The sequence below is a fragment of the Carex rostrata genome, chromosome 1 (genome assembly GCF_964058835.1).
Source record: "Carex rostrata chromosome 1, lpCarRost1.2, whole genome shotgun sequence".
Taxonomy (NCBI): domain Eukaryota; kingdom Viridiplantae; phylum Streptophyta; class Magnoliopsida; order Poales; family Cyperaceae; genus Carex; species Carex rostrata.
In genome coordinates, this window is record NC_135918.1 from 12,748,531 (window position 1) to 12,809,478 (window position 60,948).

General features: G+C 33.9%; 4 protein-coding genes across 12 annotated transcripts; 3 read left to right on the forward strand and 1 right to left on the reverse strand.

Moving 5' to 3' along the window:
- Positions 1-9,900: 9,900 nt before the first annotated feature.
- LOC144566549 (putative F-box protein At4g22180) lies at positions 9,901-11,680 on the reverse strand. Its single transcript, XM_078316588.1, has one exon. The coding sequence runs from the start codon at positions 11,222-11,224 to the stop codon at positions 10,064-10,066; it is 1,161 nt and encodes a 386-aa protein (XP_078172714.1). The 5' UTR covers positions 11,225-11,680; the 3' UTR covers positions 9,901-10,063.
- Positions 11,681-21,131: 9,451 nt separating this feature from the next.
- On the forward strand, positions 21,132-32,968 carry LOC144559119 (scarecrow-like protein 14). 7 transcript variants are annotated; one of them, XM_078308089.1, is made up of 3 exons: positions 21,132-21,245; positions 21,290-21,321; positions 30,683-32,968. In XM_078308089.1, exon 3 carries the CDS (start codon positions 30,735-30,737, stop codon positions 32,778-32,780), a length of 2,046 nt encoding a protein of 681 aa, XP_078164215.1. In that variant the 5' UTR covers positions 21,132-21,245; positions 21,290-21,321; positions 30,683-30,734; the 3' UTR covers positions 32,781-32,968. The 7 variants fall into 7 exon arrangements, with proteins under 7 accessions (XP_078164215.1, XP_078164207.1, XP_078164242.1 ...); XM_078308081.1 differs by lacking the exon at positions 21,290-21,321 and adding an exon at positions 28,604-28,635 and having other exon boundaries at positions 21,147-21,245; XM_078308126.1 differs by lacking the exons at positions 21,132-21,245; positions 21,290-21,321 and adding an exon at positions 28,494-28,635 and having other exon boundaries at positions 30,683-31,547; positions 31,605-32,968.
- Positions 32,969-37,517: 4,549 nt separating this feature from the next.
- On the forward strand, positions 37,518-50,368 carry LOC144559193 (scarecrow-like protein 14). Of its 3 annotated transcripts, none has more exons than XM_078308178.1 (3): positions 37,518-37,603; positions 44,956-44,987; positions 47,841-50,368. In XM_078308178.1, exon 3 carries the CDS (start codon positions 47,893-47,895, stop codon positions 49,936-49,938), a length of 2,046 nt encoding a protein of 681 aa, XP_078164304.1. In that variant the 5' UTR covers positions 37,518-37,603; positions 44,956-44,987; positions 47,841-47,892; the 3' UTR covers positions 49,939-50,368. The 3 variants fall into 3 exon arrangements, with proteins under 3 accessions (XP_078164304.1, XP_078164314.1, XP_078164322.1); XM_078308188.1 differs by having other exon boundaries at positions 37,537-37,606; XM_078308196.1 differs by lacking the exons at positions 37,518-37,603; positions 44,956-44,987 and adding an exon at positions 37,768-37,860.
- On the forward strand, positions 37,548-40,563 carry LOC144559184 (scarecrow-like protein 9). Its single transcript, XM_078308168.1, has 2 exons — positions 37,548-37,688; positions 38,272-40,563. The coding sequence occupies exon 2, from the start codon at positions 38,313-38,315 to the stop codon at positions 40,359-40,361; it is 2,049 nt and encodes a 682-aa protein (XP_078164294.1). The 5' UTR covers positions 37,548-37,688; positions 38,272-38,312; the 3' UTR covers positions 40,362-40,563.
- Positions 50,369-60,948: the final 10,580 nt, after the last annotated feature.

The following is a 60,948-nucleotide window of genomic DNA, read 5'->3' on the forward strand; positions in this document are numbered from 1 at the left end:
TATCGTTTATTGAATTCAGATTTTGAACTTAAAGATCTTTGTTGCATTATATCAAGAGTAAGGCTACGGTGCTATGGGTTGCATAGAGGGCCTCAATACAACGGCTTAATATTTGAGTTTTCAAAATCCTAACAATCGATTCGAATCGTTCAACATGATCATATCATATGAATATGTACTTTCTAACCAATTTTACATTTTTTTTAGAAATTATTTACTACTTTTTAGATATGTAGAAAATCAAATATCTGAATGGCGCAGAATTTTTTAGATCAATTTATTTTCTACCTATCTAAAAAAATATAAAATTCAATTTGCAAGTAGATATTCATATGGAGATCATGTTGAACGGTTCGGATCGACCGTTAGGATTTTGAAAACTCAGATATTGAGCCGTTGCATAGAGGCCCTCCATACAACTCATAGCACCGTAGCCTTACTCTTATATCAAATAGACCTGTATTTTATTAGAAAGAATAACGGGCATCATAACTTTAAAAAAAAAAAAAAAAAAAGTATATTCAATCCAATTATGTATTTATTGTTATTAGGTTTTAACCTTGATCTAATTTAGGGTCATAACTGAGCTAGGCAAAGTTAAACTTGACTAATGTCAGAACGAGTTGAACCGACTTAATCACAATTCGAGTCAAGTCAGTTCATTAACAATTCGTTGTGTTATAAATCGCGCATAGATCTAAGATTTTGACTAATTTTGTGTTGTGATCCGTGTATACACCACAACTCAAGTTTTTTTTTTTTTTTAATCGGACCTAATATCATCTACGTCTCTCCTTTTAAATTTGACCCGGAAGCATATAAAATACTCATGAAAATTTATTATTTTTTAAATAAACATGGAGATAAACCAAATTCAATTTTTATTGTTTTCATCTCAGAAAGATGTTTAAAGGGATAGCAGGAGGAATTTAAATGCAACGGCCATACTTATTTCAGACTACGATCCGAAATACCCAAATTGCTGAAAATCAAATTCAAGAATAATATTTCAAGAAAGTGTATTTTATGTACTATTATAATTGGTGTATCTTTGAGCAACTATAAATTATAGCAAAGCGTCGGAATACAAAAAAATAATGAGATGGCGAAGATATACTACAATTGTAATTTTATATATGAGAGAGTCTAAAAAAACACTAACACTTACAAAAATTACAAAATATAAATTACAAAATTATTAAGAGGAGGGATCCACTTGCACCTTTTTTTGTGACATCAGATTACACCCTGTATTTTTATAAGTTTTCAAAGTCCAAACCGTTCAACATGTGGATATATTAAAATGTGCTTGCAGATCAAATTTTACATTTTTTTTTGAATTTTTTACTATTTATTAAGTATTTTACAAAATCATTGTTTTCAGATCATTGAACTTTTGTACCCATCTTAATAAATAGTAAAAAAATATATAAAATTTGATCAGCAAGCACATTTTAATATATCCATTATGTTGAACAGTTTGAATTGACTATTTAAACTTTGAAAATGTAGAGCGTAATTCGATATGACTAAAAAAGGATGTTAAGTGAATCCCTTCTCATTTATTAATTAATATTCATAGAAAGAGCTCATTCATCTCCAGCAGTATTTGAAACATTAAACAATATAAAATCTGAAAAATTCTATTATCGAGTACATCATTAGTAATAATTAAAGCATATTTATTAGATTTTGTGAAATATATATATATTTTTAGTGCGAATCATATTTTGTGCGCATATTTACGGCATTTGCAAAGAATTAAAGAAACCTTTGAACTTTCTAATCGTTTCGCATAAAAACACAGGTCTAGTTTGCATCAAGTAGCATTAATTAAATTTGTTTTCACATGATGGAATTGTAATTTCACAAGTGGATGAATTGTTGCAATTCCTAGACAAATTTCTGCAAACAATGTCCTCATTTATTTATTTTAAATCACAAAATCCTTCTGTCCATTTGATGAAAATCTTATTTTAACCATTTCAGAAAATAATTTAAATTCCTCAACCTAGTTTACTAATTAAAATTAGACCAAGTAAAAATAAGAAGGGTTGAAGTTCTTGTGCCTCTATTTTTTATGCTATACCTTGTCATTTTCAATTCTAAATAATAGAAAATTTTGAAAACTCAAATAATAAAGTAAACAATTATGTGTGAATATGATATTTATTACTTCCTCCATATGCATACAATACATGGCATTTTTTATTTTCTTTAAGACAGAATTAAAAGCCTGAAAAATTAAAATCTAGAAATCACCGACAGTATCAGAGCTGTATAAATTTTCAAATCAATGAACACCTATCAAAGCTGAAAATGTAGTAATTTTTTATGCATATGTAAAAAAATAGTTCATATTTAACAGTCGACTGTTAAATTACTGATACATAAAAAAGGGATGCAAAAAAGGGATGCAATGCAATATAAAGTTCGCTGTCTCCAGTTGGTGTCATGCCGCTCCCATCCTTCCTGCTCTTGGTAGGCCCACTCAGCAGCGACTCTTCTCTTGTAACGAATACAAAGGCGCAAGCATCTTCTTACTGGAGGGCTTTGGTATCAGTACGAATTAGATTACCTGCTACCGAGATGAAACAACAATGCTGGTTTTTACTTGACAACATAATTTTTAAATTAAATTTAATAAATAAAAATAAGTTTATAGATATGTCATTAGACTTGTGAATTGATCCTGCATAAAATTTCATGTGATTTAAGTGTCATTTGATATTTCATCAAATGCCATAAAATATGGGTCATTATAAATTTTAAGTTGTTTGATTAACAATAAATATTTTATAAATTTCAATCATTTTTAATCATTTTTAATGTGTATCATATAAACAAAATATAGATCATATATTTCTTAAAAAAATAAAATATTGAATTGAAGTCCAAATTTATGAAATATAATGCCTCTAGCTCACGATTTTCACAATTAATATATAACAACTGCCAATTAATCATTCAAGGCCGATTCCATATACAAGACCAAATGTTAAACTTCAGAACGGGATTTCAATTTTTTAATACGAATCTGCTATTTTAAATCTTACTTCCGATAGCTAGCTTGTTTCCTTTTGCGAATGATTAAAGAAAAAATAGTTTGCGAATTTGATTTTAAGTTATATTCAACATTTACAAGTCTATTTATATATCTTGTGTTTATTAGTTTTTTAGATTGCTACAAAATCACTGTTTTGAATGCATGGTTCATATATAATCATCTCAAAATAGCTTTATCCTCACGAATGCTCACAAATTTTCGTCGGGTGCGTTTGGATGCTCAAAGAATAGAGCTATTCTCAGAATAGCGAAGCTATTCTTAGAAGAGGGTCATCCAAACGTGAAACGAAGATTAAGAATAGCTCCGGATTAGCTCTATTCCGCTATTCCGTGAAAACGTTGGGTTAGCGATTTAGCACCCGCAAGAATAGCGATTTAGCACCCGCTGGCCTTTGCTATTCCTAACATACAATCCAAACAATATTTCTACAAATCCGGAATAGCCAAAGTTAGTGCTATTCTTGAATATCTTGAGTTAGCACTATTCTCAATCACTAACCCAAAAATCGCTATTCTTGAGCTATTCCTTGCACGATCCAAACGTACAGATACTTACACAATTAGCGGAATATTTTTATTCAACAAAAATATCACATGATTAGAAATTTAAAAATTTTAAAATCCGAATTGAAGAAATAGAATAGGTGTCAACAATATTTTAGTATAAAATGTGAAATTTCCCTAATAATTAATGAAATAAAATGTAATTTGTATGATTATAATTATCTTAGCTAATTAACAAGTATAAAAAAAATTGAATCGGGAAAGCATATTCATTTACAAATTAATCCAAAGTAATTCATAATGCATTTAGATAATACTTATTTTACATATAATTAAAACATATTGAGGAGGTATGTATAATCCTTCGTTTTATTTTTGAGTCTTGCAATGCACTAATCCGTCTGAATTAAGTCATGTCAAATAACAAAATAACTAACGAAAATAAAGGATAATGGTGTTTTCTATACTAAGAGAAGGGAAAATATAAATTCTGAAGAAATAGAGCAAATATAAAAAAAAAATCCTAAATACAATTTTGGACAGAAAGTATTCGTAACTATATTTTTTCTTAATTTTCGAACCAAATACATTCAAAAACGAAGACTTATATAGAATGCCAATTGCAAAAATTAGAGAACTGAAGTTTCAGATTTTTTTTTTTTTTTTTTTTTTTTACTAAATTAAGTTTTTGGACAAGGTAAAATATTTTTTGACACGAGAAACTTTAATTAGGCTACCATGCACGGGTCTATATATACACTTAATGATTAATGTTTTTTTTTCCTGATAGCAGCCAGCTATTATGATTTTTTTTTTGTAGAATGTGCACTGAAATAATTAATGTTGTTTAATTTTTTTTTTTTTTGAAGCAGCTAACAGTCCTTCAACTCCAGTCCTTCAAAAATCTCCGAATATTTTCAACTAATTATGTAAACATCAATATTAAATCCTGTAAACATCAATACTAAATCCTGTAAACTAATTCAACAAATACTGTCAACATAAAAACGCGTGAAAGCTGTTAAAAACGCGTGACAGCTGTTAAAAATGCGTGAAAGCTATTAAAAACGCGTGACAGCTGTTAGAGACCACCTTCTGTGAACATACACATAGTATCCTGTGAATATACACATATTATCCTGTAAACATACACATATTATCCTATAAACATACACATTGTACTTGAAATTATGACAGTTGTGGTAGTTGAAAGCGCGTCAGAACTAAGATAAAAATGGAAGGTTTTTATACACGGAGATTTTCGGGGAACTGTAGGTCGGGGGACATTACCTTTTCTTTTTTCTTTTTATAACAGCTAACATACATTTTCTAGTTTTAAATTGGAGTCCAAAGTAATATTTTATGTATAATTATATTTTTACAATTTTACTGGTCAATGGTCAATGCTGTAATTGGAGATCCCATTAGCGGATCTATTTTTCCAAATAAAATAGTCTGAAAATGCAAAATACAAATACGAACGTTGTTATACTTTTCATACGAATATATTTTTAAGTTGCGTCTTATTTTAAAAAAGGAGAGCTTTTGTGAATTTTTTTAGAGAAGGTAGGTTCCAGTAGGAAAAATATTCTCTTTTCTCTAATTTTCAAATTTCAGTGCTAATTTTTCGAGAGAAAAAAACAGTTTTATTATAATACGTAAATTCAAAATAAAGTTTGCCTAGTAAAAATATCCATGCAGAGATCAAGCAAAGTCAAGGTGTGAGTTGGTTCTTTATTAAATGCCTGTGTTTGCCGCCAAGTTGGGTTTGAATTTAATTTGCTCCTGCACTTATTTTAACTTTGCCAGGTTTCAATTTAATATGCATTCATTCATGCATCAAAAAGTTGAGAAAGTAAGTTTATTTTTCCAATGATGTAATTTGACTTGGAGCACATATAGCTACATAGATATATATTAAGATATAGCCGTGTGATTCATTGCATCAATGTGATAGGTGGATAGGTGCAAGATGCATGCATTCATGTGATTCATTGCTTCTACTTTCTAAATAGTGTCATTTTATAATGTTGCTCGAAATATACTTCAATAACCTTTGTTTAAAATATAATACTATGTCAAATATTTTGTCTGTCAACTCATTTTTCAGAAACAGATTATAATATATTTTTCAATAATTTTACGAATTTGTATAATTACCTACATTCTACCAATTTCATTTTATGTGACTTAAAATATGATATGACCTTACTTTTTGTCTATAATCAGAAAAAAGCACTGATTTGCCTATTTTTTTATTTATATCAAAAAAAAAAATAACCAAACGTTGGGTGTATTTTCAAAACTACCCAAACCAGATTTTTTTTTTCAGCTTTAGCACCAATTACCGAATTTTTTTTTTCTGGAAATTCATGTCTAAAACCAGAAAAAAAAAAATTCCGGTATCCAATTCTGGAATTTTTTTTTTCCGGTTTTTAGTCCCAAAACTAATTTTTTTTTTCCGGAAATGGAATCCCCCCCTTTTTTTTATAAACTCATTTACATATATACATATATTACACACACACACACATATATATATGAGATGGGCTACGGTGAATTGCGAAGTAAAACGACTATTTTACTTTACACTCATATTTTGCAATTTGAAAATCTAAATGACCGATCCGAACCGCTCAACATGATCTCCATATTGAAATGTGCTTGGAGATCAAATTTTACATTTTTTGGAATTTTTTTACTATTTATTAAGCAATTTTGAAAATCGCTGATCCGATGGTCCAGAAATTTTTACAGTTTTTTTACTGTTCACAGCAAAACAACAGTATTCAAAATTGCTTAATAAATAGTAAAAAAATTCCAAAAAATGTAAAATTTGGTCTCCAAGCACATTTCAATATGGAGATCCCATCTAACGTTCGGATCGGTCGTTTGGACTTTCAAAATGAAAATACAGTGTGAAGTAGAAATGTGTTTTACTTCGCAACTCACCGTAGCTCATCTCTCTCTCTCTCTCTATATATATATATATACATGTATTATATTATATATACATATACATATATTATAAAAAAAAAACCCAAACAACATTTATAAACAAAATACCGATCGTTGTATGCCTACCGTTAAACGAAAACTTAAACTGAATTTTTGAGGCACTAAATGACATTTTTTTTAAATTCTGATGCTTCGGATGCCCGGGAGTAATATCCCGAGGCGATATTCGAATCCGTCTCGTCCCCCCTTTCCGAAAAACGGTCATACGTGCAAATCCGACTTTCCTAGCCAAAGTTATGGCTACTTAAAGTTTTTTCGAAAGCTGAACTTTGAAAATTCATAACTAACTGTAGAAAAATCCAAATAAATTGAAATTTGTGTCAATTCTGTGTATTTTTTAATGCTATACATGCTGGTGTAATCACTTTTGCAGTTTGGTCCCTGTATCAGTCCAGACTTGCTGATTTACCAACAGAGATCAAATTTGATATACACATACATATATTAGAGATGGGCTATGGTGCATTGCAATGCATGGAGGGGTTTGTGCATTGGACCATAAATCTAAAATTCAAAATCCAAATGACCGATCAAAACCGTTCATCTTGTTCTCCATATTAATATGTGCTTGGAGACCAAATTTTACATTTTTCTGAATTTTTTTACTATTTATTAAGTATTTTACAAAATTGTTGATCCAACGGTAGCTTAACAAAACAGTAAAATCAGCAGCCACCGTTGGATCAACAATTTTGTAAAATACTTAATAAATAGTAAAAAAAATTCAGAAAAATGTAAAATTTGGTCTCCAAGCACATATTAATATGGAGAACAAGATGAACGGTTTTGATCGGTCATTTGGATTTTGAATTTTAGATTTATGATCCAATGCACAAACCCCTCCATGCATTGCAATGCACCATAGCCCATCTCCATATATTATACATATAAATTTTTTATTTATATCCAAAGATTTTTTTTTTAAAAAAAACCAAACATGGGCTGGAATTTCAAAAGTACCCAAACCAGCAAAAAAATTTCCAATCTTAACACCAATTACCGGAAAAATTTAGTTCCTCAAAAATTCAATTTATGTTTTCGTTAAACGGTAGGCATACAACAATCAGTATTTTGTTTATAAATGTCGTTTGGTTTTTTTTTTTTATAAACTCATTTTTTTTTATAATATATGTATATATAATATAAAACATGTGTATATATATGTATATATGTAAATGAGTTTTAAAAAAAAAAAATCGGGAAATCCCATTTTCTGAATTTTTTTTTCGATTTTGGGACTAAAAACCGGAATTTTTTTTTCCGGAATTGGATAACGGATTTTTTTTTCGTTTTAGACATGAATTTCTGGAATTTTTTTTCCGGTAATTGATGCTAAAATCAGAAAAAAAAAATTCGGTTTGAATAGTTTTGATTATTTAATTATTTTTTTGGATATAAATAAAAAAAATCAGCTGATTTGATTGAAAGGACTTAGCAGTGGCTCCTAATTAATCCACTTCAAGCACCGATTTGCCGAGGAAATCTCTTACTCTGACAATCTGGAGAAGGTATAATTTTTTATTTATAAAAAATAACTAAAAATAACATAAAGAATAGATGAATTGCATTGGTTCGGATACATTGTATTTTGAATTTTTTGGGACGATTCAATTGACCATTTGTAACTGAAAAAAATTAGGAAACATACTTGAAGAAAATTGAAAATTATATTGCAGGAAAATGCCTAACTATTTATAACTACCAAATTATATTGCAGGAAAATGCCTAACTATTTATCTTTTTTCCCCAAAGAAAATTGAAAATTTTAGTTGAGTTGTCAAAAACCAAAATCCTTTGCTCTGTCTGACAAATCATAGCATCTGTAAATCAATGGAAGTATTAAATTGCATCATCAAGCAACTACAATGAACTAATCCAACAAACAGGTCAATAGAAGGAAGTAAATAAACAGGAAAAGCGAAGTTAATTTATTTTCACATAAAGTTCCAGACAATTAAGTTAATTCTGCCAGGGGTGGAGGGTAATTCTGTCAATTAATTGTCTGCAGAAAATATAGCTATATTTATGGAAAAAATAAGATCTAATATTGAATACTAAAAAGATTACCCTAAGAGGCTAAGGCCTCGCTTACAAGTGTTTGTAGCAATATCTAATATTGAATACTCAAGAAAAAATACATGAACAAATAAATTATAAAAGAGAAGCGAGGAAATGGGGCAACTAATTAACAACTATGACCAGCATTCCTGAATACTTTCTATGGATTTTGCGGCAGTCCTAGATCGTGGATTATCAAACATACAATGGATGCCATTATGTTGAGCACTGGAGGATATTAATTCTGCACTCAAGGACCTAAACAATCCTCTTCCGGTGATAACAGAATGCAGTTTTAGATTCCTATGTTCAAATTGTAACCATGCTTGTTAACTATGGTTTAGATATAGTTACTACTCTAGTTTAGATCTAATTCTGCTTATAAATACCTTGTCATCTCCTCTTCTCAGAATAATAAAAGCTGAATACAAAAACAATGTTAAAACTGAATTGAACCTTTTAATGGATGCTCATGAACTGCTTTTTGGTACTCCGGTTGCTGGACCAGGTTTAGCTGGTGCCTGTTGCAGGTGAAATGATGAATTGCAGGATTTAAAGGTTTGTTAAAGAGAGCAAATTGTGGAGCCAATTAAGGCATGAAAAACTTTTACAGCAACCTCTGACAATTTCAATTTACCAGTTTGTGGGTATTTACAAATCATACCTTCCCTGTCCTGTTTCTTTTACAATCAAGTACCAGTTTTCAGATTGTACCAAATACCCCGCAAACATCTTAGCAACACATTAGTGGAGCTCGGTACCAAAAATGTACAGTTAGGGTTGATCTCTAAAACCAAAAACCTGAGAATCAAATCATCCATGTAACCTTGTTAGGGCCTAGGTATCTCAACCTAAGCCAACAAAAGTAAGAAAAACACCACCATAATTATCGGGTTCAGATTCGATTAAAGAACACAGGGAAAAAGAGAGGCCTCCCAAATCCCTAAAACAGAATGATGAGAAAAGGCATACACCATCGATATTCCTTAAAACATCTTCATGGCTTGCAGAGTTGCAGTATATATCCTGCATAGAAGTATCCAAGCAACCATTGCATATTAATTCACAACATGGCTTTCTAGCATGTAACCTTCCCAATGCAGCCATAAATACTAAGAAATATAACTACTAAGAACAATACAAAATAGGATTGTTATTAATAATACCTAATCAGATAAATAAATTTTGCAGAGAATATCATGAAACAAAGAAGAAAATACACTAGCTTAATTAGCTTGGGACAATACATCAATATTCAATAACATGTATAAGCTTGCATTTCACTGCATAAAGAAGCATGAGCAACAGTAAGAAAAAACATTAGCATGGAACAGCCTAATAGAAGGATTATCTGATGTTATTCCTATACCAACCCAAAATTACCAAAACAGTCGGTCTATCATTATCAAGGAAGCAACTAGAGCAAACTCGGTGTCAGCCATAAAGACTTCTGCCAATGCTCATTCACTTGAAATGAGCCTAAATCACCTGTCACATCAATAACCGTTCCATCATCAAGCCTGGCCAATTTAATGTTGTGGTTATACAATGTGGCTTGTCGGTTCGGCTTCTCTGTCCTTACTGAGTCATAGCACAAACAATTTGCACCCCATTCTGGCAATTGCAAATTAGCACTTGAGAGGGAAAATGTATGGTAACCACCATCCAGGAAAAGCACATTTTGGCCTATGTCCATCACTTCAATGCGCTTTGGTTCTCCATCATTGCTCAACTTGTATACTGTATACTCAGTTTTCTTCCAAATATTATTAATGAGTAATATGTCCCCAGATACCCCTTCGACTAGATGCATGTTAAAAAGATCAATGCCACCACCCAACAATGTTCTTGAAGGATCATTAACGTTATACATCGTAACTGGTCCATTAAGATTAATTGTGTATAAAAAACCATTGTTATAGGTGAAATCCCAAATATGCCACTGCAAAGGCAAATTACACTCAAATTCAATCACTGTCCAGCGTTCATCCCCAATTTTACAAAATGCCAATGGCCATTGGCTAACAGTAAAAACAAAAACCATACAACTGGGGTCCAGTGGACTTGATGTCAGTATAGCCTTGTTAACCTTGACATAGTCAGTAGGGTTAATAACATATCTATCAGTTCCCCAGTTATCAAAGAAATAATCAGCATCTGATGCATCAAGGGGAGCAAGTCCAATACTAGAGGGAGGTCCAGTAAATGGGGGAAGGAAAATTGTGGCATGAGTGATGGGATTAAGCAGGGACACCACTTGACCTTTCTGAAGGATAAGCCAGCCGTGCGAAGATCCACATATAGACACCCCGCGAGTTTCAGGGAGGTTAAGCTTGTGGATTTTAGAAGCAGAGAGATCGTAAAAGATACGGGTGGAATCATCATTACCTTTACCGTCATATTGGTAAGGCAACATCAGCCATGGGAGTTGGAGAGGGAGGTGGCTGGGGCGCGGGGAACAGGCGGATAGCCAGGGACGACAGACAGCACGGAAGCGTATATAGTCGGCGAGGGAGGTGACCTTCTCTGTTATCGCCTGAAGGAGCTCCGGTGGGAGAAGAGACCAATCGGGCCCCATCGTCGCCGGATTGCTGTTTAATCTGTGGATTAATCGCTTGGAAGAGACAGAGAGTTGAAGGGTTTACTAGTAGAGACTGGAGAGTGATTTTCGGTTATTTCCGTGGGAAATGGGCACTTGAATTATTGATTTAGGATAGGACAATCTATAAATGGACTCTCTTTGTTTTCTTTTGATTTATTGATTTCAATCTAGCAAACTCTATGATGAATAGAATAAATTGCTTACTAAAAATTGAGTTATTCTTTTTTTTTTTCTTTCAATTCAACTGATCTTATAAATTATAATATACTTTTGGTTGCTTCATCTTTCTTGGATATTTTTTTACTAGTTTCTTTGATGGTATTCACTATCACTATTCACTATCACAATTCACTATTCAATTAATATTTATCAGCTTTACCGCAATTGATTGAATAATAATTTTATTGATTTATTCAAGATTCTAAATAGTGATTATCACGTCATCGCTACAATGAATGCCAGACATGGCTGAAACATTTAACATGCTTTAATTAAAATTAGTCTTGATGTACATATTCGGTGCTAGAGTATTAATTATACCCAACAAGGGTATACCCTACCCTACCCGCCCGTGCTCGCCGCCCGGGGTACCCGTGCCCGAGCCCGGGTATGGGTCGGGTACGCAGGTACGGGCAAAAAAAGAACCGGACGGGGTTTTTTGGACCCATACCCGACCATACCCGTACCCGACCTTACCCGTACCCGACTTTACCCTACCGGGTACCCGTCTACCCTTACCCGTACCCGTACCCGTACCCTTATACCCTTATACCCGACCCACTTTAATTCAAATTCAAACCCCAAATTCAATTTTCCCCCCACCCGGTTCAAAAAAAAAAGAAAAAAACAGAAAAAAAAAAGAAAAAACAGAAAAAAAAAATAACAGAAAAAAAAAACAGAAAAAAAGAAAAAGAAAAAAAAACAGAAAAATAAAAATAAAATACCCGTACCCGCCCTACCCGTCAAGGGTACACGGGTAAGGGTATAGGACGGGTAGGGTATGGTTTTTGAAAAATATACCTGCCATACCCGTACCCGTCCTACCCGTACCCGACCCGGGTATACCCGGGGTACCCGTACCCGCCCGACTATTAATACCCTATTCGGTGCTATCTCCTTAGACCTCCTTTAGCTTTAATCCTTTCTAATCCAACCGAACAGATATTCCTTAGGCCAGATTAAAGCATCTCCTTAGAAGAAATTCCTAAGTCGAGTCTGACCCTTCCTTAACAAATTGACCTCTAAAGAAACTCCTTAGACTCATTTTGCGGACATTAATACCCCTGTAAAGGTAACCTCCTTAGAGCTCCTCTATTTTTTTATTATTTTTATCTGTTTCTCTTCCCACTCCAACACGCATCCCTAGGTACGAAAAAATAAATCTCCTCTTCCTTCTGGCCTTGATTGCCGGCACTCCGGCGAGCAAATTCCAAATCCGATGCCATAGATGACTTCTCCTTGAGATGACCTAGCCACAGACATCTGTTTTGATTGTACTGATCCTCCGCCACTCCCCGCCGCCGCCCTCTCCACACCTCCGGCAACCTCAATTTGATATATATATATTTTTTTCTTTCTGTTTCTTTTGTTAACTGGAGAAACAATTTGAAAGGCAACATACACAAATTACAATAGTCGGTACTTTCGACCCGTTTGTTGTTTCTTCCTCTTGATTGGGTTATTTCTTCGTTTAAGAAATCTGATTGGGTTAGATTCATATGCACATGGGTGAGATTCATACTTTTTGGTTGATCTGATCTTGTGTTTGTTTTTATTGTTACTACATTGCTAGTGTTAGTATGAATTTAAGCATCAATTCATGGTCAATTTTGCATTAATGAATTCAGTATTCACTCCATTTGCTAGTATTGTAGTATGTACCGAAGCGCTCTTTCTTCATAAAAAAAGCCATGGTTTTTGTTCCTCTCCTGTGCCGTTTTTTATAATATCAAAATTGTAAACTACCAACGAAAACAACTTTAAACATATCTCATTAACAATAACATACAAATAACAGAGAAGAAAATCGACACCTTATGCTAATAACTGAAGAGGAAAAGAAATATGAAATCAAATACCTACTCAAAATGCAACTGGTACGTTGGTACCAGTCCAAAACTAGAGGTGCTATCGGGTCAGGTCGGTCCGGATACTATTATATTTGGACCCGGACCCTAAAAGTGTTAGGGTCCAAATTTCGATCCATATACTTATTTGTTTCAAATCGGGTCGGGTCCGGATCCGGATACCTATCTACCCGTAGATATTTCGGGTCCAGTCTTTCGGTTCCGGGTAAATAGATACCCGTAACTTGTTTGTGGATTATCGGGTCCGGTTCGGATACGGTGGCAGTTCCGGATCCAGAGTGGGTATAGGTCTCAACTCGAAACTATTCGAGAAATTATTTACATTTAAATATAATTATAATTTCTTAAACATCTCATATAATAAATCATTACAATATAAATTAAAAACTACTGCAAAATAAAAATTATACTATTAATCATGTTTATAAATAATAAAATATATCATGCTACATAGCAAAATAAAAATAATAACTCTAAATTATTAGTTGGTTGTTGGTTGTTTGTAGTACTCATGGTGTAACAAAAAATATTGAATTCAGTTTTTTGTTAATAGCTTTTGAATTCAGGAGGATGGAGGAGATATAATTTTTAGAAAGTAAAATAATAGAGATGATGATTTCCTTTTCTATAATTCAAAAAAATATATGAATTGAATGTAATAGAAGAAAAAAGGTATAAAATAAGCTGGTTATGGAAGAATAAATTTGACAATCATGTGTCATGTGTCACATGTGTATAATATAGAACAAAAATTAAAGGGCGTAATTAAAGGGCTAGTTAAGGATGTAATTAAAGGGTAGTGTAAAACAGTAGCATAAATTTGGTTAAGTTTTATCAAATTATAGCTCAGCTGAAATATATTATCTAAGACAAAAACTTGATGCAGAGTTATTAATATATATTTTATCGAGTATTTATACGGGTATCGGGTCGGGTCCGGTTATGGGTCGGATAATTAAATGATACCCATATCCTACCCATTACAGTATCGGTTCCGGTTCGGATCCGGGTCGGATATTAAATTATTAATTTTGTACCCATACCCATAATTTAATCGGTTATATTTTTTAAACCATAACCTATCCAAATTAATCGGATCCAGGTAATCGGGTAAAAGTAGCACCTCTATCCAAAACATCACTAAGCTAGCTAGCAAGGGACATGAAAACGTGAATTATGAATACCAAGAAATAAAGTTATAATTGTATTTTTTTTTATATTAATATGTCACAATATCTCAACTTTAATTGAAGTTACGAAAACCTGATTTTTCTTTAACTATGGCAGGCAAGAGAAATACTTTATAATAAATACTAATTGTCGGATGCAACGATCAAACTAATCCAACTTGATTATTCTTTAATTAGTTAAAATTTATCATTTCTGAAAATTAATTAGAATGTAACATGCAACTTAAATTAATTATATTACATAAATTGTATGTGAAAATAAATTTATGCAATATAAGAGCATCATTCATTGTATTCTATGAAAAAAATAATATAAAGGTTATATTGGTCTTTACAATCTTTCTCATACCACAATACTAGCTAACGGAGGGTTGAATCAACTTTCTTAATCCTACATATCTTGCCAAACAACTACTCCTTAGCAAAGATTAATTTTTTAATCCTTCACCTTTAAAGAGGGTTGCCGAACATAGCCGATATGCTTACAAAAATGATGCTTTGTTTATATTTTCAAAACAGCCCCTACATAGTTACTTTTACCCGACATTTTTAAAAATACCATTTTCGGAAAATTAATAAATCGAAACACTCTTTTCAGAATTTTTTATTAAAAACAGCATGGCCGCTTCTGTAGAAAGCGGCCACATACAATCGGGCCGCTTTGGAGGGCAGCGGCCACTGGAAAACAGAAATTTTGCTTTTTTGCTTTTTTTTTTTTTTTTGGAAAACAGAATTTTTTTAATTATTTTTATTTTTTGTATTAAAATATTAGAAATGTTGAATATATTTCTTTGAATATAGATGGAATGCAATATAATTTGATTTATTAGAAAGACTGCAACAAATAACCCGGATCAATATTTTTCAGGCCGAATTTTTCGCGGTTGTAAGAAAAATTAATATATTTCTTTATGTGTTATTGGAAAAAAATAAAAATGTTTAGATTCTAAGTTATTGATCCCGGTTCAAAAGTCACTTCTAGGTAATCCAGAAAATATTATGATCCTTCTAGTACATTTAATTTATAAAAAGTTGTATCTATTTTTGAAAAAAAAATAAAAACTTTAATTTATTTAATGATTGTTTTTAAAAAATAATTCTCAAAATAGATATAATTTTTTATAAATTAAATGTATTAGAAAGATCACAATATTTTCTGAATTATCTATAAGTGACTTTTGAACCGGGATCAATAACTCAGAATCTAAACATTTTTATTTTTTTCCAATAACACATAAAGAAATATATTAACTTTTCTTACAACCGCGAAAAATCCGACCTGAAAAATATTGATCCGGGTTATTTGTTGCAGTCTTTCTAATAAATCAAATTATATTGCATTCCATCTATATTCAAAGAAATATATTCAACATTTCTAATATTTTAATACAAAAAATAAAAAAAATTCTGTTTTAAAAAAAAAAAAAAGCAAAAAAGCAAAATTTCTGTTTTCCAGTGGCCGCTGTCCTCCAAAGCGGCCCGATTGTATGTGGCCGCTTTCCACAGAAGCGGCCATGCTGTTTTTAATAAAAAATTTCGAAAAGGGTGTTTTGGTTTATTAATTTTCCGAAAATGATATTTTTAAAAATTTCGGTACTTTTACTGGTATGATTTTAATTATGACCTGTACAAAAATAAACTTAAACTAAAACATACCAACTTCCTTGGAAGTTGTAATCTTTTAGGCCTTGTTCGGCAATAAAAAGAAAATTGTTGTTCACGTGAAAAAAAAAAATTCACTCAGATTGAATTTTTTTTTTCCACGTAATTAGTAACTTTCAGTTCAAATTTTTTTTTTCTTATTCCCAATAGAGCTGCCGAACAGGACCTTAGTTGTACCTCTACAACAAAGAAATATCCACAAGATGCACCGTTGCACAAACGCAGCATTCAATTAATAAATCCACATACATACATTTTTTAGCCTAATTGGGGTGTAGAATTTGCTTCTGAATGGTACATAATTTCTAGATCAAGTGATTTTCTACCTATCTAAAAAAATAGTAAAAATATTCTAAAAAATGTAAAATTTGATTTGCAAGTACATATTCATATGGAGATAATTTTGAACGGTTCGGATCGACCGTTAGGATTTTCAAAACTCAAATATTGAGCCGTTACACGGAGGCCCTCTATGCTACGCATAGCATATTAGCATTTCAAGTTGGCTACGGTGCTACTTCAACTAAGCCTATCAGTGCATCGTCTTAAGCCTTACTCTAAGATCAAATTTAACGGTTTTATTTTGCTATTTGAGATTAAATTTTAATTTATTAACATTTAAAAAATGAATATATGATGAAGACAAAATAAATTACATTTGAATCCTCATCTTAAAAATAGTTAATTTAGATTTTTTTTTATGGATAAATATATAAATTATAAAATTACAATGAGAACATATAAAAATTTCTCTTGATCTTTTTACCGGCATGTCAAATTCCAACTCAAAACCATTAATTTAAACATTCTGCTGTGCTATTCAAGTCAAAATAATTTGGATGACTAGACCTGGTAAATTCTAAGCCTAGATATTCTTCTTTAGCGACTTAGAAGAGTACCCAACTCTAAGCCTAGAATATTCTCTTTAGCGACTTAGCTATAACCCAGACCTGTTACTAATGAACAACAAACTCGATCTAGATTACACGGAACCTGTTTCAAATGAACATGCAGACCGCGCAGATAAGATCATGCCTGCTTTAGTCATCCCGTTGAAGCTCTCTTTCGCATAGGCTTTATAAATGATATATAGTTATTTTATTTCCAGTAGCGGGACTAATTAAAATCTTTTAAACCGGAAGAAGTCATCATATAATTAGATTTCCATAAAAAACCCTGGTCTTCTTAACTGGTGCTCTCCAGTTCATGGCTCTCCGCTTCTTACTCCGGCGCCATTTTGCCATCAAAACGCGTACTACCATTCCAATAATAAAATAAAATGGACCATTATGTATTAATGTCTTAATTATCTCTATTACTTCCTCCATTCGCATAAAAAATTATGGTAATCTTTTATTTTCTTATGACATAATTAAGAGCTTAAAATATTAATATTTAGAAATCACCGAACAGCTATCAAAGTAAACTGAAAATGTAGTATTTTTTTTAGGGTAAATATATCTTCCCTCACCTATCCTTCTTCTATTTTTTCCTCCAACTAACTAGCTTTATTTTTTAACTATAACTACAAATTCTAACTACTTTTATTTTTTTCCTCTTTCCCTCTTCCTCTCCCACCTCCACCTCTCTTTTCCACATCTACCTCCCACCTCCATCCATGCCTTCCTCTCCCACCCCCCACCTCCGTCTCCCTCGCCCACCTTCGTCTCTCCCATCTCCGCCTCCGCCCCCTTCTCCCACCTCTGCTTCTCCCACCTCACCTCTGCCTCTACCTCTCTCTCCCACCTCCGCATCTCCCATTTGCACAATGGAGATGAGTACTTTCTCAATGAGGAATACTTGTGTGACGAGATACAAATATTTGTGCAACAGACAACTCGAAAATATGTTATCATGTATATCATTTGAAAGATAAAATTGTGTAGAAAATGTTTATCGTTTTAAATTTGCAAAATTTCTCACAGATCGTCAGAAATACTATTTAGATTGAACGAAGAAAAAAAATTACATCTAAAAATGTGTAAAAGATGGATGAGTGATGTGTCCAGTTTTTTTATTTATACTTGTAAGGCGATGATGAATACTAGCATGACGAGAGATAAATACTTATGCAACAGACAACTTGAAAGTATGTCATCATTGATATCATTTGAAAAATAAAATTGTGTAGAAAATATTCGTGGTTTTAGATTTGCTAATTTTCTCACATATCGTTAAAAATATTGGTTAGATTGAACGAAGAAAAAAAATTACATCTAAAAACGTGTAAAATATGGATGAGTGATTTGTCCAGCTTTTTTATTTATACTTGCACGACGAGAATAAATACCTTTTCGATTAGTTATGAATACTTGCGTGACAAGATATAAATACTTGTACAATAGACAACTCGAAAGTATGTCATCATGAATCTCATTTGAAAGATAAAATTGTATAGAAAACATTCGTGGTTTTAGATTTGCAAAATTCCTCACAGATCGTCATAAATATTGGTTAGATTGAACAGAGGAAAAAAACCACCTCTAAAAACGTGTAAAAGATGGATGAGTGTTGTGTTTAGCTTTTTTTTTATTTACACTTGCACGACGAGGATGAATACTTGCGTTACGAGATATGAATACTTGTGCAACAGACAACTCGAAAGTATGTCATTATAGATCTCATTTGAAAGAGAAAATTGTGTAGAAAATGTTCATGATTTTAAATTTTCAAAATTCCTCACAGATCGTCAGAAATATTGGTTAGATTGAACAGAGAAAAAAAACCACCTCTAAAAATGTGTAAAAGATGGCTAAGTGATGTGTCAATTTTTTTTAAAATACTTGATATCTTAGGTACGAATACTTGATGTGTTATATATGAATACTTGCGCGCGTCAGTTGTAAAATCTTTCAAATATTAAACAGTTCTCAAATTGTAAGTAGTCTCCCTAGATAGTTAGTAGTTACTGAAGTAGTTAATGACTGGGGAAAAAAATGATAAAGGTTACGGGGATAGCTAGGTGCTCCTAGATTGTTTTCTTTATAACAAAAAAGATGTGTATTGACAACACATAGCTTGTGAAGTCTCTGTTATTCTTTTATAGGAGGATGCTAGTTGATCTATACCGTGCAATTATTTATGTTTGAATCAAAACGTCAATCTAATCAGGAACGGATGTAGAATTTTTATAAGAGGCAAAAAACGGGATTCAAATAGTTTACTATGCATGTTCAAAACTATTAACTAATTAGGTACTGTATAAAAAATAAGTAATTCGAGTAAATTAGGATTCAAGTTAATTTATCCTAATTCAATCAATTCAAGTAAATTAGGGTTCAAGTAATTCAAGTATTTAATTATTTCAAGAATTCAAGTAAATTTACAAATTAGGGTTCAAGTAAATTCAAGTAAATTTATCCTTATTTTTCATTAACAAGTTTTATTGTTCTACACTTCTACTAATCAACAAGACAAATTCACATTTAAGAAATCAAATAAGTACAAATTAAATTGAAAGTTATTGAAAATGCTCCAATCAAATTGAGACCGTGAAAATTAAGAACGAGACTGCTTTAGTTTTCAGAGATTCGACTTGGAAAGAGAGACCTGAGAGATTTCTACCTTTTTTTTTAATTTTTTGTTTGAGGAGCAATTTGAAACTTCGAGTAGAGCAGCAGGCTAGCCGCGAATTATTATTTTCTTATTTTTTCATTTCAAATAGCGACAAACGAGTCAGAGCCTCAGAGGATATCTCTTTCTCTTTGGTTAGCAAAGTAAATTGCTAAAATGAAAGATTCTCTTGGCCCGTTTGATTTCAGAGAAAACAGTCGGTGGAGAAATGGGCTCGGCCCGTTAGTTCTTTTAAACTGTGCTGTGAAATTGAAAAAGATTTGTAAAAATTAATTTTCAGTGTTGAGAGTGCTTCATTGCACTGGAGTTTCTCCAGCTTTAATTTAATGGGATAAAAATTCTTAACCTCTCTCCAGCCATTTAAAATTTAAAGAGTGAAATCCAACTAGAAAATTGCTTCATAAAATTAGAAAGTCAAATGATGCAAAGTTTGTATCGATTGAACGTGCATAAATCCAGATTATGAAAGACCCATAGACTAGAGATCATCTACTAATTACTATGATAAATTGTGATTTATGAATTTGAGATTTAGTAAAAAGGATTGTGAATTGTAGATAACATCAGGGTTTGAGAAGAAAACAAAAATCTCGTCTTGTTATTGGCAAAGACGAGTGCTCTAGATCATATCGTAGTATAATCAATTTTTCCTTTTTCTAACAACAATTAACCATCTTCAAACAATATATGTTGTAGTTGTTATACCAAATTTTGGTTGTTGATTCGATCATATGTCAATTGTGACAACTTATTCATTATTACATGACTGGCTTAATTAGCAGCATTAATTAAGTGAGTATTGTTGTTGATTCTTCTTTTTTAGTTTTTAATTCATAATTAATCTACATCATACTCGCTAGAACGTAACATTCAATAGTTATAAGGTGATAATATTTTCACCAGTGATTCATTTTGATTTATGTGACGATCATTGTTTATTATATGATAACCTGCAGATGATTATTACTTGTTTATTTACAATCTTTTAGTGTGTTGTCTGTTAAATATTTATGCGGCCATATATAATTTATAATGTATTTGTGTTAAATTTGAAATTGTTTTCACACCTCACGACAAATAAATATAAGCGCAGAGATTTTCGTAAAATAATTTTTCCTCAAGTTTTGTTTTAAACATTTTTGGGGCTAAATAGTAATGTCACGTGATCTTCTTCCATTCCATAACTTGCTCAAGACATTATGTTAAACCCGCCACACCAATCGTCATAATGAGAGCAATGGAATACCAAACTTGATATAGCTTTAATATGATTTGGACAAGGTCTTGACTATTGAGGATAATATCTGATATTAAGCTGGCGACAAAAAATATGTTGCTTTCATATTTCCTTTTCTCTGAATTGTCCTATGTAAATAAATGATGACCACCTGTATGAAGCTCCTTCCGTCTTGATTGATTTTTCCTACTACTCATTCCCACCATTTGCAGAGAGAAAGCAGAGAGGTGGATAGAAGAAGAAGAGAGGTCGTCCCATACAAGGAAGTGTTCTCTGTATTCACAACAGAGAGAAAGCAGAGCTGCAGAGAGACTACGGATAGAGGTACGGCTCTATATATGGACCTCATCTTTACAGTTTTGTTCTGCTAATGAATTTTCTTCTTCCTCATTGTTTTTCATTTTAATGTTTCGGTTCAGTTTCTTTGGTACACTATGACGTGAATTGATGTGAAAAATCATGCAAACAGCCTAAGATTCTAACCCAAACCCAACTGGTACAAATCTCAATGAACTTCTACTGACCTGAAATGAATGTAATCCTGGTTCATAATTTATTGGAGGTTGTCGTGCCTATTTGCAATTCCAAGTCATATAGATAGTATTAAATATCAGTGACTGCACAATTGAACATTTCTGGTTCCTACAAAACTACTTGTCAAGCAGCTCAGGGTTAGGGTAAATTAGTAAATTTCATAGAAATGTTGTTCTTCTCATCCATTTTTTGTTACAAGTAAAAGAGAAAATAAACAAATAATTTATAAGTTAATTATTTTTATAGCCAATTCACTCATCTCCTATTTTTACCTTATGACTTTGGATTTATATATATTTTTTATTCTAATATTTCCTTTGTAAGTGTCTTTTCTGAAATAAGAAATTGAACAATTAATTTGATGCAAATTGCAGTTTGCCACTCGGAAAGAACAAAGTCTACTACATAGTTTCATATGGCTTCAAAAGGGCTTTGCCATGGAAAGTCCCTAGAAGAAGGGACTAATGTCCTAGATACACCGAATGCACCACAAGCTGTTTCTGAATATTACCAGACAATACCACCAACTTTTTTGAGTGACAACGAAAACCAGAATCCCACATCAGAATGCCAAGAGGTTTGTGATTTCACATCCAATGCAGTAATCAACTACATAGGCCAAATTCTGTTAGAAGAAGATATAAATGATGATATAAATATATATCAAGAAGAGGCAGCAATTCAAGAAACTGAGAAATCATTCTATGATCTCCTTGGAAATGAGTACCCTTTTACACCTACCTGGATCAAATTCCATCCGCCTCAAAATGATAACACTACAAGTACTGGTTCCAGTAATACTATTGAAAGTGATTCGGAAAATGATGTGACAACACACAGTAACACTACAAGTACATCTGCTTTATTTATGAAGAACTTTCCAGCCACACAAGTCCAAAAGGGTGCTGAAGAAGCAAGAAAATTTCTTCCAACCATTGAAAAGTTGTTTGTTGATTTAGGGCCAAATACAATTGATTGTAATGAAGAACCCCAAACAAACTACGTCAGCGAAAACAAAGACGTATGTTACAATATCTGTACTAAAAAGAGTACTCGTATTGATAGAGAACCAGACCTATCAGAGGGGCGAGCCAGCAAGCAACAAGCAGTTTCCTCAGTTGAGCCAGAAAGAAATGAGAACTTGGATCAATTTCTCTTTTCTTATGGCAGCGATTATGAGAAAGAGGTTATCTCTGCACATGAAATTATGAAACAAGAAATGAAAAATGAGTCACCGGAGCATCAGGTGGACATAAGGAGTAAGAAGGCATTAGAAAAGAAAAACACAGGAGATGGCTTGGTAAATCTTCAATCCCTCCTAATTCATTGTTCTGAAGCAATTTCTGCTGCTGACTATAGCAGGGTTTCTGAACTTATCAAACAAATAAAGAAACACTCATCCCCCGAGGGAGACTGTGACCAACGTTTGGCATATTATATGGTTGATGCACTGAAGGCACGCTTGGCTGGTACTGGAAGTGACATCTACCATGATCAACTATTGTCAAGTCAAGTATCTCAGACTGAATTTTTGAAGGTTAAACGAATTTATTATACAATTTGCCCATTTTTGAGGGCATCATATTACTTTTCTAACCAAACAGTCCTTAACGTCTCAAAAAATGCCACAAAGGTTCATATAATTGACTTTGGAATCAACATGGGATTCTTGTGGCCATCTTTCTTTGAGCGCCTCTCGAGCTTAAGAAGTTCACCGCCCAAAATCCGTTTAACTGGCATAGAATTTCCACAAAAGGGTTTCCGCCCAGGCAAACAAGTTGAAGAGACGGGAAGGCGGTTGTTAGAATATGCTCAAAGATTTAATATCCGTCTCAAATATCAAGGTATAGCATCAAAATGGGAGAACATTACAATAGAAGATCTTAAGATTGAAAAAGATGAGATTTTATTAGTAAATTGCTTGTGTCGACTTGAAAAGCTTGCGGATGAGACAGTTTCCATGAGTTGCGCTCGGGATAAATTTCTAAGAATGATAAGGGAGATCAAACCATGTGTCTTTATTCAAGGAATCCTCAATGGCTCATACAGTACGCCGGTCTATACAACCAGATTTAAGGAAGTTTTATCCAAGTTATCTTCATTTTTTGATATTTTCGAGTCAACTATGCCTCGAGAGAGTGAGGCAAGGCGATATATCGAAAAGAATTTTCTAAGTCCAGTAGCAATTAACGCAATAGCTTTTGAGGGTTCCGAGAGAGTGGAGTGGGCTGAGACCTATAGGCAGTGGCAGGCAAGGAATCTTCGGGCTGGTTTTGTTCAGTTACCGGTGAATTCGCTGATCCAGAAATATATTAAAAGCACAATGAGAGAGCTTTATCACAAGGAGTTTGTTGTTGATGAAGATAACAAATGGCTTCTATTGGGATGGAAAGGAACAATCTTATATGGGTTGTCAACGTGGAAACCAAATGATCAGTAATTCAGTATTAGAGTGCTGTTTTTTTTTTTGGAAAGCTTGGTAACAGATTAGAGCGTTGATCGCAATACTAAATAATAAAAGGCATGCAAGATAAACTTAGCTATATTTTGTGAATGCTTTTGATGTATCATTTTAAGCATTTTCTATCTTTTGCACTGGTAATTTGAAGAATGGAGTTTTAAGTTATTGTATAAATATACTTTAATTGTTACAGTGTTTCTTTGTTGATCTACTTTTAGTTGATATCCATAGTTCATTTAATAATTTTTAATTTGTCGCATAAGCATTACATCAAACGTACAGCTTATGCGTACAAAGTAAAATATACAAACTTACGGATTAAAAGATATGCAGCAACACAAAATTATTGTTTACCTCACTGAAGGTTTCATTGTGCCTCTTGCCTTCACTCACACCCAAGAAAATACCGGCGCACTAATTGGCATCACCATAATTCTGGATTGCTTCCGAGAAGCATCTAGGAGGATCTCATAAAAAAGACACAGAAAACTGACGATTAAGGTCCACAGCAGACAAATGGAGGAAAAGACAACCAAATGGAGAGGAGATTTGGCCAATTAGGCAGTTAGTCATTTTTTTTTATTAAGATGAGTGGCTTTAAGTGCCAACTAACAATTTCATTGATAAGAAAAACGAACTTACAACGAGTCAAATGACCCCCAATACAAAATCGAATCTTTATTCTCACAAAATTACTCAAAGTAACTCTAATATTCTAATCTCACTTATATATACTCATAATTACTCTATTACGTACCTTAAACCCTATCGCTCTCTACGATCAGATCCACTCTTTAGACCACCTTTTCACTTCGACGTCTGGATCTACTTACCTGCGCTTCGATCGAGAGGGCGTAGAGATTCAATATTCCGAGCTCCGACGATACCGTACTTTCGATTTCAATCAAATCCACTCGGCTCCGGTCCCTCCACTCTCTCTCATTCTTCTCTTTGCTCAAGAAAGTAGAGCCGAGAAGGAGGAGATATGTCAAATGTGAGATCTAGAAGAGTGAGAAGAACGAACTAAAGAAGAAAAGAGGAGCAACGACGACGTCTAGGGTTTTGATCGCCCAAATATCACTTGGTTGTTGCTCTTTTTTTCGCTCTTTTCACACTCCGCCCCCGTTTCTTGAAGTTCCTACAGCAGTTAGTCAGTTGAAACATATCTTACTCGGATACTTCAATATATGCTCCGTACTCATATCGGACACGTATCGCATACCGATACGCGTCCAATACATATTGGATACGTCAGCTAGCGTATTGGTTTAATTATGTGGCGTATTCTTATTATTTTGATACTGTCTCCGATACGGATTGACTCGCTGGGATGCGCCTTTGACACGTCTAGATACATCTGGGATATGCCTGGTCCACTGTGAACTGCGCATGCAATCCTCGCAGCGCCTGGTCCACCATGAACCGTGAAAAAACCAAATGTTTTTTATGCTAAGGAGAACCGATTTTTTTATTTATATCCAAAAATTAAATCAAATTACAAAAAATAACCGAAGCACCGTTGAATTTCGAAAACTACCCAATCCGGTTATCCAATAACCGGATTTGGGATAAATGTCCGGTTATCCAATAACCGAACTCAAGAAATATAACCGGTTATTCACTAACCGGAAAGTTTTTTTTTTTTTTAAACCGGTTAATCACTAACCGGAAAGTAATTTTTTTTTTTTTTAAACAGAAATTTCGAATTTTTTTTTATATTAAAATATTAGAAATGTTGAATATATTTCTTTAAAAATAGATGAAATACAATATAATTTGATTTATTAGAAAGACTGCAACAAATAACCCGAATCAATATTTTTCAGGTCGGATTTTTCGCGGCTGTAAGAAAAATTAATATATTTCTTTATGTGCTATTGGAAAAAAATAAAAATGCTCAGATTCTGAGTTATTGATCCCGGTTCAAAAGTCACTTCTAGGTAATCTAAAAAATATTGTGATCCATCTAGTACATTTAATTAATAAAAAGTTGTTTCTATTTTTGAAAAAAAAATAAAAACTTTAATTTATTTAATAATTGTTTTTCAAAAAGAATTCTCAAAATAGAAACAACTTTTTATTAATTAAATTTACTAGATGGATCACAATATTTTCTAGATTACCTAGAAGTGACTTTTGAACCGGGATCAATAACTCAGAATCTAAGCATTTTTATTTTTTTCCAATAGCACATAGAGAAATATATTAATTTTTCTTACAGCCGCGAAAAATCCAGCCTGAAAAATATTGATCCGGGTTATTTGTTGCAGTCTTTCTAATAAATCAAATTATATTGTATTTCATCTATTTTTAAAGAAATATATTCAACATTTCTAATATTTTAATATAAAAAATAAAATAAATTCGAAATTTCTGTTTTTTTTTTAAAAAAAAAAAAAAAACTTTCCGGTTAGTGAATAACCGGTTATATTTCTTGAGTTCGGTTATTGGATAACCGGACATTTATCCCAAATCCGGTTATTGGATAACCACAGTGCTTCGGTTATTTTTTGTAATTTGATTTAATTTTTGGATATAAATAAAAAAATCGGTAAGGAGAATCGAACGTAGCTCTATGGTAGCATGTCCATACTACATTACCATTACGCCATTTCCTATAGGTTGTTAGAAGACAGTATCTATTGTATATAATGTATACTTAGCTATAGTTTTGTATTTTAATATTTAATTTATATAATAAGAATTAATAATATAACTAAAATTATAAAAATAATATATATAATAGACGTATTGTATCCTTGATTCTTAAAAATTATCGTATTGATATATCCGTATCGTATCCGTATTCAAGCAACATATGTTGAAACTAATTTCAAATATTTTCATATTTTTTTCTCCCTATAAAATATAGGAAAATCCGAAAGTTAGCAATAAGATTGAAGCCAAAAATTTTATTAATAGCATAAAAAAAAAAACACCTTTGAGGAATTCGAGTTTTACTCAGGCCGTAAAGTCAGTCCGCAGACTCAAATACTGAGATCCGCACAGACAATCTGTGACCCCAACTTTTTTTTTTTTTGAAAGAAATATTTATTAATAAAAAAAGAAAAAAAATATGAGGCTCAAACTTTGAGATATCTCACAGTCACAGGATGCGATAATAAGTAAAAAGTTATAAATAGGTTATAAATACCGAGATTATTATTAATGCTCTTAAAAAAAAGAATTATCAAATCTACCCTCATGTTTGAAGTAATTTTCTTGACCGCTCGAATGAGAAGCTGTCCACTCTGAGCACCAAACCATCCTTACGAAGGGCGGTCAGATCCCAACACCAGGCCGGCCCCTATTGGGGTGGTCTGGTTATTAACCTTTTATTTTAAAACTGAGAGCATATTTTGTTATAAATCTTTTGTTCTATATTTTTATGTTATAAATTTATATATTTTTATTTTATAAATATTTATGTTATATGTTAAACTTATATATTTTTATGTTTTAAACTTATATTTTTATTTGTTTTAATGTTTTATAATTTTTTATAATTTGTTATAATTTTTTATAATTAAATTTGTGCTAATTTGTTTATAATGCATTTAGTTATAATTTTATTATAACTAATAAATTATTTTTTGGCACACTCGTGGAGTTCGCTCGAAGTCTGTCGTCGCTCGTTCCATTTACGTTCCACTTGTTGGGTGGCTAGAATAGAATCAACTAGCTAGAGTGGAGCAGGAGGCGGCGCATGGGTGTGGAATCTTCCTTGTACGAAGTTTGAGTTGATCTTTCTTCCATACCCGGACACCTCAGTACCGCATCATCGTTATCTCTAGCTGCTTTCTTTGTTCGAATAGATAGAAATCATCTGCTAATTACTATGATAAATTGTGATTTCTGAATTTGAGATTTAGTAAAAAGGATTGTGAATTGTAGATAACATTAGGGTTTGAGAAGAAAACAAAAATATCGTCTTGTTATTGGAAAAGACGAGCAATGACTTCTATCTATTTTTATGACAGTCAAAAGTTATTAACCAATGACTTATTTTGATTTTTGTGACAGTCATTGTTTATTATATGACAACCTGTAGATTATTACTTGTTTATTTATAATCTTTTAATGTGTCGTCTGTTAGTTAAATATTTATGTAGCTACATATAATTTATAATTTGTTTGTGTTAATTTGAATTTTTTTCACACCTCACAAAAAATAAATATAATCACATAGATTTTCTTTAAATAATTTTTCATTTTGTTTTGTTTTAAACATTTTGGGACTAAATAGTCATGTCACCCACGTAATCTTCTTCCATTCCATAACGGACTTAAGACATTCTGTTAAACCCGCCACACCAATCATCATAATGAGAGCAATGGAATACCAAACTAGATGTAGCTGGAAAATGTTTTGGACAAGGTCTTGACTCTTCAGCATAATATGTGATATTAAGCAGGCGACAAAGAATATGTTGCTTTCATATTTCCTTTTCTTTGAATTGTCATATGAAATAAATGATGACCACCTGTATGAAGCTCCTTCCGTCTTAATTGATTTTTCCTAAAATTCATTCCCACCGTTTGAAGAGAGAAAGCAGAGAGGTAGATAGAAGAAGAGAGGTTGGAAGTGTTCTCTATATTCACAACAGAGAGAAAGCAGAGGTGCAGAGGGACTACGGATAGAGGTACGGTAATTAATTCTTCTAACATATTAATTTATTACCATAACAAAGGATATGTCAGATGCTTTCTTTTTCTTTTTGAAAGTGGTACCCTAAACAAGTTTATACAATTACATCCTCTCTTCTTTTTTTTAATTGCTTGACAGTGGCTGTCAAGAATTTATTAAACACAAAGTACAACATCATCTTCATATACATCATATCACTAACTAATACTACTCAACTACAATTGAATTGAAGATATCAACCTATCCCTCTAAACTACTTAATTACCTGTACTCCTGTCAGCATACTTTGCTAGCGATATTAATTTATTCCATAGCGCAGCTTCCACTCTGATTTTCCCTGATAGAGCACTGGCCTGCAACACACTATCACCAAAGATTGTCGTGCTCCTCTGTTTCCATACACGTCAACATACCCAAATAAAATTTGCAGCCCATGCCTTTCTTTCCATGGAACTGCAACTTCTCACCTGTTCCTCTGACTTGCACTGTAAGCCCCGGACACATAATCTGACAACTAAATTCCTCCCTTATCTTCATTCATACTTCCACAGCGTATGGGCATGCACAGAAGAAGTAAATGCAGTGTCGATTCCGTAGGACTATTTCGGCACAGTTCACGTTCATGTTCCTAGATTGCATGCATGACATCGTGCCCCAGAATTTTTCCATGTAGCGTGAGATTTGCAAAAATTTTAACTGTGGGGGTCATTTTACATTTCGAAATGTATTTGAACCTCCAGTCTATTTTCGCTCCTCCCAGCACTACAACATAAATTAATTTTGCTGTATAGCCCCCACTGCTCTCCCATCTCCAAACCAGTTCGTCCCTTTCAGAACTGAATTCCAAATCAGGTTGATGCTGACTAACCGGCCACAGGTCATCTCTCAAGGGCCACGCATCTTGCAAGGAGACATTCTGGAATTGAAGTGCCTCGGTCTGATTCAGTTGTTCTGCTAAAGGTGTGCCCATCCATGCGTCAAACCAAAAGGATATCCGTGCCCCATCTCCAACTACCCAAGAACACAACCAAAGAAATATATGCATAATGTTACATAATATTCTCCAAAAAAAAGAGCTGCTTACCATCCAAAGCCAGTACTAATGACTACAAAATAGTTAGCTTTAACACCAAAAAACACTAAACGGAACCAGTGCAACAACTAACTAGTTTGTTACAATTCGGATCCCCTTAAACCTCAAAATTAGAACAGAGCCTTCCAAATTTAATCATATGTGACATGTAATGCCAGAATTACATGCCCTAATTCCTAGTAAGATTTTTCTGCTCCGGGGTGATAAAACTTTGATGTGAGTCGAAATATCCTCATGACCTCTCTTGATTTTAATCAGAACCAATTTTCTCAATACTGAATGAAGAGGTAACAGCCACATTCTTTAATCACACTAATACCAGCCCTGACTGAAACTTCAAATCTAGATCTGAGCCAGACCTCAAATTCTCAATGATTTATACCCCAAGTTATCCCAGGAATCTAGAAGAAAGCATTAAAAGAATTTTTTTCTTCCTCTTTGTTTTTCATTTAATGTTTCAGTTCAGTTTCTTTGGTACACTACGACAAGAATTGATGTGAAAAATCATGCAAACAGCCCAAGATTCCAACCCAAACCAAACTGGTACAAATCTCAATGAACTTTTACTGACCTGAAATGAATGTAATCCTGATTCGTAATTTATTGGAGGCTGCCGTGCCTGTTTGCAATTCCAAGTCATATAGATAATATTAAATATAAGTGACTGCACGCAGCACGATTTAACATTTTCATTTCCTTTAAAACTACTTGTCAAGCAGCTCAGCGTTAGGGTAAATTAGTAATTTTCTTAGAAAGGTTGTTATTGTCATCCATTTTTTGTTGAGAAAAAAAAAAAGGTAAATTGAAAGTTACTTCTTTTATAGCCAATTCACTGATCTCCTATTTTTACCTTTAAACTTTCGATAATATCTTTTTCATTCTAATATTTCCTTTGTAACTGTCTTTTCTGCAATAAGAAACTGAACAGTTAATTTGGTGCAAATTACAGTTACTTGGCAGTTTGCAACTCGGAAAGCACAAATTCTACTACATAGTTTCATATGGCTTCAAAAGGGCTTTGCCATGGAAAGTCCCAAGAAGAAGCAAATAATGTCCTAGATACACCGAATGCACCACAAGCTGTTTTTGAATGTTACCAGACAATACCACCAACTTTTTCGAGTGACAACCAAAACCAGAATCCCACATCAGAATGCCAAGAGGTTTGTGATTTCACATCCAATGCGGTAATCAACTACATAGGCCAAATTCTGTTAGAAGAAGATATAAATGATGATATAAATATATATCAAGAAGAGGCAGCAATTCAAGAAACTGAGAAATCGTTCTATGATCTCCTTGGAAAAGAGTACCCTTTTTCACCAACCTGGATCGAATTCCATCCGCCTCAAAATGATAACACTACAAGTACCGGTTCCAGTATTACTATTGAAAGTGATTCGGAAAATGATGTGACAACACACAGTAATTTGAGACCCCTCTTGAGCTGTGATGAAAGTACATCTCCTTTATTTATGAAGAACTTTCCGGCCACACAAGTCCAAAAGGGTGCTGAAGAAGCAAGAAAATTTCTTCCAACCATTGAAAAGTTGTTTGTTGGTTTAGGGCCAAATACAATTGATTGTAATGAAGAACCCCAAACAAACTACGTCAGCGAGAAGAAAGACGTATGTTACGAGACCTGTACTAAAAAGAGTACTCGTATTGATAGAGAACCAGACCTATTAGAGGGGCGTGCCAGCAAGCAACAAGCAGTTTTCTCAGATGAGCCAGAAAGAAATGAGAACTTGGATCAATTTCTCTTTTCCTATGGCAGCGATTATGAGAAAGAGGTTATCTCAGCACGTGAAATTGTGACACAAGAAATGACAAATGAGTCACCGGAGCATCAGGTGGACATAAGGAGTAAGAAGGCATTAGGAAAGAAAAAAACTGGAGATGGCTTGGTAAATCTTCATTCTCTCCTAATTCATTGTTCTGAAGCAGTTTCTGCTAATGACTATAGCAGGGCTTCTGAACTCATCAAGCAAATAAAGAAACATTCATCCCCCGAGGGAGACCGCGACCAACGTTTGGCATATTATTTGGTGGATGCACTCAAGGCACGCTTGGCTGGTACCGGAAGTGACATCTACCATGATCAACTATTGTCAAGTCAAGTATCTCTGACTGAATATTTGAAGGTTAAACGAATTTATCATACAATTTGCCCCTTTTTGAGTTCATCATATTACTTTTCTAACCAAACAGTCCTTAACGTCTCAAAAAATGCCACAAAGGTTCATATAATTGACTTCGGAATCAACATGGGATTCCTGTGGCCACCTTTCTTTGAGCGCCTCTCGAGCTTAAGAAGTTCACCGCCAAAAATCCGTATAACTGGCATAGAATTTCCACAAAAGGGTTTTCGCCCAGGCAAACAAGTTGAAGAGACAGGAAGGCGGTTGTTAGAATATGCTCAGAGATTTAGTATCCGTCTCAAATATCAAGGTATAGCATCAAAATGGGAGAACATTAGAATTGAAGATCTTAAGATTGAAAAAGATGAGATTTTAGTAGTAAATTGCTTGTTTCGACTTGAAAAGGTTGCGGATGAGACAGTTTCCCTGAGTTGCGCTCGGGATAAAGTTCTAAGAATGATAAGGGAGATCAAACCATGTGTCTTTATTCAAGGAATCCTTAATGGCTCGTACAGTACGCCGATCTATACAACCCGATTTAAGGAAGTTTTATCCAAGTTATCTTCATTTTTTGATATTTTCGAGTCAACTATTCCTCGAGAGAGTAAGACAAGGCGATATATGGAAAAGAATTTTCTAAGTCCAATAGCAATTAATGCAATAGCTTTTGAGGGTTCTGATAGAGTGGAGTGGCCTGAGACCTATAGGCAGTGGCAGGCAAGGAATCTTCGAGCTGGTTTTGTTCAGTTACCGGTGGATTCACTGATCCAGAAATATATTAAAAGCACAATGAGAGAGCTTTATCACAAGGAGTTTGTTGTTGATGAAGATAAGAAATGGCTTCTATTGGGATGGAAAGGAACAATCTTATATGGGTTGTCAACTTGGATACCAAATGAGTATTAGAGTGTTGATTGCAATACTAAATAGTAAAAGGCATGCAAGATAAACTTAATTAACTATATATATTTTGTGAATGCTTTTGAGGTATTATTTTAAGCATTTTCTATATTTTGCACTAGTAATTTGAAGAATGGAGCTTAAGTTATTGTATAAATCTACTTTAATTGTTACGAAGTTTTTGTGTTGGTCTACTTTTAGTTGATATTCATTTAATAATTTTTAATTTGTCGCATAAGCATTACATCAAACAGCTGATGCGCTCAAAGTAAAATATACAAACTTACGGACTAAAAGAAATGCAGCAACACAAAATTATCGTTTACCTCACTGAAGTTTTCACTGTGTGCCTCTTGCCTTCACACTAAAAAAAGACCGACGCACTAATTGGCATCAGCATAATTCTGGATTGATTCCACGAAGCATATAGGAGGATCTCATCAAAAAAACGCCAGAACCCAATGGAGAGGAGATTTAACCAATTAGGCAGTTAGTCAGTTGAAACTAATTTCAAATATTTTTCTTAGTTTTCTTTTCTTGTAAATATAGGGAAAATTTTAAAGTGAGTAATAAGATTGAAGGGTTTAAAAAACAGAAAAAAAAAAAAAAGATTAATAAGATCGAAGAGCTTATAAATTAATAGACTCGAAAATATTGTAAATACAGTTATTAAATATCAAATTCATTTCTTTCTTCCAACTTTACTAATTCACAAATTTATTTCGGAGCATCACTCAAATCATAAATTGAGGATACAATTTTAGTGAATATTAATATTTTGATGTGGTTATTTAAAATTTTATTTCTTAATACAGAAAAAAAAATCAAGAGCAGAGCCTGACGTTGGAAACCAAATTGTCCTGTAAAGAATTTTTTAGTGCTTGTATGAGATGCAATTGCAATCCTGTCTAAATATTATGTAATTCAGAGATCGACAGGCAACATAAAGACATAAAATCAGTCAGTGGACTTGGTGAAAGAATGAAATCTTGACCAACTACCAAGGTCAAATCCCAATTTGCGTGGTGGTGGACCCACCGCGTAGTGCACATGACAGCCAACAAAAGTTTCTGCGATCATTTATTCAATACTAGGTGTCGCATGAAACCTTCAACCAGTTTACGTTCCTTTTTTTTACACGCTGTTCAATAGACTGCAGCGTTGATAGACATTGATGTAATAGAAAGAGGATTAGGATTTTCATGTTGATAATCTCAACTATAATTTTTCGATTCATTTCAAAAGAATATTAAAAATAATTATTGAAAAAATATATTTTTTTTATAAATTTATTGTGATGAACCGACAATATTGGTTTTTGCTATCCAAATAAATGGATATGCTAATTGGCTAATTGCTAAAAGCACAGATGCGCCTTTAAGTTGAAGTCCTTAGGCTGTCAGATTTAAACTGAAACCAGATAGAAAAAAGATACCTTCAAAATTTCTTCTTCTTCCAGCAACTCAGCCAGGCAGCCAAACCACATAGACAACATCCAACACCAGGTACCACTACAATTTACAACTGATTTGATGGAAATATGATACCTTTCTGCAGAAGAAGTATCCAAGCAACCATTGAATATTAATTCACAATATTGCTTTCTAGCAAATATGATACTTTTTTGCTGTTAGCGGCAATTGACATTTTGTAAAATTGGGGATGAATGTTGGACAGTAATTGAATTTAAGTGTAATTTTCCTTTGCTGTAACTTCCTTTTGTGGGCATTTTACAAATTGTCAGAGGTTTCTGTAGAAGTTTTTCATGCCTTGATTGGCTCCACAATATTGAATGCTCAGTATGTGCAACGGTGGTTCTTACAACTTCCTTTTGTGGGTATTTTACAAATTGTGGAGCCAATCAAGGCATGAAAAACGTCTACAGAAACCTCTGACAATTTCAATTTACCAATTTGTGGATATTTTACAAATAATGCCTACCGTCCTATTTCTTTTACAATCAAGTCCCTGAAAGTTTGTATAGGTATACCAGTAACCAAATTAAACTGGTACTTGTAGGTACCACTTTTCAGATTGTACCAAATACCCCGCAAACCACTTAGCAACGCATTAGAAAGCAATTAAACAGCCAGTCCAAGGCAAGTGGAGCTCGGTACCAAAAAGGTACAGTTAGAGTTGAGCTCCTAACCAAAAATTTGAGAATCAAATCACCCATATAACCTTGTTACAGCCAAAAGAAGTAAGAAAAACACCACCATTATTACGGGGTTCAGATTTAATTAAATAACACAGGGAAAAAGAGAGGCCTCAAGCAAATAAATTAGCACATACAAAATTAATGATTTTCAATTCAGTTACCACTAGATTAACTTGTATACTTGAATATGTTCAATCAATACTCCTTGATTAAAAACATCTTCAAGGCTTGTAATATCTTAGAGTTGAGCTCCAAACCAAAAATTTGAGAATCAAATCACCCATATAACCTTGTTACAGCCAAAAGAAGTAAGAAAAACACCACCATTATTACGGGGTTCATATTTAATTAAATAACACAGGGAAAAAGAGAGGCCTCAAGCAAATAAATTAGCACATACAAAATTAACGATTTTCAATTCAGTTACCACTAGATTAACTTGTATACTTGAATATGTTCAATCAATACTCCTTGATTAAAAACATCTTCGAGGCTTGTAATATATTTGCGTCATAATCTGATAAAAAGAAAAGGAATAACAAAAGCCACATTTCATCGTACAACAGAAAACGGAAAAAAAAAGGAACAAAGCATTTTACTGGAGGGCTTATGTACCAGTATCAATTGCTTGCTATTGAGATGAACTATTGGTTGTTTGCTGGAGGGCTTCTGTGTCAGTACCAATCTCAAATTCCCCATACATATTCAAAAACCATTTCAAAACAGATGAAATTCGAAGATGTGTAAATCCTATTTTGGTAAAATCTTCTAAGAAAAGGCTCTCACGACTAGGCAAAAAGGATGACCGTTCGATTGGAACTCTCCTGGGACCACATTGGATCTCAGCAGCACGGGCCCGTTATCCTTCCACCGTTGAGAGCGGGAGGTATTCGCTGCTCTGTGAAACCAGCCTCACGCATTCCCCTCCTCTCTACGATCCAGTCAACCCAGGCCTTCGCCTGAGCCGCTTAGATCAACTGCCCAACTTGGAACGGGCGGGCCGACTGAGAGCGGATAAGATCCGATCCACGAAGTGGAACCAACCGTTCAAATCATCCAGTGCCTCCGCTTGGATTACAAGCCCACGCTACTGAGCTCGGCGATCCAGGTACTTCGCGCAGATTATATAACTGCTACAGTAGCTTAATTATTTCCCGTAGTGGGACTAAGAAGTCTCAAACCGGAACAAATCTCCCTACCTGTAGATTAAATGTGAAATTGCTTCGTGAAACCTTCCATATAGCTAGCGTTTGAAATGAATTTGAGAAGGGAACTGGAGTCAATACTCAATACTATCATTTTCGTCTCTCTATGTAAAGTGCTCCTTCCTGTTTTAACATTGTATGGAACTGCTATAATCTTTATTATAATGTGCCACGTCCAAAAAGTATGAATTAATCTTTGGCATAATGGCACTCGTACTATTAACCGGTGCAGTGCTTGTACTTGGCGAAAATTGTTAAATATGGAATACATTTGCTCTTTATGTCATTTTGTGAATAATGAAACTTATGTGAAGTTTTATCATAAAATTTAAAGAGTGAAATTCAACTAGAAAATTGCTTCATAAAATTAGAAAGTCAAATGGTGCAAAGTTTGTATCGATTGAACGTGCATAAATCCAGATTATGAAAGACCCAGACTAGAGATCATCTACTAATTACTATGATAAATTGTGATTTATGAATTTGAGATTTAGTAAAAAGGATTGTGAATTGTAGATAACATCAGGGTTTGAGAAGAAAACAAAAATCTCGTCTTGTTATTGGCAAAGACGAGTGCTCTAGATCATATCGTAGTATAATCAATTTTTCCTTTTTCTAACAACAATAAACCATCTTCAAACAATATATGTTGTAGTTGTTATACCAAATTTTGGTTGTTGATTCGATCATATGTCAATTGTGACAACTTATTCATTATTACATGACTGGCTTAATTAGCAGCATTAATTAAGTGAGTATTGTTGTTGATTCTTCTTTTTTAGTTTTTAATTCATAATTAATCTACATCATACTCGCTAGAACGTAACATTCAATAGTTATAAGGTGATAATATTTTCACCAGTGATTCATTTTGATTTATGTGACGATCATTGTTTATTATATGATAACCTGCAGATGATTATTACTTGTTTATTTACAATCTTTAATTTAGTGTGTTGTCTGTTCAATATTTATGCGGCCATATATAATTTATAATGTATTTGTGTTAAATTTGAAATTGTTTTCACACCTCACGACAAATAAATATAAGCGCAGAGATTTTCGTAAAATAATTTTTCCTCAAGTTTTGTTTTAAACATTTTTGGGGCTAAATAGTAATGTCACGTGATCTTCTTCCATTCCATAACTTGCTCAAGACATTATGTTAAACCCGCCACACCAATCGTCATAATGAGAGCAATGGAATACCAAACTTGATATAGCTTTAATATGATTTGGACAAGGTCTTGACTATTGAGGATAATATCTCATATTAAGCTGGCGACAAAAAGTATGTTGCTTTCATATTTCCTTTTCTCTGAATTGTCCTATGTAAATAAATGATGACCACCTGTATGAAGCTTCCTTCTGTATGAAGCTTCCTTCCGTCTTGATTGATTTTTCCTACAACTCATTCCCACCATTTGCAGAGAGAAAGCAGAGAGGTAGATAGAAGAAGAAGAGAGGTCGTCCCATACAAGGAAGTGTTCTCTGTATTCACAACAGAGAGAAAGCAGAGCAAGCAGAGCTGCAGAGAGACTACGGATAGAGGTATGGCTCTATATATGGACCTCATCTTTACAGTTTTGTTCTGCTAATGAATTTTCTTCTTCCTCATTGTTTTTCATTTTAATGTTTCGGTTCAGTTTCTTTGGTACACTATGACGTGAATTGATGTGAAAAATCATGCAAACAGCCTAAGATTCTAACCCAAACCCAACTGGTACAAATCTCAATGAACTTCTACTGACCTGAAATGAATGTAATCCTGGTTCATAATTTATTGGAGGTTGTCGTGCCTATTTGCAATTCCAAGTCATATAGATAATATTAAATATCAGTGACTGCACAATTGAACATTTCTGCTTCCTACAAAACTACTTGTCAAGCAGCTCATGGTTAGGGTAAATTAGTAAATTTCATAGAAATGTTGTTCTTCTCATCCATTTTTTGTTACAAGTAAAAAATAAAAAAAGAAGTAATTTAAAAGTTAATTATTTTTATAGGCAATTCACTCATCTCCTATTTTTACCTTATGACTTTGGATTTATATATTTTTTTTGGTCTAATATTTCCTTTGTAACTGTCTTTTCTGAAATAAGAAATTGAACAATTAATTTGGTTCAAATTGCAGTTTGCCACTCGGAAAGCACAAATTCTACTGCATAGTTTCATATGGCTTCAATAGGGCTTTGCCATGGAAAGTCCCAAGAAGAAGGGAATAATGCCCTAGATACACTGAATGCACCACAAGCTGTTTCGGAATGTTACCAGACAATACCACCAACTTTTTTGAGTGACAACCAAAACCAGAATGCCACACCAGAATGCCAAGAGGTTTTTGATTTTACATCCAATGCAGTAATCAACTACATAGGCCAAATTCTGTTAGAAGAAGATATAAATGATGATATAAATATATGTCAAGAAGAGGCAGCAATTCAAGAAACTGAGAAATCGTTCTATGATCTCCTTGGAAAAGAGTACCCTTGTTCACCTACCTGGATCGAATTCCATCCGCCTCAAAATGATAACACTACCAAAACTGGTTCCAATAATACTACTGAAAGTGATTCGGAAAATGATGTCACAACACACAGTAATTTGAGACCCCTCTTGAGCTGTGATGAAAGTATATCTGCTTTATTTATGGAGAACTTTCCGGCCACACAAGTCCAAAAGGGTGCTGAAGAAGCAAGGAAGTTTCTTCCAGCCATTGAAAAATTGTTTGTTGGTTTAGAGCCAAATACAATTGACTGTAATGAAGAACCCCAAACAAACTACGTCAGCGAGAACAAAGACTTATGTTACGAGACCTGCACTAGAAAGAGTACTTGTATTGATAGAGAACCAGATCTATCAGAGGAGCGAGCCAGCAAGCAACAAGCAGTTTCCTCAGATGAGCCAGCAAGAAATGAGAACTTGGATCAATTTCTCTTTTCCTATGGTAGCGATTATGAGAAACAGCTCATCTCTGCACGTGAAATTGTGAAAGAAGAAATGAAAAATGAGTCACCGGAGCATCAGGTGGGCATAAGAAGTAAGAAGGCATTAGAAAAGAAAAACACAGGAGATGGCTTGGTAAATCTTCAATCCCTCCTAATTCATTGTTCTGAAGCAATTTCTGCTGCTGACTATAGCAGGGTTTCTGAACTTATCAAACAACTAAAGAAACACTCATCCCCCGAGGGAGACCGTGACCAACGTTTGGCATATTATATGGTTGATGCACTGAAGGCATGCTTGGCTGGTACTGGAAGTGACATCTACCATGATCAACTATTGTCAAGTCAAGTATCTCAGACTGAATTTTTGAAGGTTAAACGAATTTATTATACAATTTGCCCATTTTTGAGGGCATCATATTACTTTTCTAACCAAACAGTCCTTAACGTCTCAAAAAATGCCACAAAGGTTCATATAATTGACTTTGGAATCAACATGGGATTCTTGTGGCCATCTTTCTTTGAGCGCCTCTCGAGCTTAAGAAGTTCACCGCCCAAAATCCGTTTAACTGGCATAGAATTTCCACAAAAGGGTTTCCGCCCAGGCAAACAAGTTGAAGAGACGGGAAGGCGGTTGTTAGAATATGCTCAAAGATTTAATATCCGGCTCAAATATCAAGGTATAGCATCAAAATGGGAGAACATTACAATAGAAGATCTTAAGATTGAAAAAGATGAGATTTTATTAGTAAATTGCTTGTGTCGACTTGAAAAGCTTGCGGATGAGACAGTTTCCATGAGTTGCGCTCGGGATAAATTTCTAAGAATGATAAGGGAGATCAAACCATGTGTCTTTATTCAAGGAATCCTCAATGGCTCATACAGTACGCCGGTCTATACAACCAGATTTAAGGAAGTTTTATCCAAGTTATCTTCATTTTTTGATATTTTCGAGTCAACTATGCCTCGAGAGAGTGAGGCAAGGCGATATATCGAAAAGAATTTTCTAAGTCCAGTAGCAATTAATGCAATAGCTTTTGAGGGTTCCGAGAGAGTGGAGTGGGCTGAGACCTATAGGCAGTGGCAGGCAAGGAATCTTCGGGCTGGTTTTGTTCAGTTACCGGTGAATTCACTGATCCAGAAATATATTAAAAGCACAATGAGAGAGCTTTATCACAAGGAGTTTGTTGTTGATGAAGATAACAAATGGCTTCTATTGGGATGGAAAGGAACAATCTTATATGGGTTGTCTACGTGGAAACCAAATGATCAGTATTAGAGGTTTTTTTTTTTTTTTTGGAAAGCTTGGTAACAATCTAAATAATAAAAGGCATGCAAGATAAACTTAGCTATATTTTGTGAATGCTTTTGATGTATCATTTTAAGCATTTTCTATCTTTTGCACTGGTAATTTGAAGAATGGAGTTTTAAGTTATTGTATAAATATACTTCAATTGTTACAATGTTTCTTTGTTGATCTACTTTTAGTTGATATCCATAGTTCATTTAATAATTTTTAATTTGTCGCATAAGAATTACATCAAACGTACAGCTTATGCGTACAAAGTAAAATATACAAACTTACGGATTAAAAGATATGCAGCAACACAAAATTATTGTTTACCTCACTGAAGGTTTCATTGTGCCTCTTGCCTTCACTCACACCCAAGAAAATACCGGCGCACTAATTGGCATCACCATAATTCTGGATTGCTTCCGAGAAGCATCTAGGAGGATCTCATAAAAAAGACACAGCAAAACTGACGATTAAGGTCCACAGCAGACAAATGGAGGAAAAGACACACAACCAAATGGAGAGGAGATTTGGCCAATTAGGCAGTTAGTCATTTTTTTTTATTAAGATGAGTGGCTTTAAGTGCCAACTAACAATTTCATTGATAAGAAAAACGAACTTACAACGAGTCAAATGACCCCCAATACAAAATCGAATCTTTATTCTCACAAAATTACTCAAAGTAACTCTAATATTCTAATCTCACTTATATATACTCATAATTACTCTATTACGTACCTTAAACCCTATCGCTCTCTACGATCAGATCCACTCTTTAGACCACCTTTGCACTTCGACGTCTGGATCTACTTACCTGCGCTTCGATCGAGAGGGCGTAGAGATTCAATATTCCGAGCTCCGACGATACCGTACTTTCAATTTCAATCAAATCCACTCGGCTCCGGTCCCTCCACTCTCTCTCATTCTTCTCTTTGCTCAAGAAAGTAGAGCCGAGAAGGAGGAGATATGTCAAATGTGAGATCTAGAAGAGTGAGAAGAACGAACTAAAGAAGAAAAGAGGAGCAACGACGACGTCTAGGGTTTTGATCGCCCAAATATCGCTTCGTTGTTGCTCTTTTTTTCGCTCTTTTCACACCCCGCCCCCGTTTCTTGAAGTTCCTATAGCAGTTAGTCAGTTGAAACATATCTTACTCGGATACTTCAATATATGCTCCGTACTCATATCGGACACGTATCGCATACCGATACGCGTCTAATACATATTGGATACGTCAGCTAGCGTATTGGTTTAATTATGTGGAGTATTCTTATTCTCTTGATACTGTCTCCGATACGGATTGACTCGCTGGGATGCGCCTTTGACATGTCTAGATACATCTGGGATATGCCTGGTCCACTGTGAACTGCGCATGCAATCCTCGCAGCGCCTGGTCCACCATGAACCGCGAAAAAACCAAATGTTTTTTATGCTAAGGAGAACCGATTTTTTTATTTATATCCAAAAATTAAATCAAATTACAAAAAATAACCGAAGCACCGTTGAATTTCGAAAACTACCCAATCCGGTTATCCAATAACCGGATTTGGGATAAATGTCCGGTTATCCAATAACCGAACTCAAGAAATATAACCGGTTATTCACTAACCGGAAAGTTTTTTTTTTTTTTAAAAAAAAAAACCGGTTAATCACTAACCGGAAAGTAATTTTTTTTTTTTTAAACAGAAATTTCGAATTTTTTTTATATTAAAATATTAGAAATGTTGAATATATTTCTTTAAAAATAGATGAAATACAATATAATTTGATTTATTAGAAAGACTGCAACAAATAACCCGAATCAATATTTTTCAGGCCGGATTTTTCGCGGCTGTAAGAAAAATTAATATATTTCTTTATGTGCTATTGGAAAAAAATAAAAATGCTCAGATTCTGAGTTATTGATCCCGGTTCAAAAGTCACTTCTAGGTAATCTAAAAAATATTGTGATCCATCTAGTACATTTAATTAATAAAAAGTTGTTTCTATTTTTGAAAAAAAAAATAAAAACTTTAATTTATTTAATAATTGTTTTTCAAAAAGAATTCTCAAAATAGAAACAACTTTTTATTAATTAAATTTACTAGATGGATCACAATATTTTCTAGATTACCTAGAAGTGACTTTTGAACCGGGATCAATAACTCAGAATCTAAGCATTTTTATTTTTTTCCAATAGCACATAAAGAAATATATTAATTTTTCTTACAGCCGCGAAAAATCTGCCTGAAAAATATTGATCCGGGTTATTTGTTGCAGTCTTTCTAATAAATCAAATTATATTGTATTTCATCTATTTTTAAAGAAATATATTCAACATTTCTAATATTTTAATATAAAAAATAAAATAAATTCGAAATTTCTGTTTTTTTTTTTTTTTAAAAAAAAAACTTTCCGGTTAGTGAATAACCGGTTATATTTCTTGAGTTCGGTTATTGGATAACCGGACATTTATCCCAAATCCGATTATTGGATAACCACAGTGCTTCGGTTATTTTTTGTAATTTGATTTAATTTTTGGATATAAATAAAAAAATCGGTAAGGAGAATCGAACGTAGCTCTATGGTAGCATGTCCATACTACATTACCATTACGCCATTTCCTATAGGTTGTTAGAAGACAGTATCTATTGTATATAATGTATACTTAGCTATAGTTTTGTATTTTAATATTTAATTTATATAATAAGAATTAATAATATAACTAAAATTATAAAAATAATATATATAATAGACGTATTGTATCCTTGATTCTTAAAAATTATCGTATTGATATATCCGTATCGTATCCGTATTCAAGCAACATATGTTGAAACTAATTTCAAATATTTTCATATTTTTTTCTCCCTATAAAATATAGGAAAATCCGAAAGTTAGCAATAAGATTGAAGCCAAAAATTTTATTAATAGCATAATAAAAAAAAAACACCTCTGAGGAATTCGAGTTTTACTCAGGCCGTAAAGTCAGTCCGCAGACTCAAATACTGAGATCCGCACAGACAATCTGTGACCCCAACTTTTTTTTTTTTTTGAAAGAAATACTTATTAATAAAAAAAGAAAAAATATATGAGGCTCAAACTTTGAGATATCTCACAGTCACAGGATGCGATAATAAGTAAAAAGTTATAAATAGGTTATAAATACCGAGATTATTATTAATGCTCTTAAAAAAAAGAATTATCAAATCTACCCTCATGTTTGAAGTAATTTTCTTGACCGCTCGAATGAGAAGCTGTCCACTCTGAGCACCAAACCATCCTTACGAAGGGCGGTCAGATCCCAACACCAGGCTGGCCCCTATTGGGGCGGTATGGTTATTAACCTTTTATTTTAAAACTGAGAGCATATTTTGTTATAAATCTTTTGTTCTATATTTTTATGTTATAAATTTATATATTTTTATTTTATAAATATTTATGTTATATGTTAAACTTATATTTTTATTTGTTTTAATGTTTTATAATTTTTTATAATTTGTTATAATTAAATTTGTGATAATTTTTTTTATAATGCATTTAGTTATAATTTTATTTGTTATAATTTTATTATAACTAATAAATTATTTTTCGGCACACTCGTGGAGTTCGCTCGAAGTCTGTCGTCGCTCATTCCACTTGTTGGGTGGCTAGAATAGAATCAACTAGCTAGAGTGGAGCAGGAGGCGGCGCATGGGTGTGGAATCTTCCTTGTATATATGAAGTTTGAGTTGATCTTTCTTCCATATACCCCGACACCTCAGTACCGCATCATCGTTAATCTCTAGCTGCTTTCTTTGTTAGAATAGATAGAAATCATCTACTAATTACTATGACAAATTGTGATTTCTGAATTTGAGATTTAGTAAAAAGGATTGTGAATTGTAGATAACATTAGGGTTTGAGAAGAAAACAAAAATATCGTCTTGTTATTGGAAAAGACGAGCAATGACTTCTATCTATTTTTATGACAGTCAAAAGTTATTAACCAATGACTTATTTTGATTTTTGTGACAGTCATTGTTTATTATATGACAACCTGTAGATTATTACTTGTTTATTTATAATCTTTTAATGTGTCGTCTGTTAGTTAAATATTTATGTAGCTACATATAATTTATAATTTGTTTGTGTTAATTTGAATTTTTTTCACACCTCACAAAAAATAAATATAATCACATAGATTTTCTTTAAATAATTTTTCATTTTGTTTTGTTTTAAACATTTTGGGACTAAATAGTCATGTCACCCACGTAATCTTCTTCCATTCCATAATGGACTTAAGACATTCTGTTAAACCCGCCACACCAATCATCATAATGAGAGCAATGGAATACCAAACTTGATGTAGCTGGAAAATGTTTTGGACAAGGTCTTGACTCTTCAGCATAATATGTGATATTAAGCAGGCGACAAAGAATATGTTGCTTTCATATTTCCTTTTCTTTGAATTGTCATATGAAATAAATGATGACCACCTGTATGAAGCTCCTTCCGTCTTAATTGATTTTTCCTAAAATTCATTCCCACCGTTTGAAGAGAGAAAGCAGAGAGGTAAATAGAAGAAGAGAGGTTGGAAGTGTTCTCTATATTCACAACAGAGAGAAAGCAGAGGTGCAGAGGGACTACGGATAGAGGTACGGTAATTAATTCTTCTAACATATTAATTTATTACCATAACAAAGGATATGTCAGATGCTTTCTTTTTCTTTTTGAAAGTGATACCCTAAACAAGTTTATAGAATTACATCCTCTCTTTTTTTTTAATTGCTTGACAGTGGCTGTCAATAATTTATTAAACACAAAGTACAGCAGCATCTTCATACACATCATATCACTAACTAATACTACTCAACTACAATTGAATTGAAGATATCAAACTATCCCTCTAAACTACTTAATTACCTGTACTCCTGTCAGCATACTTTGCTAGCGATATTAATTTATTCCATAGCGCAGCTTCCACTCTGATTTTCGCTGATAGAGCACTGGCCTGCAACACACTATCACCAAAGATTGTCGTGCTCCTCTGTTTCCATACGTGTCAACATACCCAAATAAAATTTGCAGCCCATGCCTTTCTTTCCATGGAACTGCAACTTCTCACCTGTTCCTCTGACTTGCACCGTAAGTCCCAGCCACGTAATCTGACAACTAAATTCCTCCCTTATCTTCATTCATACTTCCACAGCGTACGGGCACGCACAGAAGAAGTAAATGCAGTGTCGATTCCGTAGGACTATTTCGGCACAGTTCATGTTCATGTTCCTAGATTGCATGCATGACATCGTGCGCTAGAATTTTTCCATGTAGCGTGAGATTTGCGAAAATTTTAACTGTGGGGGCCATTTTGCATTTCCAAATGTATTTGAACCAGTGTTGTAAAAAACGCCCGTGACAGCCGATTAATCGGTGACAGTGGCCAAACCGTCACGCATACTCTTAACGGAGGCATGTTTGCTTTTTTTCCCGATTAATCGGCCGTTTTACCGATTAATCAACTGTTTTACCGATTAATCGGCTGATTATTTCCGTTTATCCCCGTTTATTTCAATTTATTTCAGTAATTTTTTTTTTCAAATTGACTTTTTTATGTGATAATAAGTTTTATAAATCATGTAATGCAGTTTTGTTTATGTTTGAACATACATTCAACATTTTTTATATATGTTTTTTCTTCTTACTTACTTTAAAATTGATTAATTATTCTTCTATTTATTTATTATATATTTTTCTTATTAATTACTGATGTAATTTTTTCAATTAGTACGACATATTTATTTATGAAACTAAATTATTATTATAAACTAAATTTAGTTGTTTTATATTGGAATGTTTCATTTCTTTCACTGATATATTATTAGTATTTGAAAAAAGTTTAACTCTTGAATTTATTTTTTTATTAAATAAATGTGTTATTGAGTAGTGAGTACTGACACATGTAAAGTGCTTATGCGTTAAAAAAATAAGTGTAGTGCCATGTTATAATAATGAAATTAAATTAAATTAAATTTATTTGATAAATTTAACGAGTTAAATAAATTATTTTTAATAAATTATGATATATACACATAATTTAATAAAAACATTAAATTGTTCATATAATTCTGATTAATCGGCCGCATACCGATTAATTGCTTGGCAGTACCCCATCCGTCTGACGACTGCATACCGTTATTTATAACACTGATTTGAGCCTTCAGTCTATTTTCGCTCCTCCCAGCACCACACCATAAATTAATTTTGCTGTATAGCCCCCACTGCTTTCCCATCTCCAAACCAGTTCGTCCCTTTCAGAATTGAATTCCAAATCAGGTTGGTGCTGACTAACTGGCCACAGATCATCTCTCAAGGGCAACGCATCTTGCAAGGAGATGTTCTGGAATTGAAGTGCCTCGGTCTGATTCAGTTGTTCTGCTAAAGGTGTGCCCATCCATGTGTCAAACAAAAAGGATTTCCGTGCCCCATCTCCAACTACCCAAGAACACAACCAAAGAAATATATGCATAATGTTACATAATTGTCTCCCAAAAAAAGAGCTGCTTACCATCCAAAGCCAGTACTAATGACTACAAAATAGTTAGCTTTAACACCAAAAAACACTAAACGGAACCAGTGCAACAACTAACTAGTTTGTTACAATTAGGACCCCCTTAAACCTCAAAATTAGAACAGAACCTTCCAAATTTAATCATATGTGACATGTAATGCCAGAATTACATGCCCTAATTCCTAGTAAGATTTTTCTGCTCCGGGGTGATAAAACTTTGATGTGAGTCGAAATATCCTCATGACCTCTCTTGATTTTAATCAGAACCAATTTTCTCAATACTGAATGAAGAGGTAACAGCCACATTCTTTAATCACACTAATACCAGCCCTGACCGAAACTTCAAATCTAGATCTGACCCAGACCTCAATGATTTATACCCCAAGTTATCCCAGGAATCTAGAAGAAAGCATTAAAAGAATTTTTTTCTTCCTCTTTGTTTTTCATTTTAATGTTTCAGTTCAGTTTCTGTGGTACACTACGACAAGAATTGATGTGAAAAATCATGCAAACAGCCTAAGATTCCAACCCAAACCAAACTGGTACAAATCTAAACGAACTTTTACTGACCTGAAATGAATGTAATCCTGATTCGTAATTTATTGGAGGCTGCCGTGCCTGTTTGCAATTCCAAGTCATATAGATAATATTAAATATAAGTGACTACACGGTTTAACATTTTCGTTTCCTTTAAAACTACTTGTCAAGCAGCTCAAGGTTAGGGTAAATTAGTAAATTTCATAGAAATGCTGTTCTTCTCATCCATTTTTTGTTGAGAAAAAAAAAGGGTAAATTGAAAGTTAATTCTTTTATAGCCAATTCACTCATCTCCTATTTTTACCTTAAAACTTTCGATAATATCTTTTTCATTCTAATATTTCCTTTGTAACTGTCTTTTCTGCAATAAGAAACTGAACAGTTAATTTGGTGCAAATTGCAGTTACTTGGCAGTTTGCAACTCGGAAAGCACAAATTCTACTACATAGTTTCATATGGCTTCAAAAGGGCTTTGCCATGGAAAGTCCCAAGAAGAAGGGACTAATGTCCTAGATACACCGAATGCACCACAAGCTGTTTTTGAATGCTGCCAGACAATACCACCAACTTTTTCGAGTGACAACCAAAACCAGAATCCCACATCAGAATGCCAAGAGGTTTGTGATTTCACATCCAATGCGGTAATCAACTACATAGGCCAAATTCTGTTAGAAGAAGATATAAATGATGATATAAATATATATCAAGAAGAGGCAGCAATTCAAGAAACTGAAAAATCGTTCTATGATCTCCTTGGAAAAGAGTACCCTTTTTCCCCTACCAGGATCGAATTCCATCCGCCTCAAAATGATAACACTACAAGTACCGGTTCCAGTATTCCTATTGAAAGTGATTCGGAAAATGATGTGACAACACACAGCAATTTGAGACCCCTCTTGAGCTGTGATGAAAGTACATTTGCTTTATTTATGAAGAACTTTTCGGCCACACAAATACAAAAGGGTGCTGAAGAAGCAAGAAAATTTCTTCCAACTATTGAAAAGTTGTTTGTTGGTTTAGGGCCAAATACAATTGATTGTAATGAAGAACCCCAAACAAACTACGTCAGCGAGAAGAAAGACGTATGTTACGAGACCTGTACTAAAAAGAGTACTCGTATTGATAGAGAACCAGACCTATTAGAGGGGCGAGCCAGCAAGCAACAAGCAGTTTTCTCAGATGAGCCAGAAAGAAATGAGAACTTGGATCAATTTCTCTTTTCCTATGGTAGCGATTATGAGAAAGAAGTTATCTCTGCACGTGAAATTGTGAAACAAGAAATGACAAATGAGTCACCGGAGCATCAGGTGGACATAAGGAGTAAGAAGGCATTAGGAAAGAAAAAAACTGGAGATGGCTTGGTAAATCTTCACTCTCTCCTAATTCATTGTTCTGAAGCAGTTTCTGCTACTGACTATAGCAGGGCTTCTGAACTCATCAAGCAAATAAAGAAACATTCATCCCCTGAGGGAGACCGTGACCAACGTTTGGCATATTATTTGGTGGATGCACTCAAGGCACGCTTGGCTGGTACCGGAAGTGACATCTACCATGATCAACTATTGTCAAGTCAAGTATCTCTGACTGAATATTTGAAGGTTAAACGAATTTATCATACAATTTGCCCCTTTTTGAGTTCATCATATTACTTTTCTAACCAAACAGTCCTTAACGTCTCAAAAAATGCCACAAAGGTTCATATAATTGACTTCGGAATCAACATGGGATTCCTGTGGCCACCTTTCTTTCAGCGCCTCTCTAGCTTAAGAAGTTCACCGCCAAAAATCCGTATAACTGGCATAGAATTTCCACAAAAGGGTTTTCGCCCAGGCAAACAAGTTGAAGAGGCGGGAAGGCGGTTGTTAGAATATGCTCAGAGATTTAATATCCGTCTCAAATATCAAGGTATAGCATCAAAATGGGAGAACATTAGAATTGAAGATCTTAAGATTGAAAAAGATGAGATTTTAGTAATAAATTGCTTGTTTCGACTTGAAAAGGTTGCGGATGAGACAGTTTCCATGAGTTGCGCTCGGGATAAAGTTCTAAGAATGATAAGGGAGATCAAACCATGTGTCTTTATTCACGGAATCCTTAATGGCTCGTACAGTACGCCGATCTATACAACCCGATTTAAGGAAGTTTTATCAAAGTTATCTTCATTTTTTGATATTTTAGAGTCAACTATTCCTCGAGAGAGTGAGACGAGGCGATATATGGAAAAGAATTTTGTAAGTCCATTAGCAATTAATGCAATAGCTTTTGAGGGTTCTGAGAGAGTGGAGTGGGCTGAGACCTATAGGCAGTGGCAGGCAAGGAATCTTCGGGCTGGTTTTGTTCAGTTACCAGTGGATTCACTGATCCAGAAATATATTAAAAGCACAATGAGAGAGCTTTATCACAAGGAGTTTGTTGTTGATGAAGATAAGAAATGGCTTCTATTGGGATGGAAAGGAACAATCTTATATGGGTTGTCAACTTGGATACCAAATGAGTATTAGAGTGTTGATTGCAATACTAAATAGTAAAAGGCATGCAAGATAAACTTAATTAACTATATTTTGTGAATGCTTTTGAGGTATCGTTTTAAGCATTTTCTATATTTTGCACTAGTAATTTGAAGAATGGAGCTTAAGTTATTTGTTGAAGTTACAAGCCAATACGTACAACAAGGTTCACATTTGATCCAGAAGAAAATGAAGGAAATCAAGCAATAATTAAATTATATTTTCCTTCTTTGTTAGTTGATTTGTTTCTTAGTTGTTTGTATGGAAAGATATATTGTTAGAATAGAAAGAATGAAAAAAAAAAAAAAAAAGGAAGAGATTTGTATCCAGCTAAAGGCGCAGGGGCTAGCATATATTTCGGCTCTTGGTCTCTCTGAAAAAAACATGTAAGAAAACAAAATATATTTGATTGAAATAAACAAAGGGAGGGAAGGGAGATTCATGGGAGTGATTGTGTTCTTGTTCTTTGTTATATTATTCTAATAATTTTGACATGGTATCAGAGCAGTGATCGTTCCGAAAACCTCAACATTCCAAAACCTCACCAATAATCTCTCCATTTTATCATGAGTGAACCTGAAGCTAGTTCTTACTTCTCACGAGATGAGAACACAACAGCATTGTTGGAAAAATTAACCCAACTTGTTGCACTACAACAAACCCAAATTATGGTCATTCAACAATTAACCCAACTTGTTGCACTATAACAAACCCAAATTATGGTCATTCAACTCGCTGGTGTGAATTCGGCTCAACTAGAAACATGTTTTCAGCAAGGGATTCATGGTGCAGTTCAGGCCAAAACCAGCAATGGGTCTGGATCTATTGCCCTTCATGCTGCAGGTAGTTCCAGCAACTCGGGTAACAAAGAATGGGTCATTGACTCAGGAGCTTCCGACTACATGACATATTCTGAAAAAGATTTTATGGTGAGAAAGAAAACAAAAAAGGATGGCATTTTTATTGCGAATGGAATCGCGTATCCGGTAAACGGGGCAGGAGATGTACAGATTTATAAAACTCTTACTCTTAACAACACCTTGCTAGTGCCATCTTTATCTATAAAATTGATTTCTATTGGTCAGTTAACAGAAGAACGAAATTGTGTAGCTCTCATGTTTCCCAATCATTGTATTTTTCAGGATGTCCTCACCAAGGAAATCATTTGCCGTGGTACTAAGCGAGATGAATTGTATTACTTGGAGGAGATGAAGACTGGAAACTCATTTTTGTCAAAAACTGATTCAAAACAACTGAGAGAGCGAGTTTTGTTATGGCATAGGAGATTAGGGCTTCCATCATTTGGGTACATGAGCACCTCATTTATTTTCTGGTTTAAATGAACAATTGGTTTGTGAAACTTGTATTAAGGCTAAAAGTTATCGTACAACTTATCTTGATAGTTATCATAAAAACATTCTTTCTTTTGATTTAGTTCATACTGATGTTTGGGGACCATCCCCGGTTGTCTCAAAGTCTGGTTGTCGATGGTTTATTTTTTTTACCGATGACTGTACACGGATGACATGGCTTTATTTTTAACATGATAAAAACTCAGTTTGAAAAAGAGATAAAAATTGTCAGAAGTGATAATGGGACAAAATATGTAAATAAAAATTTGCATAATTTCTTTAAAGATAAAAGGATTATACATGAGATCTCATGTGTGGGAACCCCTCAACAAAATGGAATAGCAGAGAGGAAAAATAGGCATATTCTTGAAACCACTCGGTCAATATTATTTGAGAGTAATATGCCCCCGATTTTTTGGGATAATGCTATATCGTTTGCAATTTATGTAATTAATCGTATACCAACCCGAGTACATAATTACAAAACTCATCTTCAAATGTTATTATCTCATATTAGAATTTCATCTTGATAGGCCCATGTAAACAAGAGCCTTAGAAGAACGGATTTGGGTCATGAATAACCCGGCCCCTGCAACCTATTCGTCAGGAGGATGGAGTTCGTGAATCTTCACGTCGGCATGAACGCTGCTTATCAGCACCTCAGGAGGCCCTTCAAGCGCCTCGACTGTAGCCCCCGTGCTAGTCGGCACAGGCCCCTCCGGGACCTCTTCGCTTGTTTCGACTTCGCTCGATCTGCTGATAGAAGCCGCCTCTGCCACCTTACTCTTCTTTCCCCTCTTTTTCTTGTCGTTACCTCCTTTATCTTTCGTTCCCCCATCTTGGCCATACGGTAGAGTCCTTTTCTTTTTGCCCTTCGGGGGCAAGTCCTTCTTATCCACTCGCCCGCTGGGGTCTGCTTCCGATGCGGTTCCCTTAAAGACATACAGCATGATATATCGCGTACTTGTAGCAAATGATAAACACAAGGGGAATAAGATAACAAGAAGAGTCCGTAATCTCATAAAAGAGAAAGATTTATACCAAGAAAATTCAATAGTTTCCTCCTAGCATCCTCATCTGCAGGGCTCAATTTATAGCCTGATAGGTTGGGGTAGTTCCCGGTCTCTAGATACAACCACGACACACGAAGCTCTTTTAGCGACTCGACATCCGCGAAATTCGACACGTACGCCCAACCCCTATTCCAGTTTCGAATCTTTTTCAACTCCTCAGTATTAGCAATGTCCAATATGTTGTATTCGTCCATCTTCTTCACATTCAACCAATCTCGAGTTTTGCACAACGAAAAGAAATGCGCGAACAATTCTACTGTGGGTACATAATCACCAAACACGCCCTTGTTATCGACGAATATCTTTTCGAAACTTGACAAAGAACACCACGCACACGCAGTAGGTTGTGCTGGAGTCAAATTTAGTGTTTTCAGGAAGCTCAATACAAAGGGCGACAATGGCAATTTAAATCCACATCTCAGCATTAGCCAATACAGACACATCCCTTTCGACGTATCTGTTGGGGTTTCACGGTGCTATAACCAAAAATCCGTTTAGGCTTAAGTTGCGGAATGACCGTAGAACAAAAATTTCTACGGCCAACTTAAGCTCAGGATTAAACGGGGTATGTCAGGAAACTTTCCAAGGCGGTCCACCTTCAGTATTCCTTTGGCATCAAAACCCAATTTAATCCTTTTACAGATCTACTACATGATTGATTTCTAAAACTTTAATCTACTTACCAATTAAATAGATTAATATAGCATATTTATACCTTGTTTCCAAATCACAGTTGGAATGCAGACCGAGCGAGTAGAGCCTCACCAGGGAAGGAATCGACTCGGAGTATCACACGTGTGATACCTCTATCGGTTATCCACCAGGACTAACCAGAGAGAGGAATTCTGCAAAAACACTATTCTGCCAGAAATACCGTAAACCGCGGAATTCTGCAAAAACACTATTCATGGGGAAAAAGACGAAAACCCGTAAACACGAATTTTCGATTGCTCAGTTTCATCAATATGCAAAACTGACATACCGCTAAATTCGGTAAAACACTATTCATCGATCCCGTAAATATACTTCACAACAACCCGCAAGATTATACGTCAAGTACGTATAACTTTCTTTTCTCAACCGAAACACTATTTGGGAGAGAAACCGAGAAAGAGAGAAAATACCTATCCGTTTCGACACGAAACCGGTACAAATGAATTAGTATTTTAATCCTTTCATGCACCCCTCTATTTATAGCCTCTAAAATGGTGTGAAAAGACTAAAATACCCCTATGACAAGGCATGCCACCTAGGGGGTGAGGTGTCATGTGGATAAGATCGATGACGTGTCATCTGGATAGGATCGATGACATGTCATGCGGATAAGCACGAATCTGAAAAGACCCGAATGCCCTCGGCCCGAATACAAATAATATTCGTATAATTATTCTGAACAATTATATATATTTTTCTTCGGTTGTTTGTTTCGGTATCGATAACGTGTCATCTGGATAGGATCGATGACATGTCATGCAGATAAGGACGAATCTGAAAAGACCCGAATGCCCTCGGCCCGAATACAAATAATATTCGTATAATTATTCTGAACAATTATATATATTTTTCTTGCGGTTGCTGTTTCGGTAATTTATACAATGTGTCATGCACATTTATAAATTAACCGGTTAACTTTTATACAACGTGTCACACACGTTTATAAATTAACCAATGTTTTTGCTTGTTATTTTTACATAACATTTATAATTTAATTATAACACGTATAATTAATTATAACCATCTTACTATTGATCATAACCAATTTATAATCAATCACAATAAGATTCTCCAATTAACTCCTATATGGTGTGACCCAATAGGATCTGTGTTATGTTGGTAAATAGAGTTAAAACTGTTTTAACTTCTATAATCATGGGGGGCATCTGGCAACACATCATGACCATCCAATTACACAGATGATGCTGTACTGTACAATATCACGATCCAGTAAACAATTTACTTGTGTCTGTTCTTCTGTCTCATAGCTATCAGATCAGTTTCAAGGTAGATGTGTGTCATCCTTGCTAACTGAATCTTTTCTTGATCTTGAGCAGATTATCAAATATAATTACTATTGTAATTATACCGCTAGCAGATAATCTAACTCTACCAAGGGGCCCAGTGATGCTATAGCTCTTATAGAGATACGAGGGACAAATAGTATTCTTGGTAAACTATCACTTCCTCAGCTAAGTTATACATATGGAAAAGCTACCGTTATGACTACTTTTTACGGACAGCGGTGGATAACAATCACACATACATATTTCTCAGTGGGAACGATAAATACCTCATACTGTAGAACGTGACACTGAATGAAAACATAAATGACACGAACACAATTCTATTTAATGTTTCATTCGGGGTCTGTCAAATACCATGTTCCTAGAACATGTATCTATGTGATTAAAATAACATCTCGTGTCAGGTGGTTTGTAAAACTTAACCATCTTTTAATCCACATACTAACCTTATCGCGGTAATTAGTGTTCCTGCTAATTACCTTGGTCAGTGACCTTTTAAGAGTATATATCATCTATATTATGGAGTTTCACAATTTCAGTCATGAACTCGAAATGATCCATAAATTCAATAATACTCAAGGCAACAAAATAATATATAAATAAACATTCAATTCATGAACAAAGCTTTATGATAATTTATCGTATTATTGACTTCTAGATTATTACAAACTAACAGTATCGTGCGCGCGATCTTCGTCATTCGGACTTATAAGTGCCAAGTTGCCATAAGTAATGGATTCTCGATGCTTTTCTGGCACTAACTCCGGGTAGAAAGTTTTCATCCAATATCCCGCATTAGTTGGACAAGACGATTTGAGAGTATTGATTTGATTCCAGGCGGCATCATCCACAGGCTTCGTTTCGTCATGAGCTCTCATGATTATATCTTCTCTCCTCACCCTTTTCTTCTTCCGCCTTTCTGCAACAGCGGTTTGATTACTTCCTTTGCGCTTCCGGGAACCTGACCCCCCCTTCCAAAATTTTAAATTTACCTCCTAAAATTTTCGGATGCATTGCATATGTACATGTTCAAAAGAATTTTCGGTCCAAATTAGAACCTTGTGCACAAAAATGTGTTTTTTTGGGATTCGGTACACATCAAAAAGGATATAAATGTTATAATCCAAACACAAGAAAATTCTTTATAACTATGGATGTCACATTTTTAGAAGGTGAATATTTTTTTAAACAAACCGAAAGTCTAATTTAGGAGGAGAATCGGGTAGAATTAGATTTCTCTGATTTATATTTCTTAAGTTGTCCTGCCGAAAATGCAAATACACCTACTGCCGAAAATCAATTCCCTGCCTCAAATATACCTTCTGCCGAAAATCCACTTACTGTCGAATCTGAATATAAAAATCAAGTAATAAATATGCACCCTGCTCATGAAAATCAACCAAATTAAAATATTGTCAAATTTGGAAATCAACCAAAGCAGATTCATGACCCCAATCCTCATGAAAATCAACCAAATCAAAATATTGCCGAATTTGGAAATTAACCAAATCAGATTCATGACCCAACTCGGGTCATCCAAACATATCCAATTCTGATCATCCAACCTGACCCAATACGGGTCATCCAAACTGAACCGAATTTCTGGACAGAGCTAAATGATACAGTAATACAATCCGACCAAGTATCACATGGGCCAAGATCTCCTGAGGGTATTCTCGAGGTAAGTGCTCCTAACACTCTTTATAAATTACCATCTAGAAATAACTGAGGAAACCCACTAAAACGATATGTTCCGGAAGATGGAATAAGTGAGGAAGTAAGATATCCCATTGCTAATTATACAACCACTGAAAAATTGTCAGAACCTTTGAAAGCCTTTGTGAACCAAATATCTTTGGTAAATGTACCAGAAAAAATAGAGGAAGCGTTAAAAGACCATAATTGGGTAAAAGCAATGAAAGAAGAAATGGATGCATTAGAGAAGAATGGTACTTAGAAATTAGTAACATTACTAGAACGGAAGAAAACAGTCGGGTGCAAATGGATATATACTATAAAATACAATGTAGAGAGATACAAAACAAGATTAGTTGCAAAAGGATATACACAAACGTATGGTGTTGATTTTCAGGAAACATTCTCACCTGTTGCAAAACTAAATTCTGTCCGAGTTCTTTTATCTCTTGCAGCAAATCTAGACTGGTCACTACATCAATTTGATGTTAAAAATGCATTTTTGCATGGTGATCTGAAGGAGGAGATTTACATGGATATCCCACCTGGATATTGGTACCCGGAAACAACTACGAAAGTATGTAAGTTGGAGAGAGCACTCTATGGGTTGAAACAATCACCAAGAGCATGGTTCGGTCGATTTTGTCAGGCAATGAAAGGTTATGGATACACCCAAAGTGAATCTGACCACACGATGTTCTTTAAGAAATGTCGAGGTAAGATATCTGTGTTAATAATTTATGTTGATGATATGATTATTACAGGAGATGATCATATGGAGATAAAAGAATTAGAAGCTAGATTGTCAAAAGAATTTGAAATGAAAAAATTGAGTGGTTTGAAATATTTTCTTGGAATAGAAGTATCACGCAATAAAGAAGGTATATTTTTCTCTTAAAGAAAATACATACTTGATCTTCTAACTGAAGTTGGAATGATAGATTGTAAACCAGCCGATACACCCATGGTTCAAAATTTGAAACTGGACATAGACCCAGATGGAAAATCCGAAAATAAGGAAAGGTATCAGAAATTGGTTGGAAAATTAATCTATTTGTCTCATACTAGACCTGACATAGCTTATGTAGTGAGTGTTGTTAGTCGATTTATGCATTCTCCAAGCAGAGAGCACATGGAGGCAGTAGTAAGAATCTTGAGGTATCTGAAGGGTGCACCTGGAAGAGGAATATCTTTTCGAAAAAACCAACACATGAATATAACCGGTTACTGTGATGCTGACTGAGCTGGATGTGTGGTTGATAGAAGATCTACCGCTGGATATTTCACCTTTGTAGGTGAAAACTTGGTAACCTGGAAGAGTAAAAAACAAAATGTAGTGACACTCTCCAGTGCTGAGGCTGAATTTCGAGGAATGGTGAAAGGTATTTGTGAACTGTTGTGGTTGAGAAAATGAAGAAAATGAAGAAGGAAATCAAGGTTCACATTTGATCCAGAAGAAAATGAAGAAGGAAATCAAGCAATAATTAAATTATATTTTCATTCTTTGTTAGTTGATTTGTTTCTTAGTTGTTTGTATGGAAAGATATATTATTAGAATAGAAAGAATGAAAAAAAAGGAGGAAGAGATTTGTATCCAGCTAGAGGCGCAGGGGCTAGCATATATTTTGGCTCTTGGTCTCTCTGAAAAAAGCATGTAAGAAAACAAAATATATTTGATTGAAATAAACAAAGGAAGGGAAGGAAGATTCATGGAAGTGATTGTGTTCTTGTTCTTTGTTATATTATTCTAATAATTTTGACATTATTGTATAAATCTACTTCAGTTGTTACAAAGTTTTTGTGTTGGTATACTTTTAGTTATGTTAATTAACAGATAGAACTTACAAAATTATTCCGTTAACCTTCGTGCGGAAGCGGTTCTTGCGAGCGTAGCAGTATTACTGGTTCTGCAAGAAATCACAAGCCGAAGCCGGAAGCCCTATGTTTTCCACGACCTAAGACCTTCAAGTATTAACAGAGTGTTTCTTGGTGCTCTCTATTTTTTCTCTCTTTAATTGGTTGTCACAATTCACACGTTTTTGAGAGAGATATTAAGAGACAGAAGGATAGGGTTTATATAAAACCAATGCACCTCTTCATAAAAAGTCTGCACCTCTTCATAACGGGTTAGCACCTCTTCATAATGGGTCATGTTTTAGATTCAAGTTTCCCATAACGGACGTACCATTTAATAAATCCAACAAGTTGATATTCATTTAATAATTTTTAATTTGTCACATAAGCATTACATCAAACAGCTGATGCGCACAAAGTAAAATATACAATCTTACGTATTAAAAGAAATGCAGCAACACAAAATTATCGTTTACCTCACTGAAGGTTTCACTGTGTGCCTCTTGCCTTCACACTAAAAAAAAGGCCGACGCACTAATTGGCATCAGCATAATTCTGGATTGATTTCACGAAGCATATAGGAGGATCTCATCAAAAAATTCCAGAACCCAATGGAGAGGAGATTTAACCAATTAGGAAGTCAGTTTGAAACTAATTTCAAATATTTTTCTTAGTTTTCTTCTTCTTATAAATGTAGGGAAAATCTTAAAGTGAGTAATAAGATTGAAGGGTTTAAAATAAGAAAGAAAAAGATTAATAAGATTGAAGAGCTTATAAATTAATAGACTCAATAAAATGTTGTAAATACATTTATTAAAGATCAAAATATCAAATTCATTTCTTTCTTCCAACTTTACTACTTCACAAATTTATTTCGGAGCATCGCTCAAATCATAAATTGAGGATACAATTTTAGTAAATATTAATATTTTGATGTGATTATTTAAAATTTTATTTTCTTAATACAGAAAAAAAAAAAAATCAAGAGTAGAGCCTGACGTTGAAAGTCAAACTTGGTTCTGTAAAGTATTTTTTAGTGCTTGTCTGAAATGCAATTGCAATCTTGTCTAAATATTACATAACTCAGAGATCGACAGGCAACATAAAGACATAAAATCAGTCAATGAACTTGGTGAAAGAATGAAATCTTCACCAACTACCAAGGTTAAATTCCAATTTGCGTGGTGATGGACCCACCGCGTAGTGCATTTGACAGCCAACAAAAGTTTCTGGGATCATTTATTTAATACTAGCTAGGTGTCACCTGAAACCTTCTACCCGTTTACGTTCCTATTTTTTTTTACACGTTGTTCAATATACTGCAGCGTTGATAGACGTTGATTTAATAAAAAAAAAAGGATTAGGATTTTCATGTTGATAATCTCAACTATAATTTTTCGATTCATTTCAAAAGAAAATTAAAAATAATTATTGAAAAAATATTTTTTTTATAAATTAATTGTGTATCAGTTTTAACCTAATTCTAAAATCATTTGATATTCCACATCCAATATCATAACATATTAATTGGTGAAGTTAATATAATTTTTTTTTTATATGTATAAGGTGTATAAAGTATAATTTTAATTTACTTGTCGATTTTTTATATTTCTTTACCGTTATCGAGATTGTCAAACTATATTGCTAATAAATTCTTATCATAAAAAAGTTATAAACTTTATTAATAGAAAGTTAATTAAATAAATATTCATAATGGAGAAGGAAATTGAGTTTTTTCAAGATATAGAAAAAACGTGATAGTTTATAACGTCCTCTGGACGTTATAAACTATAAAGGCCAGATTAGCCATAAATTAATTACCCTCACTTCTAACTAAACCATGCAAAAAAAGGAGGATAGAGTATCACGGCCTAGTTTATTTATTTATTTTTTCCTGCATGATTTAGTTAAAAGGGAGGATAATTAATTTGTGGCTAATCTGACCGTGATAGTCTATAACGTCCAGATGACGTTATAAACTATCACGTTTTTCTTATATCTCGAAAAAACTCAATTTCGTTCTCCATTATCGATATTTATTTAATTAATTTCTTATTAATAAAAATTTCGGTAGAAACTGCTTCATTGCGTTGGAGTTTCTCCAACTTTAATGGAATAAAAATTCTTAAGTCTCTCTTTCCGGGCATTTCAAATTTTAAAAACTCAAATCGAACTAAAAAAAATGCTTCATAAAATTAGAAAGTCAAATGATCCAAAGTTTATAACGATTCGAACTTGCATATTTGGGTTATGAAAAACCTAGACTAGATATCACCAACTAATTACCATGATAAATTGTGATTTCTGAATTTGAGATTTAGTAAAAAGGATTGCAAATTGTAGATAACATAGGCCATGTTTAGTTGTGGAGTAAGAGGTGGAGTAAACCCCTTACTCCACGCTTAAGGAGCCAAACAAGGAGTAACATAGGCGGTTTAAGATGGAGTAAGATTTGAGTTAAACCGGAGTAACTTACACCACCTAGAGAGGTGGTTTAGCTTACTCCAACAAACATGATTAACTTACTCCGGTTTAGCTTGGGGTAAGAAATTTAATCCGGTTTAACTTTACTCCACAACCAAACATGACCATAGTGTTTAAGAAGAAACAGAATACTCACCTTTGATTTTGGAAATTGGGCAACTAATTAACAGCTATGATCAGCATCACTGAATACCCCCTTGATTGGAGCCAATTAAAACATGAAAAACTTTTACAGCCGACCTTTATACATGTAAATTTGCACCAAAGCCCCTCTAACAATTTCAATTCCCTGTCCTATTTTCTTACAATCAAGTTCCTGATAGTTTGTATAGGTATACCAGTAACCAAATTAAACTGGTACTGATAAGTACCAGTTTTCAGATTGTACCAACTACCCCGCAAACCACTTAGCAACGCATTAGAAAACAATTAAACAGCTGGTACAAGGCAAGTGGAGTTCAGTTCGGTACCAAAAAGGTACAGTTAGGGTAAAAAGAAGTAACCTTGTTACAGCCAAAAGGAGTA

Excerpts from the sequence above, each read along its gene's own strand:
- LOC144559193 (XM_078308178.1), top strand. The coding sequence starts at position 47,893 with ATGGCTTCAAAAGGGCTTTGCCATGGAAAGTCCCAAGAAGAAGGGACT.
- LOC144559119 (XM_078308089.1), top strand. The coding sequence starts at position 30,735 with ATGGCTTCAAAAGGGCTTTGCCATGGAAAGTCCCAAGAAGAAGCAAAT.
- LOC144559184 (XM_078308168.1), top strand. The coding sequence starts at position 38,313 with ATGGCTTCAATAGGGCTTTGCCATGGAAAGTCCCAAGAAGAAGGGAAT.
- LOC144566549 (XM_078316588.1), bottom strand. The coding sequence starts at position 11,224 with ATGGGGCCCGATTGGTCTCTTCTCCCACCGGAGCTCCTTCAGGCGATA.